The sequence below is a fragment of the Sturnira hondurensis genome, unplaced genomic scaffold (assembly GCF_014824575.4).
Source record: "Sturnira hondurensis isolate 20B ecotype Veracruz unplaced genomic scaffold, ASM1482457v3 Scaffold0018525, whole genome shotgun sequence".
Classification (NCBI taxonomy): Eukaryota; Metazoa; Chordata; class Mammalia; order Chiroptera; family Phyllostomidae; genus Sturnira; species Sturnira hondurensis.
This window is the reverse complement of record NW_028091156.1, coordinates 3,074,451-3,145,396: the sequence shown is the minus strand read 5'-3', so window position 1 is coordinate 3,145,396 and position 70,946 is coordinate 3,074,451. Positions and strand designations below refer to the sequence as shown.

The 70,946-nt window shown below is 49.8% G+C and overlaps 2 protein-coding genes and 1 pseudogene across 2 annotated transcripts in view; 2 read left to right on the top strand and 1 right to left on the bottom strand.

Annotated features, from left to right (window-relative positions):
• The window catches only part of H3-3A (H3.3 histone A), an 8,019-nt gene extending 1,977 nt beyond the window's left edge, over window positions 1-6,042 (top strand). The window contains exons 3-4 of the mRNA XM_037069363.1: window positions 1,065-1,218; window positions 5,608-6,042. Of these exons, the coding sequence (XP_036925258.1) occupies window positions 1,065-1,218; window positions 5,608-5,736 (283 nt within the window). The 3' untranslated portion in view covers window positions 5,737-6,042. The remainder of the gene's footprint in view (window positions 1-1,064; window positions 1,219-5,607) is intronic.
• LOC119003283 (uncharacterized) lies at window positions 1,473-1,600 on the top strand (annotated as a pseudogene).
• A 34,459-nt stretch (window positions 6,043-40,501) lies between the features above and the next one.
• ACBD3 (acyl-CoA binding domain containing 3) lies at window positions 40,502-70,215 on the bottom strand. Its single transcript, XM_037069374.1, has 8 exons — window positions 69,867-70,215; window positions 56,975-57,116; window positions 56,192-56,332; window positions 53,401-53,559; window positions 51,288-51,462; window positions 47,372-47,558; window positions 45,017-45,301; window positions 40,502-41,821 (listed from the first exon to the last, which is right to left on the bottom strand). Exons 1-8 carry the CDS (start codon window positions 70,150-70,152, stop codon window positions 41,610-41,612), a joined length of 1,587 nt encoding a protein of 528 aa, XP_036925269.1. The 5' UTR covers window positions 70,153-70,215; the 3' UTR covers window positions 40,502-41,609.
• Window positions 70,216-70,946: the final 731 nt, after the last annotated feature.

Below are 70,946 nucleotides of genomic sequence, written 5' to 3'. Positions count from 1 at the left end.
AGATGTGTGAGATAAGCAAACTTTTTGTTTTAGAGAAATTGATGTTTTTCCTGTAATACTTTAAAATTTATATAAAATTTAGTGTTAGTTTTTACTGGGAGGGTGTTTAATTATGAAGCCACAATCTTACCCATAGCCCAAAGGAAACCTATTACATCACTAATAAAGTTAATAGGCTTAACATTTTGTGTAGCTGTAAGATGTATCTTTAAATAATAAAGTGCTATATGTAGATACATCTTGAGGGTATCCTTGCTTTTGGCAAAATAATAACTTAATCAAGACATCATTTTATTTCAGTAAAGTTCCCATCCCTCATTTGCCTCAGTTGGTTTATTTCTTTCTAATAATAATTTCCTTCTCTTTCGTTTTGAACTACCCTGAGCAGTGTTATTAAGGGCATCTGCCATTAGAGGGCAGAAGTTGTCCATGCTTAGGTAGCCTTTGGGAAAAATAAAACAAGATCTCATGCAGTGGAAGAAATAAAATAAGTCAGTTGAGGTAGTTTCTTGCTGACAATCAGTTTTTTAAAAAAACTTCCCATATATAATTGCACAGTCTAGAATCATGAGGGATGGGCAGTGGTCAGAGAGTAAAGGTATTCTGGGAAATCAAACATAAATACCACTAGTGTACTTTTAAATGAAGCTCACTGAGTTGTATTGGTATGTCTTACAGAAGAATGAAGGTTGTGGGTGGGAAGAAGGAGGGGGGTGTCACACTGAGAAGAGTCTGAACAATTTTGACTTATTTATTAGTGGCCTGATACCTTTCCAAGCTGTGGTTATAACAAGTTTAGTGGTATATATGTTAAAGATGAATAAAATGGGTGGCATTATTAGGAATCTTAGTATCATGCTTTTTGCTTAAAGACATTATATTACTGTATAATAGGCTTGAATAGTTGGGTTATAAATTGATGAGTGAAATTGCTTTCAAAGGCTGAAGTTGGGCAGTTTGTTTATTTTTGGAAAATGGCTGCATTTTAAAGCTGGCTGCTTAAATCCTTTTGCGTTTTTTATGAACTTGGTAACTGTCTCTTTACATTTTTTTCTGTTTTTAAGGCCTGGTACTGTGGCACTTCGTGAAATTAGACGTTATCAGAAGTCCACTGAACTTCTGATTCGCAAACTTCCCTTCCAGCGTCTGGTGCGAGAAATTGCTCAGGACTTCAAAACAGATCTGCGCTTCCAGAGTGCAGCTATTGGTGCTTTGCAGGTAAAATGGCTGGTAGGGAAATCTCTTAAAGAGTTGGAGGACCTCCTGTGTATCAAGAATAAGTCTAAATCTTTGCACATGTGTGGGTAATTTAATCACAAGCCTGCGAGGATACCTTTTCTCTGTTGAGGTGTCAGCAAGGTTAAGTTGCTTGAGGTCATACACACAGAAAATGTAGTTTGGACCCATTTGACTCCAAAGCGTAGTATCTGTCTTATTAAACCATTTAAATATTTTAAACATTGCACTAAAAAAGCTTTGTGCAGTGGCCTCCTTGTAGCCAATGAGGTTTTTCCAAGGCATGATTATTGCTAATTGTAAACCCTGCACTAAAAACACTTTATGGGGGGAAAGGCAATCTCTGGTTTGGCTTCTGGATGCCGCAGGACAATAAAAAGATGGTTAATGGTCTTACTGGAAATCAGTTCCGAAGTGGCTGGTGTAAAAGGAATGTTAGAATAGATGTCTTGCTGGAACCGAGGAGGCAGATGCAAGCAGAGAGTGTGTAATAGCTAGGATGGGAACTGGCAGTGTTAAAGAATTGTGTGATGAGGTAGACGAAGGGAATGGTGGTTAAGAATGGCAATGGGGAGAAAAGGTGTGCTTAAAGGTGATAGCCAGCTTGTAAAGGAAAAAGGATTTGAAGACTTGTCCTTTGCTACAGGGAATTGGTGATTTCTATTTAAATGGGAAGCATACTGAGTTTAATCTTGGCTCTAGGGTGTCAGTCAGAACTTTGAAAAATTCTATTTTGGGATTGTTATGTATTTGAAGTACTTGTGATACGCTGAGATGAAAACTGGAAATGCCCACAAGTTAGATAATTTGATTTGGTACATGTGAATAATTAATGTCAATCACTTAAGTAAACCTATTTTATATTGTATGGTTGGCATTCTTTAGTGTGTCTCAAAATACGGTAAAACCACCTCTTCATTAGAGCATGGGGTTAAGGGTGATTAAAGTGCAGATTCCTAGGCACCACGACAGACTGGACTCAGAATCTCTTTGGGGAGCGGGGGGCGTCTAGGGTCTGCATACCCTCCATTGGATGATTTTCAAGGCTGCTGTTGCTGTGCCAAGCTTTTGTTTTATAAGAGAGGAGGATTTGATAGGTGGATTCTACACTGAAGTATAATTGGTTGAGCTGTTTCTATGGTTAGTCAGAACTTCATTTGATTGGTGAATTCCAGGCATCCATTAAATTGTCAGTGAATTGAAATTTCAAACTAAAATCTTCTAGTGCTGTTATTTAAAACTTTATTTTCTGTTTCGATCCCTGATTATCTTCACGTCCCATTTCATTTATTACGTAATTGCAAATCACATTTTCCCTGCTATTTTAATACAGAAATACTACTAAGAATCTTAGCATAGAGAAGCTGCTAATTTTGTTTCCTAGTTAAGAGCAGGACTGTGCTTTTGAGAACATAATTATACTTGAAAAATTCAACATTTTGAATTTGTCAGTGTTATAATAGAGCTTTGTCGGTAAATGTATTCAGCCTTGTGAATTGAGGTGACTAAACAATCTGCATTAAAAACTTGTCTCTTTAATTCATGCATAAAAGTTTATTGCTGTTTGTAACTATGGTTGTATTAGTTTTGAGCAAATGTTCACCTCTGCTGCCCGTAGTATTTCTAGCATTAGATAGCTTCAGTCTTTATTGGAAAGAGTAATCTTTGTTACAAGTCTCTTGTTTCCTTGTTTTATACATAACTTCATTCAGTTTTTTTTTCATTCAGTTCTTTTAAAGATACAGAGATGGAGAATTTGCTAATGGAAACAGAATAATTAAAAAAAGCAGTTGAAATCTACAGATGCGGCTTTAGAATTTACATTATTTACAACTTTTCTAATAACAGCTAAATGAGGATGGTAGAAAAGTTAGTCTAGGTTCGCCATAGACAATCTAGAATTGACTAACCTAAAAGTTAGCTTTTGCCTTTAATATCTAAGAGCTTGAATTATGGTGTTTTTATGTTAAAAATGGACATAGGTGTGTTGAAATGGAAGAGTCAGTCAGACATTGGATATATTCAAAATGTGTTTCCTTCAAGTTGTAAGATACTCTTTGCTGTCTCAGTTATGTTAATTTAGCTGTAAGTTAACGCAGCAGTATTTAATTCTCACTACAGCCTTAATGTTGAGGAGTCTTTCAGGCATTGGTTGTAGAACTGGAAACATGGGCACACAGTCAAGTGCCCTGTGAGTGTTGAGCCTGTCCCAGAGCTGACCGGGCAGAGCCCTGGAAAGCTGGTGAGCAGGTTCGAAGGCCAGGGTGGGGGGCGGGGAGCCTGTGGGTCATCCCTCTCGCACAAATAAACGGGCTTGAGAGTCGTAGGGCCTGATGGCTTGTCCATGTAGCAGCTCACGGCTGCATTTCCAGAAAGCATTCTAGATTTGCATACCGCTCCGATAAAACAGGTGGCACAAACATTCTTCCTTGGGGGACTTCAGTCCTGAAGTCTGAAGCGCGTCACAGACCCCTAAGAGTACCCTACAGTGTGCCGTGTTTTCCAGACTTCTTACCCATTTCCGGAATATCTCAAGAATGCTTCCCTGAATAGTGAGGGCTTTTCTGTTAATACAGTCTTTGGAATAGGAATAGTGTGAGGGGCTAATTCTATAGGAAAGATATAAATTTAAATTAGGGGTAAATGTGAAAACAGACCAACAAATATTTATTAAACATCTACTTGAACAAGCATTATGGGTATAAGATGGAATCTCTATTGAGTAACTGAAGGGCATTGCACAGCGGCTGGTGTCCGAGACTAACGTGTCCGGGAAGGAGGAGTTTAAGGTTCCATGCACCCGGAACAGGGGCAGAGGGAGTGATTGCACTCTCCTGCGTGTTACAGTCGTGAAATAAAGAGTAGTCCAGTGAGACCCGGCCTTTGGTAGCAGGTGCTACAGAAAGACATGAAGGCATAGTAAAATCTGGGTAAGACAGGTTTTTATAGGAGATGCTAGGCAAAGGGTATAAAGGTAAAGGAATGTTTTTTTTTCCCCATAAGATGAAAAAGTGTAATCGTTTGAATTAAGTGTTGCTCTGTTGGTGCTTTTAAAAGCAGAATCTTCGTGGTTTTATTAGAGTCAAAATGATTATAAAAAGCAACTCAGGCTATTCCTATGTGTCTTATGTATTAATGTAACATGGGGCTTGAATTGCTCAAATATTTTTGTTTTTTAGTTTTATCATTACCTTAATATTAGAAAATGGAAGTAATTTTTTTAATTAGGACAAAATAGCAACCATATCAGAGTCTGGGTTTTTTTTCCTACATTTGTCTGGAACATAGAGAAATATATCTTTCTTCTAATTAATGCTGGAAAGCCAAATAACCTCTCAACTTAGTGCTCCTAATCCACTGAAAGAGTTTCTTTTTAAAATGAGTAAACATGTTATAACTTAAATTAAAGGATCCTTCAACTTTTAGACAGCTGCAAAATGTATTTAAGAGTTAGGTATAAGTAGAAGCTCTCCTTTTTCTTTATATGCCAAGTGCTGACGAATGAGTCACCCAACTAGCCGTTTTTGAGTGCTAGTAGGGTTAAGACGATGTCTTCAAAGGACCTTACAGTACGGTACGAAAAACCCGACGGGTCGATCTTGACAACTAGAGGATAACACATGCCAAAGAAGATGAGGGTACCTAGAGGAAGGCACACTACGGGGTTGGGGGGGGCAATAGGTCAGAAGGTATGTTCTGGAACCTATAATGCTCTTGTGATGAAATTTGAGGTGTATCCCTGGCCAGTCTGATTCAGTTGGTTAGGTGGCATCCTGCAGACTGAAAAGTTGCTGGTTTGATACCCCGTTAGGGCATATATCTGGGTTGCGGTTTGGGGCTCCAGTCAGGGTGCCTACAAATGACAACTGATCGGTGTCTCTCTCCCTCTCACCCTCCTTTCCCTACTCTGTAATCAGTAGGAGAAAGTTTTTTAATTTTGACATGTCAAGGAAAGGTAGATGAAGACCATAGGATGGAAACCACTTGTCAGCTACGCTGTATCTGGCGAGGCAGAGGTTCACGTGGATCTCGGAGCACGATTGGGGTTCAGAATGAGGAGACACAGTGGGGGACAGAGTATTTGGGTTGGATCCGTGATTCCATTTATCTGTGTGAGGGTGATGATACTGGAGTTTAAAGTAGATTTCCTCACTTTATTAAAGACACATTTCCGTTTGCCAGAAATCATATTATTGATACTAGAAATATTAAACTCTTAGTAATGAAATAATTTGCCTTTTGTGTAATTTGAAAAAGATTTACATACTTGAGCTTTAAAGAGTTCAATGAGCTCAACCTTTTAACTGGTACAGGTGTTTCATAACTGTTGGGAATACTATTGATATTTTTCTTTCTTCTTTATTATTGTAGGAGGCGAGTGAAGCCTATCTGGTTGGCCTTTTTGAAGACACCAACCTGTGTGCTATCCATGCCAAACGTGTAACAATTATGCCAAAAGACATCCAGCTAGCACGCCGCATACGTGGAGAACGTGCTTAAGAATCCACTATGATGGGAAACATTTCATTCTTTAAAAAAAAAAAATTCTCTTCTTCCTGTTATTGGTAGTTCTGAACGTTAGATATTTTTTTTCCATGGGGTCAAAAAGGTACCTAAGTATATGATTGCAAGTGGAAAATAGGGGACAGAAATCAGGTATTGGCCGTTTTTTCCATTTTCATTTGTGTGTGAATTTTTTTAATATAAATGCGGGGACATAAAGCATTAATGCAAGTCAAGGTGTTTCAGTGAACAAGTTTCAAGCAGTTCAACTTTATAACAATATAAATAAACCTGTTAAATTTTTCTGGACAATGCCAGCATTTGGATTTTTTTAAAACAAGTAAATTTCTTATTGATGGCAACTAAATGGTGTTTGTAGCATTTTTATCATGCAGTAGATTCCATCCATTCACTATACTTTTCTAACTGAGTTGTCCTACATGCAAGTACGTTTTTAATGTTGTCTGTCTTCTGTGCTGTTCCTGTAAGTTTGCTATTAAAATACATCAAACTGTACCTGCTTTTGGTCTTTATTATCGACCTTACCCTTGTGCTTCACTTGAAATGCCCATATTCAAAATAGCTGTAGCATCAAGTGTTTTGTCACTTTATACCTAGAAAACAAGACTTTGGTGAGATGGGGAAAGTAGAAGCCGTGAATTTGCCAAAACCTATCTTAAATGTTTGGAAGTGTTGTGTTGTAAACCAGTAATTCCCAGACCTAGCCAGCCAGTGGAATCACATGGAAATAGTTAAATCTGTTTGAGTAGTGAAGTACATTTATAACATTTATAGACATACTGTATAGTGAGTCTAGTCCAAAAATTAGTGTGTTGGAGACTTTGTTTTTTTGTTTTTAATTTTTTTAATTTTATTTATTTTTAGAGAGAGAGGGAGAAAAACATCAATGTGTGCTTGCCTCTCACATGGCCCCCACTGGGGGACTTGGCTTGCAACCCAGGCATATGCCCTGACTGGGAATTGAACCAGCGACCCTTTGGTTCGCAGCCCGAGCTCAATCCACTGAGCTACACCAGCCAGGGCTGTTTTTTAAGACATGTATTAACCCTGAAGTCATTGATTAAGCACCAATAGTTAATTCTTGGGACGTTTTATTTAGCCTTGGGGTAATTAGTGTGAAGTGAGGATAATGAAACTTTTAAGATCTATCACACCTCCAGTACTGAATGTTAGTGGTTAAATTTAAGCTTTTGAGGCTCTCCTGGAAGTGAAATGTTAAACATCAGTGAGCTGAGAGCAGGCCCATGTCAATGTATATAACATTAGATGTATGTTCTTACTGGTCTTGAACTCCTTTTTAGCAGTGACTTCATTTATATGTTTTAGGTCATTACAAAATCTTTGAGATAATTATGAAATTACTTTCATGTGGTCCTTTGCCATTGTTTACACAGGCAGGCACTAGCCTTGGTGAGAGCATGTTTTATTCAAAGTCAGTTGTTGAGGAGAATGTCCTGTTCTGTTTTCTGCCGGGCAGAGAGCCGTACAATTCTGTTCATGGAAACGGGAAATGAGTGTTTCCAACAGGGCGGGTAAAGTTACCTGCTAAAAGCTGTTTCAGAACTGCAATTTACAAATAGGAGATACCCCCATTTGAGTGCTTAGAGTTAGTCTTAATTTACATTTTTTTCCTCCATGAAATGGTTGCTAACAATTCAGTTTATTAACCAAGTTTTGAGGAATAGGTGCTCACTGTCCAGGTTTTGATACACAGTAAGGCATATGTTACAAAATGGGGCAGGTGGGAAAAAATGGGCATAAAGTGGAAAACTTGGCACTCGATAAATGTCTGATAAATGTACTGAGCTTGTTTCAGTATACCATGATCTGTTAATATTTCCCATGTATGCTCATTCTTACAAAGCCAGCAACTGAGTCCAGTTCATAAACCAGCCAGTTTAACCTGGGAGGATTATAATTGACTAAGGTCTGCACACCATGCATAGTAGTTTTGAGCTCGGGACTGTCCTTGGACGCATGAACTGCCACCCCATGAATCCCTAGGGCTGATGCTCAGTAACAGGCTGCTAACCTCTGCTGTGCTTGGGAGTTGCTGCTTAACAATCCTACCTGGGAAAAGATACTGTATTTGTCTTGGGTCCAGCCAGAGTGATGACTAGGAGCTAGCATGCTTCCTTAGGTTTTTAGCATTTTTTTTAATTTTAATTTTTTTAAATATTTTATTTATTTATCTTTAGAGGGGAAGGGAAGGAGAGAGGAAGGAAACATCAATGTATGGTTGCTTCTGGTGCATCCCCTGCAGGGAACTGACCCCTGCCAGAAACTGGCCTGCAACCCAAGCATGTGCCCTGACTGGGAATCGAACCGCGATCGTCTGGTTCGCAGGCCCGCGCTCAATCCACTGAGCTACACCAGCCAGGGCCTTTAGCATCTTCATCAAAGTAACCAGCTTTGGGATATTAAGTAACATGGAAATAGCTGACATGTTGAGGTTCCAGAAAATATTCCTAAAGTCTAAATTAACTTGCAAATGAAAAAAGAAAGCCTTATGAAGTTATGTGGTGAGATAATTTTAAGTAGGTAGGTCTTGGGGAAATTGGGAATTAACTGTAGCTGGAAGAATATTTCAAGAAAGAATTTGGAAACATTGTCTTACACAAATTTGGGGAATCTCACTTGGCTGAGCCTTAAGTGAGCACTTGAACAATGTCCCAAGTTCTTGCCCTTCTGAACTTGACAGCCTAGAAACAGGAAATGCAAAGTTGAATATATTTAGGATCTGCTAGCTGCTGAAAACGCATAAAGCTGCCCCAACTCAAATTGTCAACAACCCTATGAAATGGGTGCGATTAGCATATCCTGTTAATGGGAGACTGTATCCGGTGCCTTGCTCTTTAACTCCCATGCTCTTGCTGTGAAATACATCGCGAATTTTGTTGGGGTGGGCGTGCCAGAAGTACGAGTCTTGACAGTAGTAACAAGGGGGAAAAGACAAGAAAACCTGCATCTGAGAAAACACTTCACCACCTGCTTGCTCTGAGATAGCCCCTTCAATACTCTTTTCCTCGGCTCCATTAAATGTTGGCTCCTCAAAAGTACGTCCAGAAACTCCACATAACCACTTGCAGCATCCGAGGCCCAGCTGCTGCCGTCTCCCCTGCACTGTTGCACAGACGGCTGGGGCTGCCTCCATCCCCTCACTTCCTCTGGCCCCTCACACAGCCTCCAGAGAAATGCTCCTAAAACAAATCATTCCCGCTTTCTGTTGGAAAACATCTGACAGCTTTCTGTTGCATGCTGAATAACACCCGAACTCCGGCTCACCAGGCCTGGCCGATCTTTCCTGTTGCCACGCTCCCGGAGCTGCAACCAAACTGCCCACCTACCCTCCGTCCCAACCCTCGCTTTTTCCTGTATTTATCAAAATCGAAATGAGTGGTTTGCTTGCTTGTTGACTGCACCCACTAGAACTTGCTGCGAGGGGATTGTTGGGTGTACCATCGTAGCCCCGGTGCTGGTACAGGGGACGCCTCAGTAAAGACCAGTTGAATTCGTATTTGAGTGGGTTCCCGCTTTCAGATCAAGTATAGAGCAACTGTGTGCCAGGCACTTTGTGAGAATACAGACAGGAACAAGTTCCCTGACCACATGGAGCTACCTTCTAGTGAGGGGGTCAGACGACAGGAAGTGAGACACCTCGTGTATTAGGTAGTGGAAGGTGGTCAAGACCAGAGAACGCAGATCGTGAGTGTGATGGAAAGTGGATGGATATTGGGAATCAGACCAGAGGAGGCATCCCTGAGGTTATCTTTTGAGTAAAGACCTGAAGAAAATGAGCACAAATCACAGGTGTGAGAGAAGAGTATCGCAGGCCCTGCTGGGGTTTGTGTTGGGGACAAGCCTGGGGGAGGCAGGATCCTGCCTCCAGGAAGGCAGAAGTGGCTGCAGCGTAATGAGTGAGCAGAGAAGTTGGGGGGGGGGGGTCTGAGCTGGAAGGGGAGCCAGACCAGGCAGGGCCTGAGAAGTCCTGGGAAGGACACGGAGTGCGGAGGCCTCCGAGGGGCAGACGGGTGGAGTGCTCTGACCTTCTAGCAAAATCACTCCACTGCTCTGCGGAAAATAAGGGGAGAGCAGGAAGAAACAACCTAATTGTGACATGATATAGTGGCTTGGGTGGTGGCATTGAGAAGTGGCATTCTGGGTTTTTAAGATTTTATTTATTCTTAGAGGGGAAGTGAGGGAGAAGGGGAGAGAAACATCCATCAGTTGCCTGTCCCACACCCCCTCCTGGGGACCTGGCCCACAACCCGGGCATGTACTCTGCCTGGGAATCCAGCCAGCAACCTTTCACCTCGCAGGCGGATGGATGCCCAGCCCACTGAGCCACACACCGTCAGGGTGCATCCTGGATGTCTTTTAAAGGCAGCAGATGGTTAGGGCTTGCTGATGGATGTGGATATGGGAAAGAGAAGGGTAAAGGGTGCCAAGGATTTTGGCCTCAGCGGCTAACTCCAAGGGTGAGTTGCTGTTTCAGAGACCAGGAAGACTGCAGGGAGCAGGACTGGAGAATACAAGGAGCTTAGGGACACATTAAGAGGGAGAGGCTTAGGCTTTGGATTGTGGATATGAGCCTGGGGTTTAGGAAATGGGTTTGGGCTGTAGGTGGTAATTTAGAAGACATCCTCAAATACCTGGTCTTAAAGCCAAGAAGCTAGATGAGATCCCCAAAGGAGCAGGTGCGGGAGGAAATGAGAGAGGAGGCCCCGCGACTGAGGCACTTCGTATTTAGTTTGCCAAGCGAGGGAGAACCCAGAAGAAACGGAGGAGTGGGCAATGAAGAAAGCCAGACATAGCGGGGGTGCTTGGAGGCTAAAGGAAGACAGTGCTCCGAGGAAGAGAGGACGCAGTCTACCTGTCAAATACCAGGAGGTCGAGTGGAGCCAGGTGCCAGCATTTACCACTGGATTTGGCAACGTGGAGGTAATTGGTGATCTTGGTAAGAACGGTGTTGGTGGAATAGAGGGAATAAAATGTGACTAGAGTGGATCCGAGGGAGACTGGGGCTTTCGGTTGAAGTAATCACACTTCACATCACCAACGATGAGCCCAGCTGAGGTTGGGGGCCTCCCGATGTAAAACACTGGGGACACACGTTAACCAAACGTTTCACCGTAGGATAACCATGAGGAGACGACCTGGGAATTCCCAGGTGTAAACCATTCCGCAAAACCACTGGCCTTCAGTGAACAGAAGGAAACACAGGCAGGGAATGTTTCAGATGAGAGGTGACTGCCAGGTGAGCCGAGGCGACACGCTGGCTCCAGAATGGTCAGCAGATGGCCGCACACTCAGGTCTCACTGCGAAACCCCGGCGCCTCGAGGCTCTCAGTACCTGTAGCGTCGCTCCGCCGAGGACAGACTCAGGAGGGGCATTGCCCAGTCTCGGGAAATCGGGGATGGGGAAGGCTGCCCTCGCCAACCCGTCTCGGGAGCAGCCCGGGGAGGGGGTGTCGCTGGCTGGGCCCCGAGAACTGAGCGTTCAGGGTCCTCCCGGCTCCTCGAACCCGCGTCCTCGGCCTTAGATCCGGGAGCCCTGTCCCCAGTGCCTCTGGAGCCTTGCCCAAGTGGTCGCTCTGGTTTGGGCTGCCCGGGGCTCTCGCCCTCCTCACCTTCAGGTGCCAGAGACCCTCCCAGCTCCCCGCAGCCTATCACAACCAAGCCGTGCAGCACCAAGGCTTGCCTCGCTGTCAGAAGGGGGCGGCCACTCAGACCACGCCCCTCGGATCTCGTGTCGCCCTCCAGGCCACGCCCACGACGTGGCCACGCCCCTCCGGATCTGGCTCGTCCGGGCCCCGCCCTGCCCCGCCGCTGGGCTGGACTCCGGGCCAGTTCACGGAATTCCCATCTCTCCACCTATCCCGGCCTTCCAACCCGCTCCCCGCAGGAGGGGCGCCCCCCACGACCCCAGACGGCCTCTGCCGCCCCCGCCCGGACCACACTTGCCCAAGATTCGGGAAACTTCCCGATATCAGCCTCGCCGCGGGCATGACCCCGGTTTGCTGTCCCCGCAGCTCCGCCTGCCCGTCAGGGTTCCCGGGGCGGGGGCGGGGGGGCGTCCCTTTGCGGAGTGATGCGCTGCAAGCTGCGGGCCTTCCCGGGCTCGGCCAGGCCGCCTGGCAGCCCACGAGCTGCAGCTGCGTCCCTGAAGATGCCGCGCAGCCTGGCGAGGGGCTACACGTGGCCCTTTGGAAAACAAAGCTGGCTCGCGCTGAGCTGCCTCCCGAGTAGATGGATGAAAATGTAATATTTATGAACGGAGAATCCATTAACATGCAAATTCTGCGCTAATTCTCGCCGCAGCTCTTAGGGAGCAGTAGTTCCCTGCCGGCTGAGCCCGCAGTTTGTCTTTGCAGCCCAGCCCATGCAGGTGGGCTTCAGACTTACACCACCCGCACCTGCTGAAACCGGCCGGGAAGCCGTGGGCCTCTAAGCCGTTAGTTGCTGCGCCCCTAGCCGCCTCTGGCCGCCCGATTCCCAGTCCTGCTGAGACAATGGGAGGAAAAATGACCAGGTGGTCCTCAGTCCTAGGGAGCCATGTCTTTAGGGGACACTGAGTGGGGCGGGAGGCCCGCGCTGAGCGAAGGTACTGGAAGGAACGCCGGGCTGGCGTTTCTGATGGCGTCGTGCCGGGCAGGGTTTATGCAGGTCAGGACCAGAGACGCCCAGGGAGGCTTCAGGGTTGGGATTTCCTTAAGTGCCAGTCCTGTGGGGCTGTTACAAAGGGGTCAATTCCGAGGTCACCTAAATGCCTGCGGAGCTGCCCCTGGTGGGGAGAAGGGAATCCAGCTGCTGGAGGAGTGAGGTGTTGGGAACGCCAAAGGTGGAGGGGTGTTTAGATGACCCTCATCAGTCTGGATGGGGGCTCTCTCAGCCTCTCCCACTGACTGCGGGGCAGCCTGGAGCAGGCCTGGGGAGGGGACACCTAGAACAGATACCCAGGCCTGCAGCCCCTCCCCACAAGTTTTTATTTAAGATTTTATTTATTTTATTTTTAGAGAGAGGGCAAAGGAAGAAAAAAGAGAGGGAGCAAAACATCAATGTGTGGTTGCCTCTGGCGCACCCCCTACTGGGGACCTGGCCTACAGCCAAGGGATGTGCCCTGACTGGGAATCGAACCAGCAACTATTTGGTTTGCAGGCCTAGGCTCAATCCACTGAACTACACCAGCCAGAGCCCTCCCCAGAAGTTTTAACAGAACCACTTAATAAATCTGAGACCTTTCCCCCAGCACATCCAGTGAGAGAAAGGCACCTCCTCTCTTGGGGATTTCAGCTAGGTTCTACCTGGGGCCTCCCCGAAGCCCCTCCTCTCTTCCACTGGGGGCGCGGTGTCATTAGGAAGACTACCAGCTGTCCCACACTTGGGAAATAAAGAACAACCACTTTCAGTGCCTGCCAAGGTCCCCTCCATCTGTCTCCCAGTTCAACAGTGTCTGGACAGAATAGACCAGGGACGACCTCTGACCACCCTCCAACCTCTTTTCCAGTCACCACCTTTGGTGCCATCCCAGACCAGCCAATATCGTTTTTTGAGCTTCACTCCTTATCTCTGAGCAACCAGGAGCTCCCAGATTTGTCAGTCATGCCATCCAGGTGGAGGCCCCGTCCACCTCCCAGCCAGCCTGCATCTGTGGGCCTCCCACACCTACCTCTCTCTGGGCTTCTGTTTCCACCATGATGATGTGGCCTGGAGGGCGGGGCCAGTTCTTCCCAGAGTTAGTGGAGGAGACGCTCCAGGGCGCCCACCGTCTCTTAAAGCTGCAAAACCAGCGAGGTGGCTGTGCCCTCTTCCAGGACATGCAGAAATCCTTTCATGACAAGTGGGGTGCCACTCAGGATGCCGTGGAAACCGCCGCGGTCCTGGAGAAGAGCCAGACCCAGGCCTCTGTGGATCTGCAGGCCCTGCGTCCTACCCACGCAGACCCTGAGCTCTGACTTCCTGGAGACCCACGTCCTGGATGAGCAGGTGAAACCCATCAAGAAGATGCTGACACCTGGCTCCCTCCACCAGCTGTCGGCCCCCAGGCTGGGCTGGGCCAGTGTCTCTTCCAAAGGCTCACCCTCGAGCACCACTAGGAGCCTGTGGAGCTTAGAGGCCTTTGAGGGGACCCTCTACATCCCCCTGGGGTCTGGCTCCTGCCTGAGCCTCTCCCTGCAACCAAGTAGGCAGCCTCTCACCACCCTGGACCCTCTACCAGGCCTTGGACCAAATGGCAACAATAAAGCTTTCTGCAGGAAAAAAACTGCTTCCCCCCCACATTTCCAGGGACCCTGGCACTTAATGTTGAAAACGGTTGACAAACAGTTTAAAGGGGGATATTTGGCTTCATATGCAGGGCGAACAGATGTCTTTGAATATCTTTTTCTCCCTGTGCCAAGCGCCACGCTAAGCTCGTATTCTCATACCATCAGAGCGACCCTGAGGAACAAGTATTGTTTTCCCTGTTTAAGCAATCCAGAAACTGAAGCTTGGAGCAATGAAATGACAGGCCCTTACCCTGCAAGTATTAAGGGCCAGAGGCAGAATGACAAGACAGGTCTTGACTTCAGTGTTGGCAGAATGAATTTCTATCATCAAGGAATGTATGAGGCATTAGCTAGGTTCTGGGAGGCATAATAAGCACAAACAGGGCAATGACCAGCCACAATGACCAGAGTCCTGCCTCGGCTCTGAAGTGCCCTGGGCTGGTCCTGCTTTGTGACACGGGGCCACCTCTGCTTCTCCTGGCTCCCTAGACAGCCCCTGCCAATGACTCTGTCTAGAGCCATACTTCCTACCATCTCTCAGTCCAGGTGAAGGGTACACATGTGCCTCTGAAGTTCTGCCCACCAGGAAGATGCTCTTTCCCCCCGTCCTTCAGGGCCATCCCGGAGCGGGGCTGTAGGGTTACAGCTGTCCACTTTTGTTGGTGTCAGCATATTGGGCAGAGCCATCTGTAAACCAGAGCGGAACCTGTTCCTTCTCAGTCAGCTGACCACAGGAACTTTTTATGAAGTCCTAGGAGGACGGGAAAAGAGGCCATGAAGCAACAGCTGCTGCTGAAGGCGTCTGAGTCACCTGCTCCCTCATCTTACGTCCTCTGAGCCTGCCCCAGCCCGGGCTCTCCTGGCCATTCCACGTGGTGAGACGGTGACAGGCGTCACATCCAGGAAGTCATTGCCATGCCCAAGGGCACCCAAATTTTCTTCTGTGTTACTATCTTCTCGGAATGTTATATAATTTCACTTTGGACATAGAGGTCTGTGATCCATTTAGAGTTCATGTTGGTGAAGGGTCTGGTCTGTAGTCACTTTTTTTGCAGTGCCATTTGTTGACAGCATAATTATATATCATTTTTTGAATTTACATACAATAAAAATGGACCCTTTTGTGAGTGTGTGTGTGTGTGTGTGTGTGCACACTTCTGAGAGTTTTAGCCTTAGCTTCAGGTAACCATCACTGCAGTCAGATACAGAAGGGCTTCACTGTCCTCCCCAGTTCCCTCATGTTCTGCTTCGGGGTTCAACTCTCTTCCCAGCCTCCACCCCCTGGCAGACACTGTTCTCCGTCCCTACAACTGCGCCTTTCCCACAATGCCATAGGAACAGAATATATGCCATAAATGGACTCCAACAGTATGTAACTTCCAATATTAGCTTCTTCCACTCAGCGTAATAGCTTTGTGATTCCCCACACCGCGTGTATCGTAGTTTGTTTTAGCAGGGTTCCACACTCTGGATGAACGTCAGCTTGTCTATCCACTCGCTCACTGAAGAACATTTGTTTCTAGTTTTTGACGACTCGTGAAAGTTGCTGTTAACATGCAGGTAAGGCTGCTGTGTGAACACAGTTCTCATTTCCCTGGAGCAAATGCCTGGAAGTGGGCCCCCTTGTCTTTTAGGTCGGTTTGCATTGGACGTGCTGGGACTTGCAGTGAAAAGCAGCCCAGCAGATACACCTCCCAGGGTCACGGGGCTGTTTGAAGTGCCCGGGTATCATACGGTCTTTGATGTGGTCAGAGGTCCGTGGCGCTGTCAGCTGGGACTCCCGGAACCCAGCCCATGCGGCCCCTACGAGTCTGGAGGATCTGCTGCTTCTAAGCCACTCAGGAAGTGGGGGCTCCCCTCTACAGGAGCTGCCTTCCCTGGTGTTATAATAAAGCAGCCAGCCTTCTGAAGTCCTGCCCTCCTCTCTCCAGGCACTGACGGCAAGTAGACCCCCCCAGGACCTGTAGGAGTTTTGAAACAAGTCCCCGAATCCTCAACCATTCTCCCCACCAAAGACTGGGGTCTCATTCCCCTTCCCCTTGAACATGGGCCATCCTTGGCGACCTGCTTTCAGTGAACAGAATGTGACCGAAGGGATGCTGCATGACTTTCTGAGGCTAGATTAGAAAAGGCGAGGAGCTTCTGCTCTGCTCTCTCTCTTAGAACCCAAGCCCCAAGCAGCCACACAGAAAGGCCATGTGTGGGTGTCGGGGCCACAGGCTCAGCTGCCGTGCCCGCCAACAGCCAGCATCCACCAGGCCTGTGAGAGCGAGCCCTCGGTGAGTCCAGCCCCAGACACCGAGTCCAAGGTCATGCTGGTGCTGAACAGAGCAGACGAGCTGTCCCCACCAAACACCACCCAAACAGCAAAGGAAGTGGTGTCACTGTGAATGCTGCCTTCGGGGCGTTTTATTACACAGCAACAGAACAGCGGACAGGTGCCCCCTCTCTCCCCAGACTCTCTCCTCTGCGTCTTCCTGCTTGTCACCTCTCCCCACCCCCTGGAGCACCCAGCATAATTTCTTTAACAACACTTATTTTGGGAAAACTAAAGCCATAAAGGAGGATGTGGTCATTTATTAGGTATGCCTCCAAATATCTTCTCCCCTTCCTCTATAACTCTTGAGTTTTAGATTAGGACGTGCTGCTCTAGCTAAAGACTACGTCTCCCAGAATTCCTTGCAGACAGCTGTATCCCTGAGATTTCATTCCAGGCATGGAATGCCAGTAGAAGCAATGAGTTCAACTTTTAAGCCTTGGCTGTAGAACCCTGGGCATGGGCATCGCTGAACTCGCCCCTTTCCCAGGGCTGGACCACAGACACGACGCTGTCCCAGCTGCAGCTGTGTGGAAGAAGATAACAGTAGAACGTGAAGAATAGCATAGAGGAAGCCCAGGTCCCTGAGTGACCATGTGGAACAGAGCAGTTTCTCCATCTGGAACCACCCCTGTCTGCCTCTGGGTTGGTGCATGAGACAGAAATAGACTGTTATTTTGTTTGAACGACCGTATTTTTTGATATCTCTGTTGAGGTGGCTAAGCCTCTACCCAAATAATACTGGGAGGACGGTAAGTGTCTCAAGCCCTGTGACTTCACTTTCCCTGAGTCAAGCACAAAGGAGAACCCGGCTCCTCTCTAAAAGGGGAAGATGAAAACACAGGGAGGGAACACAGTACTAACGCTCAGGAAATTATCCCACCATGAGGTCTACTCGGATGGGTGCTGTCTAACCCGTCCTAGCAAAGGGGACGTGGAAACCCAGGAGAGGAAGAATTTCCCTTCCGAGGGGACTTTCGGGAAGACTCTGCAGAGACACAGACCTTAAATTGAAAGCAAGGTTTGGATGGATGGGAATGGGGTTCGGAGGAAGGGGAAGTGAAACAAAGGGTGGGGGTAGGAAGTGTCTGATCCTTATGGGGGTGCCAAAGGTACCCTTATGGTACGAAGTTTAAAGGGAGAGCTGAACGTAAGCCCTAGGGCACAGGCGGCAAACACCAGGCACAAGGGCTGAATCCCATCCTCCACCTTGTTTTATCCGGCCCAGCACCTTGTTTCTACCTGGTGGCAGCACCGAACTCCTTGCCCCTAGTTAAGGAGTAGTTACATTTATACAGTCCTAAAATGACATTCGGCCTTTGGAAGGCAACTGCGAGGCTGATGTGGGCCCTGGTGGAAATGAGGTTGACACCCCTGCCTAAGCCCGTACTTTGGGGTTTAAATTCAACGTGGTAAATTCACAGGTTTAGTATCCTAAATGATTTTTCTTGTTTTTATTAGAGAACTGTCTGCAAACAAATCTTTACTTGATGAGAAGTTTAAGCATAATTATATCTAGTAGTATATTACATGCATATTTCATTGCTTTATTAACTCCTTCAAACAACATAGTTCTTGCAAGCATAATTAACCTCTTTAGAACATCATCTCCCAACAGAATGAATGAACCATAGACTCGAGGTGTTCTTTCTAAAGACCCCCTTAGTCTGTAATGTCTGTAGGGACACCAGGTGACGCCATGTGATAGTGGCCCGAGGGAGTGGTGGTGCCGCCCAGCTCACCTACTCCTGCCTCTGCTTCTGCTGGTGACAGACTTTCTGGCCACAAGGAAGAGCAGGCCAGCCAAGCCTGGACTATGCAGTATTCCATTCCTCAGACCACAGTGATTGGACCAGAGGTGGTTATGCGGCCAAAGCAGAGCCAATCAGAATTACTCCCTAGGATGGATGCACAGAGGGAGGAAGAGAGGTGTGGGGGTTGTTTCATTCCCAGAACTATTAAGCTGGGGTTGCCCCGTGGAGGAAGAGAGCCTGTTGGCTAGGACAAGCAGAGATGAAAGATGGACGGGCACCTCACGGTGTCAGAGTCCCTGCAGCTCTTCCTTCAACCCGATGACCTATTCCCAGGACCCTTCCGACTCCCGAGCAGTAAATTCCCCTTTGAGCTGCTTGTCTGTCACCTACAACCAAGTGTCCTGACCACACAAGGTCAACTGTACGAGGAGCCACTAGGGTCAGCCACGTCGTACCATAGCTCCTCAAATTTAGGGTGCCCTTGACTGTAAAATATACTAATATTTGTGTACCACCAAGAAAGGGGAAGAGGCTGCCAAATAAACTCTGACAAACCATGGATTGTAAGATGCATCCGGCTTTCAGACGCATGAAAATAGGGAAAAAAGTCTTTTCTAGTGCTGATGAAATATGGCAGCTGTGGGCCCTCAGAGACTTAATCTCTATCATCCTCATCTATAAAGGAAGGATGATAATTTCAGCCTCACAAGATTGTGCGGATTAGACATAACAGATGTAAAATATCTACACCCCAATGTTCTAAACAGCATTATTCCTAACAGCCAAAAAGTACTTAGGTACTTAAGGTACTTAAAGTACTTAGGTACTTTAGGTACTTTGGGAAGTACCTAAATGTCCATCGGCTGGGAGTGAACAGACTGAAGGGGGTCTGGGCCACACCGTGGAATACTACTCAGCGATGAAAAAGGAGCTGTGCCTCGAAAACATTCTGCTCACTCAAAGAAGTGAAACGCCAGAGACTGTATGTTGTGTGATCCTGTTTCTACGAAACACCCGGGAAAGACAAAACCGTATAGAGAAAAGGAGAGCCACGGTTGGCCAGGGCAGGAAAGGAACAGTAAATGGGCGTGAGGGGTCTTATTGGGGTAATGGAAATAGTTTAAAACTGACTTATGCTGATAGCTGCACAACATGGTAAATTTGCTACAAAATTCAGTGAATGGCATACTGGAAATGAGTGGATTACACAATGTGTACAGTATGATTCAATAGTTATAAAAACAGATGTACAATGTCCAGAATCGTTTCTCAACTTGATAGGTTTCTTAAGAAATGGTGACTCCTCTGGCATCTACTTATGGCTCAGGTCCTAAGTCCATAAAGCCGCTCCTTCCTGGGCTCCTGGAAGGGGCAACACTGTCTTTTTTCACTTCCTGATACTCCCTTCTCCCGGTCACACCCCCGCCTGGTTTTCCTCTCCTCTCTGCTCCTTCCCACGCTTTCTGCTGGGTCCTCCCTATCTCACCAGCTTTAATCCACCGGGCCCCTAGGTTGACGCTACCCAAAAGACATTTAACATGAAACACATGCGGAACTAAAAACTGCTGGGTAGCCATTTTTAAGAGAGTAAAAGGGAAAACAGGTAATTTTAATACCAGTCCTGGCTGGTGTGGCAACCGAGGTTTCTCTCCCTCTCTTTCTCCCTTTCTCTGCTCTCTGAATATAAATAACATCTTTAAGAAAATTTTTAAAGGATGCTATTTACTTTTAGAGAGGGGGAAGGGAGAAAGAGAGGGAGAGAAACATCAATGTGTGGTTGTCTCTCGTAAGCCCCCCACTGGAGACCTGGCCCCACCCTAGGCATGTGCCCTGACTGGGAATTGAACTGACGACCCTTTTGGTTCCCACGCCAGGGCAGAAAATTTGAATACAATTTTATTAACCCAATAGAGCCATATAGTACCATTTAAACATGCAATTGATATAAAATTATTAATGAGATATTTTACTTTGGGGGGACTAAATCCTGGAAATCCAAATGTATGTTTGACACAGCAGATCTCAAATTGGTTGCCAGATTTTTATTGGAAGTTCTCGATCTGTTTTTAGCTTGATAACGCTCTACAGCTGAAAAAGTAGATTCACGTAACCAAACTGTTACAAACATTCTGAAATTTTTTCCAGTAAGTGAGTCAAATAAGTTTTTAAATTTTAAGTTAATTAAAACCTAATTCTTCAGTTGCACATTTTCCACTAATTGCAAGTGCTCAGCGGCCCCATGGGGCTAGTGGCGACTGTATTGGACAGCTCCGAGCTAGGTAACACCAGAAAAGCGTGCTTCTTCATACCAGTAAACCTGTGCCGAGATTTCCCACACTGACCTCCGGAGAGCGAATACCCTCTGTTCTGCAGACCCGTCTGGAGAACAAGTGCCTACTCAGCCCTGCACTTGGCTGTGTAATGAGCGTCTCTCACGTAACCTGTTCAAAACGGTGCCCCAGAGAGAAGCTAGCGCCACCCACCAAACCAGCAAAGCCAGTTTCCCCATCTCGGTTAACAGCTGCTCTTTCTTCTGCTGCGCAGGCCAAGACCTTGGTACTCTCCTTGACCCTTCTCTCTCTCTCCCCTTCCTCGTATCTGGCCTGGCGATAAAGCCTAAAAAATATTTCCAAAATTCCACCACTTTTTGTCACCTCGGCGGCTACCAGCCTAAGCCACGCCCCATCACCTCCCGCAGTTGCGGCCTGAGGCTCGGGACTGGTCTCGCTGCTCTGGCCCTGCCCGCGCTATCTGTTCACCAACCAGGGGGCTGCTTGTAAGTGAAGTCGGCCGAGTCCTTTCTCTGCTCGGAACCCGGCAGGACTCCATGTCTCGCAGGAGAGGAGCCCAAGACCTTGCAGTGGCCCATAAGGCGCTCCTACAGCTGACCTTGGCCTCTCCATCCCAACGTTCCCCTGGGCGCCTCCTCCATGCTGGCCTCCTGGCTGCTCGGGGTCGCCGGAAATCTTCTTGGCTGCCCCACTCGGTTCCCTCAGGCCTTTCTAGAAAACTCACTGTCGACCTCTCGGTGAGGCCTTCCCGGTCACCCGAAACCTCACTTATCAAGGCCCATTTCGTCTCCTCCTTCCCATTCTCTCCTCATTACCATCTAATAAATTTTACGTCCGTTCTGCCTCTTCTATTACCACATAAGCTCCGGGAAGGGAGAGGTTTGTGTGTGTGTGTGTTTGCTGTTCTAGCCCCACTGTCCGGATCGTGCCTGGAACCTCTTAGAGGCTCAGTAAATATTTTAAATGAACGAATGAACGAATGGCTTCCAGGCAGAGAGAAAAGGTGGAGCAAATCCAGCGGCAGCCGCTGTCTTCAGAAGCCTGAAGCTGGGGCCCAGGAGCCCCAGGCGGGCGGGGGGAGTGGAGTGGTCTGGGTGGGCGTCGAAACCTTCCGCGCTGGAACTTTCTCTCCGAAACGCGGGCGTGGGCGCGAGGACCGCGGCGCCCGGGAGAGCGGCGCTTCCCGGCCCGTCGCCTCCCGGGAGGTCGAGAGAGAGGCGGGTCGGCTTCCCTCGCTTCCGCTGCCCCTGCCGGGAGGACCCCGGGAGGCACGGACGCCAGTACCCCGAAATGCAAATGGCATTTTCAAAGTGCAAGGAGGTGGGGTGGGGGGTGGACTTGTTTTGCGGATCCGAAGTGACAAGTGCCCCCACGGCGGAACCCGAGGGGCTCGTGGCGCTTTGTCCCGGGAGGAGGCGCGCGCGCGTCTTGTGGCCGCGCGGTTCCCAACCCCGCGGGACGCGCCGCCCCCGAAACCGGACTTTGGGGCCCGGCAGTGGGCGGCGAGGCTGGGGAGGATGGCGGAGGGCGCACGGCAGCGCGGAAGCCGCCCCCGGGTCTCCCCCGCCCGCCGGCCTCCGGAGGCTGCGTGGGCCTAGACCAGCGCCGCTCGGGGCCCGGCGCGCGGCCTCGGGACCCGGGGCTGCTCGGCACGGGCGCGCGGGGAAGGGGGCGAGGGCGCGGGCGCCGGTGCGCGCGTCCGGTCGCGCTCACAAAGGAGAGCCCTCCCCCGTCCGCCGCCGGCCCCGAGCGCCCGCCCGTCCTCCCGCTGCACCCGTCCCGGGCTCCCCGGCCGGCCGACCCCGCCGCTGCCTTTCATTTCTTTATTTTGATGGAGGAAGGCGGGGTCGTCTATCTCGGAGTCGAAAATCTTTCCAGGAAGTTTGTTTGTGCCTATTAATATTTCAGTTCCTGGCAGCTGCTTTAAGTGCTGGGGGAGGGGCAAAGGCCAAGTTCAACGCCGGGAGGGGGAGCTGCTGCGCGCGGCCGGCGGTGCTCCGCAGGCCTGCGGCGGCGGGGCCGAGGGGCAGCCCCGGGGCCTCCCGGACGCGTCCCCTGGGTGGGAGGCGGCAGCTGCCACCCGGAGAGCGGGCGGGCGCCCTCGGGAGCGCCGCGCTCGGGCGAGAGGCGGACCCTGCGGCTGCGACGAAGCCGAGGGCGCCAGGTCCAGGCTTCCCGGAGCAGGGGCGACGGAGGGAGCCTCGGAGAGGGCCAACCGGCCGCCAGATGTCCGCGATTAGCGGGCGGGGGAGGAAGGGAAGGCGGCACTGCGAGCACCCAGGCTCGGAAGGCGTAGCCCAGCGAGCGAGGGCCGCATCTGCCCTCCCGGGAGCCGGAGCCGGGGCCCTGACGGTGTCTGGACGTCGCTTCTGACCTTGGTTCGGCCACGCTGCGGGAGGGCGCTGCAGCCGAAACTTGACCCTTGAAAGCAACTAGATGCCTCGCAACCACCTTGCAAGGTTATCGTCATCTTCAATCTACAAGCGGAAATGTAGCTCAGAGAAGTTGACCTGCACGAGGTCACTGCTGCTGCCCAACCGCAAGGCCCCCGGTTTCGGACATACATCTTGCAAGAAAGGAAGCAAATGCAACAGTATTCGGTGGTACCAGCCAACAGGACCGCCCCCCAGGGGAACCGCAGGATCAGGGAGGATTCTGGACTCGGAGGGCCAGGTGTTCCTCGTCCCTCTCCTTCGCCTCGGAACAGCCTGCTCAGCCTGCTCTAGCCAATCGCGTGTCTGCGACGCCAATCACTTAGCCAAAGAAAATTACCTTTTAACACCCATCAGACACACATTTCAAAGGGCTGGCATAGCCACCTCTGGAGGGCGGGCTGCTGCTCAGGCTGCTTCGAATGATAACTAACTGTCCCCAAGGTAAAAAAAAATGTAAGTCATTACACACAGCAACATCACACTGCGTCCTCCTCAGTCCAAAGTCATTCGTGGACACTATGGCGACCCTCCTGCTCAGGATGATCGGCCCCACTCTGCGTGGAGCTCGCTGACCGCCTGGACAAGGTGGGCAGAGGGCAGGTTTGCCTCAGGAACCTCTCACTCTGATCCCCAGCCCCCCCTCCCCCGCCCACACCCCAGCCATATGTGCTTCTCCCAAGTGGCCAGAGCCCCAGTAGCCCGTGGGCCAGAGAAGAGGATGTGACAGGTTCAGGCATTTTAAGGTAGGACTTGGTGATGAGCAAGTCTTTCCTGAACCCCATCTCCTAGGAAAAGTACTCAAAGCCCTGGTGGGAGCAGAGGAGAGCTGGCCCCCGCCGCTGTCCTCCTGGGTTGCCAGACTTGGAGATCCAGTGGAGGAATGTCAGCCCTCTGCTGGATTCGGTCAGCAGGGGGAGCTTCGCTGCAGCCATGGCTGCCTCCTGTGAGCTTCCTCCCCCAGCCGAGTCAGGTCCAGAGTGCCCTGCTTCTGTTTGCTTTCCGGCTGCTGAGGTTTCGGGGCGGGGGCTGGGGGGTGTCCTGGAGACTAACGCCTTCTTCCCAGCTTGGGTGGGCCGGGCCCTGCCAGCTGCAGAGAGCCTGCCAGGCTGCAGGGTGCAGGGCCTGAACAATGGCTGGTGGTATCAGCTATTTTAATGCAGAGTTAGGCACACAATCCTTGCTAAAAATACATACAAAGGAAAACCCCAAAGTAGCTAAGCCTATTTTAATACCTTTTATTTTCCTTGTTCCTGGCTTCTTTGTCTTCCCCTTGCGACGTGGGAGCTGCGTGTCCCTGGAAAGGCCACCCTGGATATTGTCAGGGCTTCCACCCATGTCCCGCAGACCCCACAGCCCAATCTTGATCATTGGCTGGAACAGTCAGAGCGTACAGAGGGGAGAAGAGGAAGAAGAGCCAACAACCATTTCTTTGAGTGTGATTTGCATTAAATAGAATGATGGCACCATTTCTAAGACACGGCAGCTAAAGAGGGATCATAGGGGTGAGGAGACCTCTTCCCACTGCCCTCCCCACCCCCCACAGTCCTCTGTGGGGAGAACGGATGTTTGCCCGGCACCTGCCGAGGAAATGGCCAGCATCCTCCTCTGCTGGGAGGGGGCACATCGGAGCGGCTCTGGGCTCCTGGGGGCATCACTCCTTACCTTTTCCCGGGAAGCAAGGGTGGCAGCGGCCCTGGGGGGATCAGCTGTTAAAGTACTGAAACGAGGAGGCCATTAGGCTGACGGGGCTCTGATGCATGGGGGCCCACAAAAGCAACCCGCATCGAAGCCTGTGCGTGCTTCCAGATTCTGAAATCAAACCGATAAAGACAACTCATCATAAACAGCCAATGAGGCTTTTAGCTCCAGCCAAGCAATCATTTTCTTTCTTTGCTTCTGCACTTTCTACATGTACATCTGTCCCCTGGCTCCTGGAGGAGCCCTCCTGACCACTTCTGGTTTGGCAATGAAAGTCCCATTCCAGTGGACTTTTGCTGCCCTGGCCAGGTGGCTCAGTTGGTTAGAGTGTTGTCCTGATGCACCAAGGTTGCAGGTTTGATTCCCTGTCAGGGCACATACAAGAGTCAACCAATGAATGCATAAATAAGTGGAACAACAAATCAATGTCTCTCTCTCTCTCCCTCTAAAAAGTCAATGAAAAAAAAAAAGAAAAATGTGGACTTATGCACCCAAAGCAATCCAACATGGTCCACTCACTTCCCTTCCCTCATGTCCTGGCCCAGACCTTGGGTAGAGACCACAAAGACCAGGCTTCAGGTACAAGAAACAGGGGTTGGGTGGGGGTGGGGGGCGGAGTGAGCCAGGTAAAGGATTAGCCACAGGACAGTACCCTGGGTGCCCTGACCGAGAAGGGCAGAGGTGAACGGATCAGAATATGAGCCCAGTTGGAAGTGTGGGTGGGCAGATATTGAGCCCCAAAAGGATGAAGGAGCATCCGTGCCTCCCCCTGCTTCTGTCTACCCCTCCTGCTCCCTGTGCCCCTCCCCCGCCCCCAATGTCACTGCCAGTGAAGCTCACCACAGAGCCCTGCCTGCCTAGTTCACACCTGGGGCCTCTCAGTGTGTTCTCTAGGAGGCTGGGCCCGGCCAACCTGACACGGAAGGATGGGGCGGATGTCCTGACTGGGGCAGAGCACAGGTTAGAAGCCTGCAGACTAGCCCAGAGGCCCCTGCAGTGAGCGGAGGGCCCTGCCCAGGTCCGAGGGAATGAAGAGCTGTGCCACTGTGTCCCCGCCTGCCCCAGGCTTCGGGTGGCATCTATTGCAATGGCAGGAGCCTCAGAGGCCTGGGGCCCTGCCATCATGCACAGCCTTTCTCCATGGCACGTAGGTGCTTAGGGCCTCACCTTGGGCCCAAACCAGGGCGGTGTCCTGACTCTCCCCTTCCTCCAACTCTCGTGGCTCTAACTGGCCCAGTAGGGACAGCTGCTGGTGGCCTCATGTGCACCTTGGCTCCCTGTGAACGTGAGAGTGCCCCCCTCTCTTGGGCCTGGGGGCCACCGAGCCTTGTCTTCCCTGAGGGCCCCAAAGCCCCACTCAAGCTGGTGAGGGAACTCTCTCTATTCCAGTCTCTGCCTATCTCCAGAACGTAGCTCCGGAGAACAGACTCTGTCCCTGGGGGGGCGGTCCTGTCTTGTGATTTGGGAAGGGAGCAATCACCAATTGTACTCTAGGGGGCACACATGGGACCTTCCAGTGTTCAGGGAACTAGGTTGGAGCCTGGAGGGCTTCTCCCTCCTGGGATGACCTGTTCCAGCAGGTAAGTCATTCGCTGAGGATCACTCCCTGTGGGGCAGTGGCAGCTCAAGGGTTCATTAAGGAAGCCTGTGACACGCACAGAGAGGCGACGGAGAATAATGATGATGAATGTGGGTGAGCCACACGTCTCAGTGCCGCCGGCCCCACTCGGGGCTGCACAGAAAAACTGAAGGCCTCCCTGTCGGTTCATCAAGGTAATTAGAACTGCTGTGGGGGAGGGGCAGTGCTGTGCCCTGACTGCCTCTCCTCCGATCTTGGGCCGCTGACCACTGCGGAGCAAGGGAAAAGGGGAAGGGGGGCAACGGAGGAAGTGGGGTCGACTCTCCCTCAGAGACCGGGTTCTCGGGTGGGCTGCTTTGGTGGGTGGAGGAGGTGGGGAGGACAGCTAGCCTAACACATTTTCCTGGCCGTTGGCTGACTGCAGGGGCGTGAGAGCAGACCCTCAGCAGAAGCGGTGAGGCCACAAGAGGGGGCACACAGCAGCCAGGGGCAGAGCCGGGACATGGAGGGACCGGGCCTGGGGGGCTGAGGGAGGAGCTCTCTCTCTCTCCAGTGAGATATTCCTGTCCCAGGTGGGAGTCCTCAGTGGCCCTTAATCGTCTGTCAATCAACCACCAATCACACAGGCAGGAGCCCCGGGGACGTTCCTGGGCCACAGGGAAGAGATGGTTGGGAAAGCCCAGAGGTTTGGAGGAGCCTCAGGTGGGCAAGGGCAGATGGAGCAAAGACCAAGGAGCTTCCGGAAGAAGGGTCCCGGCTATGTCCTGGCCCCCAGAGCCTCTGGCTGTCTCTCAGGCACACTGGGACCTGTCGCAGCCTTGCACAGAGACTTGCAGTGGAGGCTCCCTGGGTCTCACTCCATAGGTGAGGGAACTGAGTCTCAGAGAGGTTGAGTGCTTGCCCCAGGTCACAAAGCTGGTAAGCAGTGAGGCCAGAGTTCATTACCCCTGAGGGGGAGTAAGAAGCTCTCCCCACGGATCCTATAGACATGTCTTTCTGCCGCACTGCACCTCGCCTGGAGAGGCTGATCCAAAACCAGGGGCAGGACTGTGGGTAGAACAAAGGAATCACAGACAAGTAGAAAATGCTGCCTGAGTGCCTTCTGCCCGGAGGATGCAGCCCCTGTCCCCCGATGGGCTGGGAGCCCTCCCAGGTTTCCAGGGTTCGATGTGGGGGAGCAGTCCAGAGAGCGCTGTAGTGGCGAAGGCAGCAGGTGACTCCCACCTGAGGCACTGAGGGTCTCCCCACAGGTTTCCCGGGCTCCAGCCCTCACCCTCCAGCCAGGGCGGGCCTGGCAGCACCAGAGGAGGGCCAAGGCCTTCTGGCCTAAATGGGGGGAAAGAGGACCCCCCCAACCCCAGCATTCACTCACTTCTGCCTCCTCCTCAGCCAAGGCCCGTGAGCTTGCGTGTTGGGTGTTACACCAGCTCTTCGGACTTAATGAAGAATTCACAAAGTTCAGGGAATGTATGAGCAATGAGTGCCCAGCGGTATCTGCTAACAGTGGGTCCCTGCCCAAACCAAATGGCCCAGGGAAGGACCAGGCTTGGGTGACAAGCCCTCACCGTGGTGGGAAGTCGAGCCTTTCCTTGCTTCAGGGTGGCCCAGGGCTGGTGGACCCAAATGTGGTCCACAGGTCACCTGGCATCCCGGAGCCCAAGCCCCGCCTCCTGCATCCTGTGGAGATGGCCCACTGAGTTCAGTAATGCCGCAGGGGAATGTGGGGGGTGGGGGTGGAGTAGAGAGTGTGCATGGGCCCTGAGGGAAGAAGGGGCCCAGCTTTAGCATGCCCAGGCTGGATGGGGCAGAGCCCTGGCACCCCGCTGGGGAGGACAGGGGAGCAGGAGAAAAGGGGGCCGTTGCAGCCTGTTCCGGCACCTATCAGGTGAGCCCTGAGCCAGCTCCCTGGGGTCACGTGCCTGCCCTTGGCCCTGGACCCATTTTTACCAGGGCACACTTGTCTCCTGGGCCAACCAGATTTCTCTTTAGGGAGAGGATATTAAAAGGAAGGGCCGTTCAGGATGTCCCAGGCTTGTACTGACTAATGACAAAATTCACAGCATTGGGAGTAGGTACGCTTGGGAATAAGGGGACTCCTCAGTACTTGGTCTGGACAAGTCCACCCATGGGGCCTCCCGGGTGGGCTCCTGGGAACTGCGCTGCGTTACAGGCTGGCGGTTTACTCTCTCAGTTCACAAGCGGGAGACCCAGGCACAGGGAGGGCCAGCACCTGCCCCGAGGCCACCCACTCAACTGTGTCCCCTGCCTGGTAGCCTGTGGACGTTGGGGCCTGGGACAGAGACTGCTCGCCTGTCTCCCCAAGACACACACACACACTCACACATGCCCCAGCCTTTCCCCACCAGCAGGCCTTGGTAGGGATGCACAGGGGTGGGGTGGCAGGCGCGTGGAGGACCCGCGGTACCCCGGCCCAGGGCTGGGTTCCGTGCTCTGCGGGTGACAGCATCTGGGAACCGAAGGCCGAGGGGAAGGAGCCCGGGCGCCCTCTGGTGGCCGCCGCCGCACGCAGACGCCATCCCCGGGCTCGCAGCCAAGCGGGGGCGGCTAGCGACCCGGGACCCCTTTTCGCGGGGGCGACAAGATCTCGCGGCTGCAGGCTTCTTTTTCTTCCTACAAAAAGGAAGCATATTGGTGGTGAAACCGGATTTCTGTGAAATCAATAAGATCGATAGAGACACTGGATCGGTAAAACGAGCCAGAAACGCCCTCCCGCCCCAGGCCAGCGGCGGAAGCGGTGGGGAGCAGCGCAGGAGGAAGTTGAGGCTATTGTCGCCGTGACCCTGGTTCCATTACCCGGCCGCTGCCCGCAGAGGGCGCGGCCGCAGAGCCCCACCCGGGCGGGGGCGGGCGGGTAGTGGGGGCAGCGTATGGGCACCGCCCGGAGGCTCCGCCCCCGCGAGGCCGCCGGGGTGCCCGCCCCTCTTTGTCCGCAGGCGACGCCCCGCCGGAGGCCCGCAGCAGCTTTGCGGGGGCCGCCGGGAGTCAATGTACTGCGGCTGGGACACCAAGCAGGCGTCCTCGCCCGTCTCCCCAGCGAAGAAACACCTCACCAGAAGGGGAGGGGACTGGCTCCAGGTCACCCAGCACAGCCAGGACCCCAACCCAGGACCCACCCCCGCGCCCCGCTCCCTGCGCGGGAGGAAGCCCGGTGGTCAGGGAAGGGCTGCCAGGTGGCTGTATGGAACACAGTTAGCTGGGTAAATAAATCCCCAGCATCCTCTGACTTTTAAAAATCGCCTTTCTTTGCAGAGGCCGGTCAGAGGCGCCGCTTTCTGGCCTGGAAATCAGAACAGAAAGGGTAACGCGGTGCAGCTCTCGGGTACTGCGGGCCTGAGACTACAGGCATTTACTACAGGCGTTTGAGGGTCAGCTGCAACCACGGCAGGGCAGGGCCAGCCTTGCCTTCCAGCCCAGGGGCGGGAGCAGCAGGAGGTGGCGGTCCGGTAGTGCAAGTCTCCCGAGGAAGGGGGCGGGTCCATGGGGTTAGGGCGCCCCTCGCCAGGGCCTCTGCACTCTCCAGAACCTGGCACGTGGTTGGTGTTCCATAAATAAGTATCTAATGTCTGTTGCGTAGGGGGCGGTGCGACTTAAGCTGGGTGGGCTCTGGCTGAGCAGAGAGGGCTCGAAAGATCAGAAGGGCTATTTTGGAGCCTGGCAGGAGCTTAGGGGGTTACAGGGCAGCGAGGGTCCACCTGGAGGAGCAGAGGCTCCGGACTGGGTCTCCTTGGAGAGAAGGGTGCAGGGGAGGCTGAGGGCTGGCATAGGGCCCCAGTGGGTAGTAAGGGGCCCTGTGAGTGCCTTACCCTAGGTGGGGTGGAGGCTGGGCGAAGTGATCACTGAAGCTTACCCCTGGTAAAGGCGACAGTTTACGACAGGAAGTGCAAACAATGAATCACCAGCGATACGTTTGTCCAGGGAGTGGGCCCGTCTTCTCTAGAGCTCCTTGAGGTGGGGGATGATGGCGTGGGGAGGGCTGGCAGCCACAGTCAGAGCTGAGTCTCAGCTGTTCAGTTTACCTTGGGCCTTAAAAACGTAGAAAGGTAGTATGGGTTTGTAGAACGCAAGGCCCCCCCTCAGCCTGCCCTGACGCCTGCCTCTCCAGAGATGGGCGTCTTGAGTAGCACCCCCTGCCAGCCGTTTTCAAATTTGTGTGACCAAGAGGTCAGGTGTTTGGATTTGTTTCTTTTAGCGACTGGAATCATGCTGTAAATATTGTTGTTGTTTTTAAAAGATTTTATTTATTTTCAGAGAGGGGAAGGAGGGAGAAAGGAAGAGAAACATTAATGTGTGGTTGCCTCTCGATCGCCCCCTACTGGGGACCTGGCCCCCAACCTAGGCAGGTGCCCTGGACGCAGAATGGAACCTGCAACTCTGGGTCTCAGGACAGCACTCATTCCACTGAGCCACACCAGCCAGGGCTAAATACTGTTCTTTAACGTGTGTGTGTTGGGGATGCTTCCAGTGCAGCACGCTCACAATACAGTCACCTAATATTCCATAGAGTCAGTGTCCACCATCTCAATGGACATTTGGATTGTTGCATTCTGCTTGGTTATAATAATCACTTTTGTGCACAAATTTCAGTACACATTACAGGGCTGGAAGTCGAGGGAAGGCCCGGGTTTGAGTCCCTGTTGGTTTCAAGGTGAAGGTGTAGAACAGGCAATGTGCCGAGCATGCTGAGCTGGGTGGGAGAGTGTCCGGGCTGTGGACTGAGAATCAGAGGCCCAGAGGTCAAGTGTGTGACCAGGTAAGTTGCTGGTTTTCCTTCTGGGCCAGAAAAGGGCTGCGGTCCGCTCAGGCCCAGATGTGTCCACTAGGTGGCGCCACAGTCAGAAAATGGAGGCCCAGGCTTCAGAGCCCCAGTTGCTGCCTAGGAAGTTCCACACCAGTGGGACCCCTTAGTTCTACACGAGTGGGCAAGGTTCTCCTAAGTCGGGGGCTGCCTCCCTTACACACCCGGGGTGGGGCAGCCATGAATGGTTCTACAGGTGAGCCCTGCCCAAGGGCTCTGGCCAGGCTGGGGGCTGAAATTCAGGCCCTGACAGCCCAGGGTGGGGCTGCTTGCTTCCAATTCGCACAAGTCCAGGAGGCATGTGCGGTAGTGGGAGTCGGGGAAGCCACAGTTAGCCCTGGCTTCCAGGAGAGAACCCCAACCACCGGCTACACCGTGCAGGGCCCCTCCCCAACAGGTGGGGTGACCCTGGGAGGACTGGGTGGGCCAAAAAGCCCGTTTCGCTTTTTCCATACAATAAGACACATTTTTCATTTTCACCAATAACTTTACTGATTTGGATATTTTGAGTATATTGGCTGTCTCCCACGACTGGCTGCTGGTGGGTCGAGGCCAGGGGTGCGCTAAACACCTTCCAGTGCATAAGACAGCCCCACAGCCAAGAATTATTTGGCCTAAACGTCAATAGCACCAGTAAACTCTGCCAACTGCTCTTGACACGTTCAGTCAGTCATGGCACCTTCTCCACACACTGCACAAATCTTTTCTTGTGTTTCAGTTGTGTTTTTGCCTTTCTTGAAATAGTAAAGCACAATACACTGAAAATGTTGCATGTTTTCTTCCATCTTCAATATTAAAGTGGCTACACAAAATCGGCTAATCTTGATTTTTAAAAAAAATGCACGCTGAAAGGACAGCTGTCACAACACAGTCTAACAAAATTGCTTCAAATGACATTAAAGACATCTGAGCACTTGCTAGAGCCATTGTATGGAAAAGACGGACTTTTTGGCTGACCCAGTAATTTTCGGCCCAGCTGTCCTCTGCACACCTGCTGCCCAGGACAGTTTCTGTTGCCTGTCAGCACTGTCTTCACAACGTCGTGACGCCAGCCCCCACCTGTCCTGTACGACCGACCGTAGTTTGAGCCACCACCGCCTCAGCCGGACCACGGCCTCCCCAGAGCACCACCTGCCCTGGGCCACTGCTGAGGCCTCGTAACTGTCCCCTGCTTCTCCTGCCTCCCCACTCCTGACAGAGCAACCAGGACAGCTTTTCAAAACACAAACCAGACAGTGTTGCTGCTCTTTAATGCCCTTCCCGCCACAACTCCCGGTGCACCTGGTCGCCAAAGCCCTGCTGGACCGGTCCCCTTTCCTCTCTGACCCTGGCCACACTACCCTGCCCAGCTCTCAGGCCCCACACCTCGGCCACCCTCCTTCACACACAAGCCATTGCTTCCCACAGCAGGAGGGCATGGGGGCACCTATTCAGGCCTCGGACTGAATTTCACCCCCTCATTACCTGACATCATCTCCTTCCCTTGTTTACTGGTCTGTCTCTGCCCAATGGGATGTTAGCTGTCCCAAGAGCAGGGCCCTTGGGCCTCCATGCCCCCAGGGTCCCCAGCATCTGGCTCGAGGAGAGTAGTAGGTGGCAAGGGCTATTTGTTCAATTAAAATGCTGTAGAGCAACTGTTTCCTAACCTTGGCAGGCAGCCTGGTGACACCCCCTGTCCCTAAACTGAAGGCAGCATCTAGTGACAGGTGTGTCAGGCTGAGGGTGAGACAATCCTGTCACCCCCCGTGATGGACTGACTGCTGACACTGCCGTGTGCACGCAGAGCCAATCTGCACAGCCCGGTGTGTGTGTGGGGGGTCTGCCCCCTCCTAGCCAGTGTGGATCAGGGCCAGCTTATCTCCTGTCCCCTCTGTGCCAAAGTCCACCCCACTTCCTGCTCTGGAGAAATGGCACTCCTGCTAGGGAGCCACCCACTCCTCCTTGCAGCTGGGCTGGCTTGAAGGCAGGAGCTGGTGGGAGCCAGAGGAGGGAGGTGGTCGTCTGGAGCACAGCGTGGCGAGCACTGACTTCTTCGGCTGCAGAGTCCTTTGAGAACAGGGTGCAAGCCGAGGAAAAGGCTCACACTCATTTCCTGGGAGCTCCTGTGTCGCCCCTTGGACCGCCGGTCCAGGGGTCCAAAGTCAAATCAGGCGCCTCCCTCAGCCAGATCCTGACTGGTAACACTGCTTCCTGGTTGCCTAAGGCATCTTACACACATGACCTCCTGAAACCTGCCAAGAAGCCCTGCAGGAAGAGCCCAGAGGAGCCCTTTTCTTAGATTACAAAAAAGGAAGCACCACCACCACCAAAAAAAAGAAAAAGAGGAAGCCCACGCACCCTTGTGGGTGCCTCCCCTGGCGCAGCGAGTGGAGAGGGCTGAGGCCAGGGTCCTAGGAAGACTGGCCCACAGGAGACAGATGGCAGGGAGCTGCGGCCAAGGAGAGGGTGGAAGAGGGCCCGGAGGCGCAGCAGGAGGTCAGCAGAGGCGGCCGGAGCAGTGAATGAAGGCTTTTGAGAAGGAAGCAGTGAAAGGGGTCAGATCTTGCAAAGCAACCCAGGGTGCCTTTGACCAGAGCTATGGGTGCCTAAGGTACCCATAGCTTTGACCAGAGAGACTGCCGGGAACCTTTGGAGGGGCAGAAGCTGGCCCAGGGCTGAGATGGGGGACACAGGGGCCGCACCCTGTTCCCGAGGAGCTGGCATGCGTGAAGAAACGAAGACTGGGCACCAGCTAATGAGGATGTGGCTGGGACACGAGAGCTTTGAAGGTGAAAGTCGAGCCTGTCCAGATGGCCAGGAAGAGGGCGTGAAAAGTACGGGGAGCCCCCCAGACCTGGCTGGAGTGGGACGGGGCGGGTTGGGGGGGGGAGGCAGGGTGCAGGTGGAGAGCCTTCTCACTTGCGGGCAGGAGGGGCACTGGGCCTGCAACGGCAGTTGTAGGGGAGTGAGGGTCCCACAAGGCTATGGAAGGAAGCCCAGGGGCCCTGCAGCCACAGGACCTGGGCCAGGACCCTGGAGAGGGCGCAGGGAGGCGCTCTCCATCAGCACGTACCAGCCCACGTGTCTGAACAGGTCCCAGGGTTTTGCCTCCCTTCTGCAAACCCTTTCACGCGCGCGCGGCAGTCCTGTACCTTGTGCCAGCACTGTGGCTCCACGGGGGCCAGTTTCAACAACAAAACACGACGACCGTGGAGGAAACTTTCCATAAAAGCCAGCAAATAAATACAAAGGGAGTCTCAGGCCTGTATGTACAGGTAGAAGTGTACCAGCTCACCCGAGCATGCGCACCAAGGCCCCACTTTGATGGCTGGAGGATACTGGGAAATTACGGAAACTATGTTCCGGGGGAAGACGAGCGGGAAGTCCGAGTCCAGTTCTGGTCCTGCCGTGTGCGGTTATGGGCTATTAGGTGGGTGCAGTGTTTCTGTCCCCCCGATCCCCCACTTAGCATTAGAAGGGGTGGGCAAGACAGCTGCAGCCTCTCAGCTTCAAACAGCCCACGGGGACCAGCCTGGTGGCTCTGACCCCACAGCGGACGTCCCCACAGGGACTGCGGTCGGCCCAGTCCCCCCGCCCCACACCAGACCCAAGGACTGTTGCAAATCTGGAGCTTGCTTTAGCCACTCCCTTTCAATTTGCCCCCAGATATTGGCCAGTCTGTTTCTGGCCAGCACGGAGATCTTCACAGGAAGGGCACCAGAAAGTGCTCAGAGCAGGAAAGAATGACGCCCCCGCCCCCCCTGCCCCGGGAAAGGTTTCTGCCACGTCTGAGAGATCAGTTCATTCAGTCCACCCCTCCCATCACACCACATGGGCATGCGAGTCCAGCCCAGAGGAGCCGAGCGTCTTGGCAGCCTCAGAGCTGGTGGCAGTGTTCGCCCTCCACACTGGGGACTGTCCTGGGGAGACAGGGAGGCGGAGAAAAGAGGGAGGCAGCCCACTCAGGCACCAGCAGTCCGAACTTGGAGCCAGAAAGTTTACCAGACTCTGGGAAGCCCACTTTCGGGCCAGAAGAAACAAAAACCTTCATAGGTTTGGTGGCAGGCCATCTCCCAGGGTGGGCGGGTGGCAGTCTACATCCTGTGTCCTGTGTGTCCACGAAGACTCCATGAGGCTCTCCAAAGGCGCACAGCTCCTCCAGCAGGAAGTCCTCGGAGCGCCCACCGGGGCATCAGGACGGTGTTGGCCATGGGGTTTGGAAGTCGCATTAGGGACTGAATTATGCTGAGGAGCTGAGTCTTTGTCCGGGAGGATTCTGCTCCGCTCTCCCAGCCAGCTCACGATGACAGGTTTCTAGGGACACATCTCTGCTCCCAGAGAGAATTAACTGAGGCTTCAGGCTGTCGCTGGTCAACTTATTTAGAAGAGGCTGAATCCTGAGGAGTCCCTGACAGTCCCTATGGGAGACCCTACAGGCAGAACCGCCCCTCCCCGCCACCATCTCTTCATAAGACTGCTGAGAACAGGACCTTAAAAAAAAAATGCAGCCCTGGCTGGTGTGGCTCAGGGGATTGAGTGCCGGCCTGCAAACCAAAGGGTCGCTGGTTTCATTCCCAGTCACAGCACATGCCTGGGTTGCAGGTTAGGACCCCAGTTGGGGCAATGCATCAGTTTTTCTCCCTTTTTCCTTCCCTTCCCCTCTCATAAATACATTTTTTTAAATTAAAAGGTTCAGCAATGCCACACAACACCTTTAACAATCACTGTGTCCAACCCACAATGTGGGCGAAAATATTTGCAAATCATATAAGGAACTGATATCCGGAATATATAAAGAACTTATGCAAATCAACAACAGGAAAACAAGCCGATTTAAAAATAGGCAAAGAATTTGCATAGACATTTCTCCAAAGCAGATGCACAAAGAGCCAACAGACACATGAGAAGATGCTCAATGTGGTTAATCATTAAGGAAATTAAAATCAAAACTGCAAGGAGACACCACGTGTACACACGAGCGCTGGCGAAGGACTGGAGCTCTCGTGCGCTGCTGGTGGGAACGTGCCGCGGGGCAGCCACCCTGGAGGCAGGACGGCAACTCCTCCACGGCGTGAAAACAGAACTATCAAGGGCCCAGCAACCCACTCTGGGTGTACACTGAGCCGCCGGCGTCACTGGTTACACAGGAAATGCAAATGAAAACCACAGAGACAGCCCCACGCCACCCGTGTGATGGGCATAAAGCAAAAGCAAAAACAAATACAAAAGTCAGGCACTGGGGGGTGTGAGGAGGAAAAGGAACCCTCGGACATTCCCGGTGACAATGTAAGACACAACCGCTGCGGAAGATAGCCAGGCTGTTCCTCAAGAACGTGAACATGGAAGGACCGCTTGACCCAGCAATTCTGCTCCGAGGCACACAGCCGGAAGACATGGAAACAGGCAATCAAATACTTGTTCACAAACGTTCCTAACTATCCGCTCCTTGGCTGGGCATGACTGCCCAGCTAGACAGTGCAGCCAGAGGGGGCCAGGGGACTACCTACGTGTTAAACCTGGGCCTCCCACCCACCCCGGATGAACCAGGAATGGGACCCCGGCAAGCCGGCTTCTGCCCACGAATACAAAACCAATACCATCACTTAGGATGGCACAGCAACAAAATTAAAAGAAATCTGGGCTCTCAACCACCTCGTGAAATTGTGGAGCCCAGCTGCCCTGCTCCGCTTGTCTTTTAGGGTCTGCTCACAATGTCAGCCGATCTTATTTGAGCCACCTTAGTTTTTCAGTCTGTGTTGTTAAAGATTAGCCAGTATTGTAACCAAAAATGGCAAGGAAGACCACTTAAGGGTTGTACCTCCACTTAGGGACGATCAACCATTTAAAAAAGCAACCTAAGCTCACTAAAAACCAGTGGCCAAGTCTCCACCAATGAAGCTACAAATTAATGCAATCTTCCAAAGTAAATCTCAATAAGGTTTTTCATGAACTATGACAAACTAATGACTAAATTCATATGGAAGGACCAAAAACAGTCAAGGAAAAGCATAAAAAGAACAGAGGGGCCCTGGCTGGTGTAGCTCAGTGGACTGAGCGTGGGCCTGCGAACCACATGATCGCAGTTCGATTCCCAGTCAGGGCACATGCCTGGGTTGCAGGCCAGTTCCCAGCAGGGGACTCAAGAGAGGCAACCATACATTGATGTTTCTCTCCTTCTCTCCTTCCTTTCCTCTCTAAAGATAAATAAAATCTTTAGGAAAAAAAAACAGGGGATGTGCTTGCATAAAAATATATTTTAAAAGTATAGTAATTTACAGTATAGAACTAACAGATAAGTAGAACAGAATTCAGAATCAGACTCATATACGTGGAAATAAGCAAAATTCATATAGAAAAAAATTGAATAAAACTAAAAACATGGTTTATGAACAAACACAGACATGTACACACACACAACACCATCAATAAAATTAACAGACTAGCAATTAAGTGGGAAGAGAAACTTATATGCAATGTATGATCAGTATACAAACTGTTTTTAAATGCTGAATCAATACAAAAGATTACCCAACTGAAAAATAGATAAAAGACGCAGAGAAGTTTAAGAGAGGAAATCCAAATAACCAGTCAAAATAGATGCCTGCCCTGGCCAGTGGGGCTCCGCTGGTGGGAGCGTTGTCCCGTAGACCTAAGGGTCTTGGGTTCAACTCCCAGTCAGGGCAACCAATCGATGCTTCTTTCTCACATCAATGTTTCTCTCTCTCCTCTGCTTCCTCTCTCTGAAAGCAACGAAAAAATGCCCTTAGTAAGGATAAAAAAATAGATGATTAATCTTACCACTTATCAGGGAAACACTCATTACAATGAAATTTTTCTTTTCACCCATCAGATTGACCAAAATTTAAGCCTGATAATATCAAGTGTGGACAGGGAAAAAGCACTGTTTTTCCCTCCCTTACAGCACCAGTGGGAGGGGAAATTAGTTCAACCACTCTGCAGGGCAATGAGACAGGATCTACTAAAATTAAAAACACACAGAACTCACAATCCAGCAATTCCCTTTCTTGGTATCTACTCTTAAAAAGCTCATGCCAATTTGCAGAAAGACCTAAAAAAAAAGGGTGATCACTGGAACACCACTTTTAATAAAAACTCAGAAGGAACCTAAAATGTTCCGTAACAGAAACATGACCAAAGAGCCCCTCTACAGAAGAACCCACAGCAGCCTGGAAGAACACAGCCGACCTGCACTACTAACCGAGGAGTCTCCTGGTCACAACCTGGAACTTATAAAAGTTGCAAAATGCAGACCGTGTGAAACTTATTTACATTTCTGTATTTTGCCACGCCCTCCCCCCAGTTTTATGCGCCTACAACTGGAGATAGTTAAATTAATCTTGGCAAAGGGTAAAAATCTTATCTTATCTTTGTGTAGACCTGCGATGAAAGGGTTTTTAAAATCAGCATCTGTAATCAAATGTGAACTTGCTCTTTTCACACACAGATTTGCAGTCACCATTCATTGGCGGGTTGAACTGGGCGATCACTCACAAGCTTTTCTATGGCTGAGAGATGCGTCAGCTGCTCCAATGTACACCTTTGTCCCCCTTGCCCGACAGCTGGAGCCTAAGTACCAACATCAATGCTGGGAAACTCAGCCACCCACTTTCCTGCTGCTGAACTAAGGACTCTAATCACATCACAACCTGCAAGTGGCGGGTCAACTAATAAAAATGGAGCTAATGCGCCCTGGCTGGTGTAGCTCAGTGGTTTGAGTGCGGGCCTGCGAACCACAGGATCCAGGTTTGATTCCCAGTCAGGGCACATGCCTGGGTTGCAGGCCAGTTCCCAGCGGGGGACTCATGAGAGGCAACCATACAGATGTTTGTTTCTCTCCTCTCCTTCCTTTCCTCTCTAAAGACAAATAAATAAAATCATAAAAAAATGGAGCTAATGCCTCCCCTTTTCATTGCAAAACAGAGCAAGCAGAGTAATAAGCACCTGAAATAATGACAGGGCAGTAAATTCAAAACAACGGTGTTAAAAAGGACAGTAAGCAACTTGGTCTTTAACAACTTTCAATAAGGAAGTCGAAGAACCCTGAGCACATATGTGGGGTAAGAGCACAAAACCCATCTCATTCATTCTGAAAAGTTCAGTGTAACGAAAGATCTGCTCTACTCCAAGTAGGCACACATGCAAGATGCATTATTAGGCTGCTGACAGAAGTGCTGAACTGAGAACCTGGGACAGAAGCAAGGATGGCTTTTGGTCGTAGACTTGGACTCTAAGCCCAGGAAATCATTAGCAATACTTGACTACTCTGAACTGGATGCTGTTCCTCTTCCCTCCCGCAGGTGGCGCAGACTCTGCCGCTCGGATCCGAGGCCGCTCCCGCTGCAACAGCTGGCGGGGCTGTTCTCCAGCAAAACCCAAGACGATGGCTTCATCCTCTCCCCAACATTGCGAAGGAAAAAAAAAATTTCAATGTCTGAGACCCTGCATTTCAGCGGGGTCATGTTCACAACAGTTTCTGGCCGGGGTACTTGGTGCTCCGCGGATGCCACCCTTTGGGGGACGTCCCAAAGCATGTCGCCACCTAGAACTTCAAGGGGGGGGGGGGCGGGGGTGGTAATTTTATGGACGTCACGGCAAGAAGTTGACATTTCCTTTCCACCACTAAAAATGTGAAAAATTTTAATATTTTAATTCACTGGGGTAATTCACAGAAAAAAAACTAAATAATCAGCCAGAAATAGTTTGCCGCTGTTTTTTTTTTAACCTTTTAAAACAAAAAAGATCATTCAAAACATTTCTTCTTGTCCTACCAAGTCAAGAAATGCAGAACTAAGGCTTCGGAGAGGAACTATATTAATGAAACACCCACAAGTTACAGATAAACATTTTAATTGATTAAATATATTATCTTCAAGATCTTTTTGAACTTGCATTTGAACTGTACTAGTCAACCGCCAAAGGCAGCGTGAAAGTTTAAACCCAGAACGTTCTGACGTGGACTCGTGACAGGAACCGCTGTCACATGAGGTGACAAATACCACTCCAAGAACAATGGTATTTTTAGAAGGTAATTCATCTGAACATGTGCAAGGACAAGTTTGTAATCAAAGGCTGGGAGAAATATATATTAGTGCCTGCTTTTTAAAAGTTTATTTTACATTTTAAATACAGTATTTTTCCAAAAAAAAAAGCCAGGGGGTGCGGAGCCATGTGGTTTCACTGAGGGACAGTCTGACAGGCTCTGCTGTAACAGTGTGGACACCGTGAGCTGAGACTACGGAACCAAATGAACAAAACACAGAGTAAGCGCTGCTTAGGAAAAATAATCCGGTTTCTAAACAACGAGAGAGAACAGTTAGGTATGTACAAAACCAGGTATTAAAAGAAACGCAGCACACAAAACAGCCCCTTTCATAAGTAGCGAACTGTAGATACCGCAGCTAGTCGATGAAAACCCTCCTACGAGAAGTGATGATCTGAAACTTCAAAAATCTAGTATTTCAGCAACAACATATAGCAACAACATAACGTGTGTATTGCCATCTTTGTCATCTTCTATCTGTACTACCCTCCCTTCTGAAAACAAGAATCTCTAGACTAGTCAATCACTTTTACGTACTTGAGGCAATGAATTAACCCATACCTGTTTTCAGTAAAGAAAACAAAGGTGTACCTCTTCCCATCAATAAAGATATAATAGAGATTAAAGCTATAAAAATTTAAGAATGGGCATATGCATTTCCAATCCTCTCCAGGAAGCAATTTCGAAAGGGAACGGTGTAGGGTCGGTGTCTAAGGAGTAACATCAAAAACGGACCGTCTCTGGCAGTGATTTCCGTATCAGTTCGACGTTGTTCTTCAGACAATGAATTGTGTTTAAGTGACTCTTTGTATTTTTATCCAGTAGGTGGCAATTTGAGTTTACAAAATCCCTAACTACATGCTTGTGTAGAAAAGTTTCCATTGGAGATGCTCTATGAAGCCAAATCGAGACAAAAGTGAGTGGGTTTTGCTTTGCTACCGGTGGCATAAATACCAAACGAGAAAAGGAGCCCAAGTTTGTGGAGGCTTGCTTACATTGGTGTCTGAGGTGTTCTCTGCACAGCAATACTTCAACCAGGTTTGGACATTCTATTTTAAGATTATCTCAGAAACGAACTCTCTGTAACACAACTCTGAACAGCTGTAACCCAAAGCAAAAACAATCTGGGTCATTCACAACCAGATTGAATTGAGGCAATTTTTTTCTCTCTATGATAATCCGTGAGGTCTCAAGTTTTTAAATTTTAAAAATGGGGATCTTCAGTGTCAGCTGCGCCTCATGCAGACAGCAACATCGGGCTGTCGAACTCGAGGGCCCTGAACTGTGAGCTCTCCTAAACACAGCAAGCAGGGAGCAACGGACTAACCATTAGCCAGCTGGGGCCGGCCTTGGGATGTTTAATTTGGAGACTTGAAAGATTTGACCTGTAGCCCATTTCGCCTTGGTATCCACCAGTGACTCTGCCGGTCAGCACCCAAGGGCTGGATGAGCCTAAGGAACCCCTTTAACCCCAAACGGTTAACGCTAAAGAGGCTCAAGGAAAGCCTGGTTCCCAACGAGAGTTCACAGACCACTGGACCGCAACCAGCGGGTGCACACTGACCGCCATGCTCCAGCAAAGTCAAAAGAAACTTCCCAACTAAATGCCCTCTTCTGCCCAACCCTAGACTCCAGACTCTGCAGTAACATCTTTATCTAGTGTAATAGACTCTGTAGTAGACTGACTTTGACCTCCACAAGGAGTAGGAGTTGTCAAACTTGAGGAGATAGACTCCTCTCCCTGGGTATTGGTGGCTGCCCGCGTACACTTCTTCATGACAGTCCCGCCGGTACACGGGCACGATCTCATCCAGCAGAGGCTTGTTGGCGTTCTTTTTGGCTTTCTCTTCACTACTGACGTTTTCTGCGAGAAAGAAGAGAGACAAGTCATGAACAGGATGAGCCTAGGAAAACCACACTGCAGCAGCACTGAATCTCCACCCTTTCTCTGGGAAACGTCTCATTAGAAAGTCACTTGCTCCACTCCACGACTCACTGCATTGAGGTGCACACTGGGTGGGCGGCTGGCCCGCCCACTCACACACTGGGCCACTGCTATGTACCCAGCACTGCCTGGGCCCTGGGAGCCCAGGGGTGAACATCTGGTGGTGGAAGCGGCTGCAGCCCCCCCCTCTCGGCACCCTGACCATTGCTCTGATTTCTGAGCTCCACTTCCCCCTTCCACAGCCATTCGGTTTTCAGCTCCTGAAGGAAGACTCTCGCTCACCTGAGCGAGACCACAGAAATCCCCCTCCCCACCCTCAACAGTTCAGACGTCCTCCATTTCAGGGTGGAAGGAAACCAACCAGGACTGCTATTTTCTACTTATCTTAAACATAAGAAGTAAAATGAGAAAACCACACCAGAGAGGCAGGCATTCAGAAACACTCCAAAAATTCCAATTATTTGCACTGAGCCTGTGTAACCTAGGGATGAGCCCAGTGGCCAAAACACAAGCTCTGATTCCAGGTTTGCCCCAGTTAGCAGTTTTCTGAACTGTGACGATATAAGGTTAAGGAGGAAAAAATACCTCTAGAAACCTATAGGAATGAGAAAACATTAACAGAAACAGCCTCAAGGGAAAGAGGTCAAAGGAATGTTCAGCACAGAAGATAAAAGGCCTCCGGGTTTGTAGCAGGCAGGGCGAACTGGTGACTGAGTTGGCTGTGTGATGCTCGTCAGTGGCTACTGCCAGGGGCTTAAAACGAGGGAAGTCTGAGACTCTGCTGCGATAGTAGGCTACATATGATGTGCACCCTGGACGGGACCCTGGAGCACCAGGTAAAAACTATAAATACTGCCGCTTCACTGGCTCATTAGTTATGAGGCATGGCCCACAGAACGACATGCGACAGTAACAGGGAGCCTGGGTGCAGGGGAGGACAGGATAGGGTGTCATACGGGAACTACTCTAAAATAAAAAGTTTGTTTAAAGAAGCAGATGACACTTACAAATAGGCCCAAATCAGACCTGCTGGATCACAGCAACACTGAAATCTCCTGTCCTTCATTTACAAATGACATATACAGAGCCATTCAAAATGCACACTTCTGCCTATGACAATATCCATGCAACTGATTACTGGTCCATTAATTTGAGATCCAATTTTTGCCCCAAATCTGTAAAACTCAAGGCTACTAGGATAGATGAACAATGCTTCCTTCATGGATTTAAGCAAAGACTCAGAATCTGGAAGACGGAAAAGTGGAGAATTACAGGAGGAGGACGGGTTCCCACCCATCCACGCTCCTTCTTGTTTTCCCAAGACCTCATGGGAAAAACCCCAGCAGCCAAGGAAAACACTGGACTCCTGCTCCATCTACCTGAGCTGAAAGGGTGCCCACAAAATGCACAACGTGGACGAGACGTGGTGGCCTGTGGCCTCACGGAGGTGGCCAACGTGTGCAGCCCAACTCGGTCTGTGAGCCCCACCTCCCAAGGAGAGAAAGTTGCGCTCGCTCCCAGCAAACGGTTCCCGGGAACATAACTGCTCAGTATGGTTTCTGTTAAAAGAGGCTTTAATGGGTTAGTTTTGGCTGCAAACTGTCTTCGGGTTCGAAAGAGCACAAGGACAGACAAGCCATCTCCCATCTGGGGGGTGTTACGGGTTCAGGAAGGTAGGACTCTCCCCTCTAGTCCAGTCCTGGACCCTAGCCCCTTCTACCAAGGCTCCTCCCGCCAGCAATAACCCAGAAGCGGTACCAGCTAAGGGCTCAGGCTGGAAGTAACCTCCTCTTAGAGGCTCTCCAGCAGGCAAGCCAGGAGAAACACACTACCTGATTCTGAAGACAGAATTCTTCTATGATTCACAAAGCTCTCTGAGAGCACAGTAGTTTGTGCTCACACTCACAAACTCTCCTTCCAGACACTGGGGAACAGTCTGGTTTCGACGAGCCCTGTGACGCAAGAGCAAGAGCAAGAGCAAGGCCAGCCGGGCTCAGCCCCTTGGTCCTGATGGTTCGGAGGGGCCCCTGCTCGGCTGGGGTCTCTCTCTCTCACCTCTTTGTGTTTTTTCACTCTTGCATCTCCCCCCTCTGGTTCGGTCAGCAGTATGTGCGGACAATGCTTTACCTTGCTGCTGGTACTACTCAGAAACCAAATGCCACGGAAGACAACGGGCTCCTAGACAACTGTGGCCCGGGTGTCCGTGCAGGGCCCCGGGTGTCCGCGCAGCATGGTGCGGTAATGTGACCACACCGTGTACCTCCAAAGCTGGCCGAGCACTTAGCCTCCCTCCACACATCTCCGACAACTCCCTCCCTCTTTCAATTCAGCCCAATGTCAGCTCCCAGCCCTGCTCAGGAGCAAGCACTCTATTCACAAGTTGCCTGAGAGCGAGTTCCCAGAACTGAGAGCGTGTCCGCCCCTTCTCCCAGCCAGGCCCTCCTTCCCGGTTACTCGCAACCAAGGCCACAGATGTTTAAGTGCTTCCTGGGCACAGTGGCTGCAGGTCCTGAGTCCTAACTCTCTAGCTAACAATGTCAAGGAGACCACCTTCGCAATAAATAAAGCTATATATTATATGACCTACTTCCTAGACCAAAATAGTTTGGACTCTCCTTAGAAATAATTTTGTTTACTAAGAGAAAATAAAAAATTGCACTTTAGTAAAACAAGGAGGAACAAGTGAAAAAAATTTTTTAGGTAGGATGTTCTGGTGAATTTCTGTATTTACACTTAAAAATTTTAGAATAATGACCTAAAAAAGCTAACATCAGAGTAAAATTTAAATAAATTTCAAAGTTGGCAGAATTTCTTACTTTCTCCTTTAAAATTTTTCAAAATGACTTTGCACACTTAGCTTTTCACACACACACACGGCTGGAGGTCAAGTATTCAGAAAGGAGAAAATAAACGGCTATACAGACCCTGGCATTCAAAAAGTTCACGTTCGGGCACCAGTCCCCCAGAGGAGGCTGGTCGCCCTCGCAGCCCTTCCAGCCCGAGGTCCCACCAGTGACGGCGTGACTGAGGAGCGCCAGGCTGGCTGCCCCCTGACCAGGCCATTACTGCCGACACGCAACCCAGCAGCTCCTGAGTGCGGACCAGCGGCCCTACCTTCTTCCTCCTCGTCGTCATCGCTGGACTCACTGACGTGCACGCTGACAGCAGTGTTGGGCGAGTCTGTCCATTCAAAGTACACCCCAAACCCAATGTCATAACTGTCTGTGGCGAATTCCCAGAAAAGATAGGACCCTTCTTCGTGGGTGGGTACTCGGACAGTGACCACTTCTCCTCGGCCCACCGTGATCACGGAATCTGCATCCTGCCGAATCTTCTCTTTGAAGTCTTTGATCTGGGGCCGCGTCCACATGGACGGAGCTGCTACTACTGGAAAAGATTCTAAAGACAACAGGAATTACAAAAGCTACAGAGGATGAGCCTTCACCTGCAGGCAGCAATACTCGCACAGAACCAACCACCTGCCCAGGTGAACCTGGGCACCAAGTTCAACACAGTCTTCCCTAGATCATGGACTTGAAGGAACATAAAAAGCCTGCCCAGGGAAGTCTCCCAGAAGTTACCACACTGAACAATGTTGCATGTATTCAGAGGTCACCATACCACTTCAAGTCAGACAAGTGAACCATAATCTTAGAAGTGGTTTCTCTTAACATTCTAATTACATATGGGGATCTAAGAATGACCCTGAACACTTCCTACCTGGAGCTTTACCAGGGTGTATCCTTTCTATAACAAAGTAGCAAGAACAGGGCTAGACTTAGAAAGAAATTCACTTTCGGCTGTGGACAAAGCAAGCTGGGCTCCGACCCCAGTCTCTCTGCTGAAAGGAAGCCCCGAGCCCTCAGTGCCCCACAGTGCGAGCAGCTGTCCTGAAGGGACTCGGAGAGACAGGAAAGCTCGGCAGGATGCAAACGCAAGGGACTCGGCACAGAGGAGGGACGTCTTGTTACCGAGCAGCATCCATGTGCACAGACTACTCAATGGGTTTTCCAGAGTCAGGCACAGAGCTTTTGACAAAGACTCATTTGAAAATATTCACAAACTGTTAATAAGGAAAAGGAGGTGGGAGTGTAAGTCAAGGCATTTCAAGGTCTTTTCTGAAACTATTCTCTGTTACTCGTTCCAAAAAGACAAGGGTCTGAAACCCCCACCCCCCACTGTCACTGAAGTGCTCTTCTCTGCCCTCTTGCTGAGCTGACTCTTACTCTTGCTTCAGATCTCTCAGTTCCAGTGACCCCTCCCCAGGACAGCCTCTGGTGACTGGCCTCTCTGACTAGGGCACATCCCCCACATCACATGCTCTCAAACCACAGGACTCACTCGCCATGGCCACCATTTACGTTTACGTGGGTTACCCCGCCTCACCACCCACTGTGAGCACACAGAACATCTCCAACCAGTTGCTGAATGAACGAGTAAGTTGCCCATGGGAAACCAAGAGACCTCTGAAAAGTCTAAGTTATCTTTCTGGGTAACATGGTACTTTAGTCTCAGAAAATATACTGCAGTGCATGGCGGCCAGCCTCCAAGACGGCCCCCAGGAATCCTTGCCCCCAGGTGTTCATGTACTAGCGAAGTCACCACCAAAATGTATTAGGGCTGGCACGTGTGACCGGTAGACTGCAACAGCAATGTTGATGTACGACTTCCAAAGTCAGAGCATGAAAGAACAAAGCCACTTCAGCTTTGTTCACTTTTTCTTAAAAAAATTTTTAAAAATTTATTTTCAGAGAGAGGGGAAGGGAGGGAGAGAAACATTAACGTGTGATTGCCCCCCACTGGGGACCTGGCCCACAACCCAGGCATGTGCCCTGACTGAGAATCGAACCAGCGACCCTTTGGTTCGCAGGCTGACGCTCAGTCGGCTGAGCCGCACCAGCCAGGGCAGCTTCACTCACTTTTAGATCCTGCGCTTGAGGGGGAGCCAGCCACTGTGTTGAGGACACCCAACCAGCGCTACAGAGAGGCTTCACCAGGCAGGAACTGAGACCTCCTGCCAACAGCCCACCCCAACCTGCTGTCGGCTGAGGACACCCTTCTGGAAGCGGAGCCTCTAGCCCTAGTCAAGCCTTCGTGTGACTGTAGTCCCGGCCAACACCGCACATGCAAGCTCAGCTGCACAAGGGACCAGGGCCACCAGCACTCAGCTGAGCTGTTCCTCAGTTCTGACCCACGGCAAGTGTGGGAGGTCAAAGTTCGTTATTATCCGAGGCTGCAAAATTTGGGTGTGATCTGCCACACCGTGACAGATAACCAGTATACACAGTAAGACGTCTGATTCGCTCTCCCACACTATTCTAACGGGTCACCAGAAGCATCAGACTTAGACCGTAAAGAGTGAAAATGCATTCAGCCCCCGCAAAGCTGTAACCGCTTTCAGAGGTAGTTAACTGGACCTCCTGACTCCTGCCTTCCTGGAGTCTGAATTACGCCAAAGGGATGTCATACCTTTTGGTCCGTTCTCCAGGGCTTCTTCCACAGTTTCGGGCTCAGGCTCCTTTTCGGAGCTGTCGGTGTGGGGTCTGGCCTGCCCATTAACTGGCATCACGTCGCTTGGTACGGCTGCATTCGCTTTGGAAGATGGAGGCAAAGCAGTCCCAGCTATTGCTACTTCCTGTTGTTTCTGTAACGCTGCCTGCAGGTCGAGAAACAGTGCAGACACACTGACCAGGGAGGCTAACAAACGAGACATCTGCCCTGCACTGCATTCTGACACGTGTTTTCACCCTTCCCAAGCATTCGCTACAAGAAATTACAAATACACTTCATCGGTTTTTATGCTATCCGCAATGGATAGTAACAGAACCCAGAGCTAAAAGTGATAAAAAAATCAACATGGATGAAAAACTGTGCCTGAGAATCTCATTTTTGTTATCTGGGGATCACTAGAAAAACTAACAAACAACAATTAAGTAGGTAGAAACAATCAACTCAAAGTGAAATTATTAAGGGCAAAAACTGAACCCAGTAACATTTGTTCCTAAAATTCATAGAGAAAATCTTGACAAAATTCAGGTCTATAAAATTTGAATCAGGGGAATGAAACTTGATAAAAATAGTCACAGAAGAAAATTCACAAAAGCAAAAGGTGTAATTGGTAAAATCTGATATTGGCCCCCAAAGTAACCAATAAATCAAATATGGACACTTATTCTAGTATGAGCAAAAATAATCAATAAATTATATCTTCACTGTAAACTATAGACAGAAAAATTCTTACCACAATCAAATTGAAAACTGTTAATCATGTTAAAAATATCGACCTCAGAATTAAATAGGCTTACAAAATGGATCTTGAGGTCAAAATATCTTCTCAATGAAAGTTCACCACTGTTTACATAATTATAATTAAAATGTGTATTTATGAAATCAAAATGGGAGTAAAAACATCTTAAACCCAAAGGGCAGTTATTTTGGGATATTCCTCCCTTATCTCAAAGATGATAATAGATATTAATTAATATTACTACAAATACTGAAGTAACTCTAACATCTTCATTAACTTTGGGGGGACCTTTAAGTTGAATAATACATATAGAAAAGTATATGCCCTGGCTGGTGTAGCTCAGTGGATTGAGCGCAGGCCTGCGAACCACATGATTGCGGTTCGATTCCCAGTCAGGGCACATGCCTGGGTTGCAGGCCAGTTCCCAGCAGGGGACACATGAGAGGCAACCATACACTATTATTTCTCTCCTCCTCTCCTTCCCTTCCTCTCTATAAATAAATAAATAAATAAATAAATAAATAAATAAATAAATAAATAAATAAAAGTATACAAACTGTAAATGTACAGCTTGATCATTTTTCGTAAGTCAAATATACCCATGTAACCAACACCCAGATCAAGACATTACTTACATTCCAGAACTGTCCCTGATGTCCCCTGCCACCCCACCACCCTTGGGACACAACTATTCTGACTTACGACGCTACAGGAGTCCTTGCCTGTCTTTGAACTGCATATGGATGGAATTCAACAACATACGCTCTTTTTTTGTGTCTGGCTCCTTTCACTCAACATTATTTTTGTGAAGTTCCACCTACAGGATTACAAATTGCATTTTGTGCCTGTGTTTACAACAGTAAAAAATGCGTACATACGGAAAAACGCCTCTATAATCTCATGGTTTAAGGACAACGACATATTGTAGCGTATCTGCTCACGCACCTTGTTTAACTAACTCCCCATTTACAAACCAATTCTGTGAACAGCAACCGCCCCTCGGCCGCCAGTGCAGGCTGGCGGGGCACGAAGACTTGAAACACCCTTTCCCAAGGCCTAGAGTCTCAGTAATTTTCATGGGAGCTTTCTAGAAAGAGTACCAGCTTCCAGAAACAGTGCACACAACCCAGACAAGCCAGCACAGAGAACACTCGCTGAGGGACGGGAGACGCCGGGCAGCAGCACAAGCGTTTCTGCTGTGATGAGTCGGCCCAGGCAGACGGCCCCGACCGGCCTTTCTGAAGCTCTCCTCTCCTTGCCCGGGGCCCCACTGCCCGTGGATATGCACTGATCACATACAATACAGAGACTGTAATTATCTGCGTGTATCGGGAAGTATTTAAAAGCACAGAAAGGTATGAGGAGCAGTGTAACAAACACCTATGTAACTATACCCCAAGTTAACAGGAAGTTCATGCTTTGTCATTTTGCTCAGCATTTACATACAAATGAATACCCTATGGGGCTGAAGTTCCTTTTATTCTTTTCCCAGCCCCTCTCCTCCTCCTTCCGGAGACAGCCTTTGGACCTGACCAGCTGAGGCCCACCACTTCAGGCCCACCACTTGGTCGTGGCTTTCCTGTTACATCTCAGAGCTCTCAGTTTTGCCTTCCCTGACTGACTCTTTTTATTAAGTGATGGGAACCAATAAACAGGAATGTGTGGGAGCTATCTTGATAAAATATCATCTCAAAGCCCATCAAAGAAGCAGAGAAAAGGGAGTGATGATGCTAACGTAGAAACAGGCCTTAGAGTACAGAAAAGAAATCCCTCAAAAACACCACACCTTCCTATATAGGCTCTGGGCTGACATCCTTTTCCTCTTCTCATGGATCACACAAACCCTGCACAGCTTTTTAACTGCTCACTAATGTAAAAGATGTGGAGGAAATGGTATGAAGTAAGAATATTAATTTTCAGCCCTGGCTAGTGTAGCTCACTAGATTGAGCCGGGGCCTGTGAACCAGAGTGTTGCCGGTTCGATTCCCAGTCAGGGCACATGCCTGGGTTGTGGGCCAGGTTCCCAGTTGGGGGCACATGAGGGGCAACCATACACTGATGTTTCTCTCCCTCTCGTTCTCCTTTCCTTCTCCTCTTTCTAAAACATAAAGTCTTAAAAAATTTTCAAAAAGACTATTAATTTTCAAGGAATTTGAAGAGCTTGGCAAAACAGCAAAGATTACTTCATTTAACAAGAAATGTTCGGCGACTATAAGGTAACACTTTCCTTCACTTGGGTTTTTGGACAGGTGTTAACTGCTTTATAAATGAAAATTACTTTAGAAAAACTTAGCCAGATTAAGTTAAAAGAGGCATTTCATGCTTCTGCAAGATGCACAAAAGATGGTAAAAGGAGTTACCTTCCACAGGTAGAAAACACTGTCACAGAGTAGCTAGTCCTCATTCTATCCCTCTGATGGTCCTGTGAGGATAACAGGACACGACCCAGGATGTCACATCCCTTCTAACCGACCGGGAGAAAAGGCAGGAAAATCAGAGCAGCAAGAAACTTGTCTGAACTCAGACTGGACAATGACCAAGGCAGGACAGAGTCCAGGGTCACCCGATCTAGCTGCACGTTCTCTGGACATTCTCTGCCCGGGACCGCCTGCTCACCTGCAGCAGCATCACACCTTTGGGGGAGGGAGCTGGAGCGAGACCACCGATGTGTTATGGGGGAGCTCTGTCCAGCTCCTGCGCTTAACACGGAGGTCGAGGCGGACCGAACCCAGAGCCGGCTGACGGCTGCAGTGGTAGGGGTCCTCCCAGTGGAAGCTGTCCGGGCCGGTGACAGTGCCCTGCCCGAAGGGCATCCCTGAACTCACACTAGTGACCCAAGTCCTCCTGGTGCCAGGACCACTATCAGAAATTGACCTCAGACTCACTGGAGTGACCCTCGGTCCACAGGACTCCCAAACACGCCTGGGACAATGTAACAGCGGCCACATCATCTGTCCCTGTAGGATCGCACATTTTCTTTTGTAACTGTCAGCGCGACACTGAATTTTCCCTTAATAAAGGTCACCCAAAGTTACTCTATACCTGAGAGGCTGATGCAAAATTCATTAGCAACCGTTAAAAAGGAGCCTGGGTTCCGATGTAACCAGAAACCCTCCCTGGGGCCGGGTTGCGTCATACCTGCTGCTGCGCGAGCTGGACCTGGTACAGCTGCTGCATGTACTGCTGGTAGTGCTGCTCCTGCAGCTGGCGGATGAGAACCTGCTGCTGCTCGTAGTTCCCCGGGTACTGCTGGGCCGCGTACTGCTGGAACTGCACGGCCGTCTGCGAGTTCAAAGCTGCCATTATCTGCTGCCTAGGAACAAGCACATGCACCCGTCTGGCTGCAAGGGATGGTCGCGACAAAATAACCTGTCCTTGTTACTTATTTTTCTAATGTATGACTCTTGAAAATGACAGGGCTAGTAATGTATGCTGATGAGCACATGCCCCAGTCCAAGAAAGACTTAAGGAAGTAAACTCAGTACCTAATACTTCACCTAGGGTTTCCAAGGAACATGGGCTGGAGAGAGGGAATAATGAGCACACCACCATCATGACCATCGTCGAGGTCACATCTGCGAGCCTTTCTGTGCCCTGGCGATGTGCCAGGCAGTGCTAGAGGCACTTCGCTGTCCCGACCTGCCCACTCTCCAGCCTCCCTCGGAGGCCGGCTGCACAGGGTAGGCCATGGAGGCGCGGTCACTTGCCAGAGATGCCCTGCCAGTGGACAGATGCCAGTGCCAGGACTGCAGCTAGGCAGACTGGCTCCAGCCTACCCACTCTGACCAGGACGCGGCGGGAGGAGGGGCTGCCCCTGCGGCACTCAGCTGCTGGCCGGGCCTTCTCTGACTCCAATGTGAAAACCAGCAAGAGGCGGGCGAGTAGCTTAAGGACGTTACTGGCGGAGGTGGCCCTGATAAGAATCAATAAAACTGGTGAGAATGCAAGGGCTCTTGGCACTTAATTTTTAGGCTGCCTTGGAAAGGACAATGAGAACAGAACGGGGCACACTGTGTACAAAGGCACTAACTTCCATGAACTGTTAGGATTCTCTCACTTTTTGTCACAGAGGAACCACACGCTTGAGTGACATGACCAACTGCACAGAGACCTCAAAGCCATCTCCTGACAGGCAGACAACAAAGCGAAGCCTCCCACACTCCGAAGAGACTGGGCACTGGGCCCGCCCCCGCCAGAGCCGAGTTCCTGGCTTCTCTCCTGAGGAGGATGAGGCTCTGGGTTGGGCTGAAGCCTTCCAGAGCAACGACTTGGAACTAACGAGGGGAAACCAGCGTGCTCCGGCTCAGCCTGCATGCCCTGCTGTCCCCCGGGCCCCAGGCCTCCTTCCCACAGTGCTTCGTGGGTGTCAGTCCCTTCCTCCTGGGGCCCAGAGTGCCCCCTGAAAAAGCAGTAGCCCCTGCAACGGCCGCTGTCACAGCCCTCACAGCAATGGCTTCAGCTCCCAAGCCCTCCAGCAGAGGACACCCGACACAGGTGAACCCAACCAGACTCCCTGTCCCAGGAACCAGAAGATGGGGTCTCTCGGATTCCAACCAGTCTTTGTCAGGTGAACGACAACAAAAAACTCTACATCCAGACTGGACTAGGCTGTGTGGGCCAAAGCGGAGATGGACAACGTGCAGGGAACAGGGAGGCTAAACAGAGACATAAGCTGAGAGGCAAAGACAAGAGATCATGTGGACCCTGAGACGGGGCGTGGGTGACATGCCCTGCTCCTGTCCCAGACCCTGGGTTGGGGAGCACATCCAAAACCCTTCCAGCCCTGGCTGGTGTAGCTCAGTGGATTGAGCGCGGGCCTGTGAACCACATGATCACGGTTCGATTCCCAGTCAGGGCACATGCCTGGGTTGCAGGCCAGTTCCCAGCAGGGGACTCACAAGAAGCAACCATACATTGATATTTCTCTCCTTCTCTTCCCCTCTAAAAGATAAATAAATAAAATCTTTAAAAAATGCCATGATGAAAAATAACAACTTCAGTAAAAAAAAAAAAAACAAAAAAACAACAAACCCTTCCAATGCATATACTCCTCTTTTTGCAACCAAAGGATGCTCCCGATGTGGCCCTCTTTGGCAACACACCATGGGCGTAAGTGGAGAGTGGCTAATGCCGGCCTTCCTGCCAGTCACACCACCATGCCACCACTTGAAGGCACAAAACGGTAAGCAGTCAGTCCCCGCACCGTGGCGGCCTGCCTCGCTCATGCACACAGGCCACACAGCGCGCTCACCTCTGCTGCTCCAACCGCAGCCGCTCCTCCTCCAGCCGGAGCCGCTCCTCCTCCTCCCTCCGCCGCCTCTCCTCCTCCTCCCGCCTGCGTCTCTCCTCCTCCTCCTGAAGACGCTCTCTCTCTTCCTCCTCACGCCGCCTCCGCTCCTCCTCCTCCTTCCTACAAGGCAAAGGACAGAGAGAATGAGCCCTATACAAAGAAGCCTATTCGAGAGTAACTTCGGACTTTATTTTACAGGGAAGGTGGACTCAACCTTTCCGGAGAACTATGCGGCAATAAGGAAATCTGAAACGCATGCGCCCGTCCTAGGAGTCAGCCGCACGACCTCCATGATCCCTGCAGCCACCACCACTGCTGCACAGCAAGGGACAGGTGTCCCTCAGCGAGACGCTCCTCACGTCGTGACGACGCACCGAGCCTCTCACTCATGCTCACAGCACGGCTAGCATTCCCCTCGTTTCCCTGCTGTGACTGTGATGGAAGCTGTGTGGTCGATTTGGCAACACAACCGCCTCACCCATGGAAGTACGTGCACACGAGGGCGGAGACGGCCTCCCTCCACCACGTTCCCAGGGCTCAGCGCAGTGCCGGAAAGCACAAGCAGCTGACGAACCTGGAGAGGAATGAATAACCCACCCCGAAACGCCGTGCAGCCATAAAGGAAGCTAGAACAAATGGCCTAATGTGTAAAGACACTGAACGTATTTGTATAACAAAACAAGCAGGAAAGTACATGGAAAAAAGTCGACAAAGATACACCTTAAATCTGGCAATTATTCTCTATGGAGAGGAGTGGTAAGAAGATTTTAAGTACGTGCCACGTATACGGAAATAATTGCTACTGCATATATTTGTGTATGATTTCTGAAACTAAAAATAACTGTAAAGCTTTTAGTTTAAGAAAGAGAAGAACGCTTGGAACTCAAGGTGCAGCCCGTGCCCAGCTCTCCCCTAGCCCACAGCCCCTTTCCCAGGGAGAACCGACTCCGGCACCGTTCACGGAGCACCGGGAGGCCGAAGGCAGGGTGGAAGAGCAGGTTTCTGAAGAGTCTCAGGAAAGACGCTATTCCTTGGTCCTACTACGAGCCCTGTCTGGGCCACCCCCTTTTCTCCCCTAACTCCTACTAAGTCATTGACGACATCTGAACTCCAGCCCAGACGCAAAATACAGTAATAATACGACCTACTTCCAATGTTTCACGGCTGGTACACAGCGCAAGCTGCTCCACAAGCCAGTGCTTAAGCTTTAGGAGAAAGGAAGTCTAGTGTTAAAATGCTTTAAAAGGATTCTATGTGGACTTAATCTCAGGAAAAAGTAGATTTTAAAAAGGAAAGGTGCAGTTTTAATGTTGAATAGTAACTTAACTATCAACTTCTCCTTAAAAAGGACCTTAAAGAGCAACACCTCACTGGTCCCGCATCACCACACAATGCATGGCAAAACATAAATCGGTTTCCCAGTAAAGAAATTCCATTCCGCTCTTACAGAAACCAAACCTTTTCCTTTGCATAAAAACAAGCTTTGAAAATGTACTAAACTTCCTAAAAATTCAGTAGGTTTATTTATAAATGTTATAAACTAAACTACTGAGACTTGTTCATTGAAAAAAAAAGAGAGAGAGAAGAAAGAAAATGGATCGAGCCCCTCCCTGTGCTCCGAAACAGGAACCAGTTCCCCCCGGGGGCCTGCGGTAACCACGCACGGAACCCGCCTGTGCCACAGGTCACACAGTGACGGAGAAGTCCGCCCTCACGTCCAACGGGCCCTCACCACGCACTTTCGGGTTGCTGTGTCTACTTTCAGGGACTTCTGGCTGCTCCCTCACTACCAGGCTATTTTCTCTTCTCACCTATTATTTCCATTCAGGTTAATGTGACAAACTAGAGAACCAACTGTTTCTAAAGCGTAATATGATCTGAGAAAAAAATAGGTTTCATAGCAACACTCCCGTTATGTAGAAAATTTAGATAGTCAAAGCTTTTAAAAATACAACCTCTACATAAACACGGTGCTAACTATAATTCTGCTGTGTCACAACCATGACAGAGAACCCCACAAACACAAACAGTGCACTCAGCGCCCCTGCCCCCCTGCCCAGCCCCTGGAAATAATGAGTAAGCCGTCTGGAAGCCAGAGCCAGTACGGTATGTCTATGGCCTGACAGGTAGCACAACTGATAACCATAATACGAAGTACGACTATTCTAGAAACTCAAGGGAGACACCCCACAAAGGGTGTGTTAGACTAGAAGATGAGGAGAGGGTGGTAGACTTTATGATGCTTGTTCAAACATTTAGTGAAATGAATCCTGGCTGGTGTGGCTCAGCGGACTGAGAGCCAGCTTGCAAACCAAAGGGTTGCAGGTTCAATTCCTAGTCAGGGCAACATGCCTGGGTTGTGGGCCAGGTCCCCAGTAGGGGGCACATGAGAGGCAACCACACACAAGTTTCTCTCCTTCTCTCTCCCTTCCCCACTCTCTCAAAATAAATAAATAAAATGTAAAAAACAAAAACAAAAAAACTTTAGTGTAACGACACGAAAGGAATGCTGTGTATGACTGTGAAAGGAACCAATGCCGAGGGGTGGTTCCTCTTAAAGCTACAGTTGGACAGGCGCAGCAAGCCCTTTCCCCCAAACTCAGAAATACCTGCTCGCATCGGGAAGTTTGAGCAACTGCCACCATGGGGGATCCAAGGGAAGGGGGGCACGTGACCGAGAGCACTCCGTAAAGCAAAGCATGAGCATACTGGGCTGTACAAGGACACAGTGTTCCGTGCCCTCAAACTTCACCTTTTTTTTTCTTGCTCTTCTTTCTCTATTTTGTGGGATGCAACATACGTTGAGAAGAGATGGCAGCACCTCGTTAGAAGCTTGACAAACTCCACCATGGCATCCTCTTTAGACATGTTTCCCAGGGCTGCCCATTCTCTCCTGCAAGGAAGAACACCAAGAGTTACCTCCTCTTCTTAACAGAATGAGAATCAGACTTAACTGAAATGTAAATATGAACAATTCTCAGTTGTCACTAAAATAAAGAATAATTCTAGCATAAACAAAAGGCTCAGAACTTCAAGTTTCAACGAGCACGTACTGACTTACTAAATTCAGTATGCTGCATACAGTCCAAACTTACTCCATAAACAACAATGTAACTGCACTGCTGAAATGATTTCTGTATTAGCAAAAGCACATCTACATTCTGTTTCACTTATATTTCAGCCTTAACTGGAAAAAACAGTCAATGTATTCTTTCTGTCACAGCTCTCCGTGCCCCAATAAGGGACTCAATTACTACGTATTCTAAATGGCTGCTTTAAATATTATCTGGAGAAATCAAATGAAGCTGTACTTGTCTTAGGTTCATAACCAGATGAGTAAGCTTCTTCCACAATATTTAGCCATAACATCTCCAAGCCAAAAACAGATAAACATCTGAAGACTCAAGAAGCTGCAAGCAAAAATGTCTGTTTCAGTTCTAAGCTAATGGACCAGCGATTTACACCTTAACCAACTTACGCTGTACCCGTTTCAACAGTAGTCACACTAAATTAGTCACACAGCAAGCACGGTTACCTCCTGTCATTCCCCAGGACGTCAAAGAATCCAACCTCAGGACAAGTGTCTGGATTGTATGGGCCCATGAGAACCTGCTTATGCAGGGCCACAAGCTTCAGTTTTTCTTCGTAAGTTGGATGAAATGCTTTGCCATCTTTTTCTGTAAGAAAAAAAAAACACAAAGAAAATAATTAGCACTGGAAAAATAAATAAATTTCAGCACTGTATCCTGAAGTTTTGCTATCAGGTATGTCACTAACTGCCTATGATGGATATAAACTCTACTATGGGGAGATTTCTTCCCAAATAGTAAATTTTAATAGACTTCATGCTGGATTAAAAAAACAATGAAGTCAAGTACCAGCATTTATGTTAAAGCTACTACACAGAACCCAGTAGTCAAGCTACAGCCAGGCACACACATACAAGTGTAACACTGACATCTCGTACACATACAAAGCATATTCAACAACCATCTTTAAAGTTGTTTTTTTTATTCCCCACCCAAGGTCATGCTTACTGATGTTACAGAGAGGGGAAGGGAGGGACAGAGAGAGAGAGAGAGAGAGATTGATTGGCTGCCTCGTACACACCCCCCGAATGGGGACCAAACTCACACCTTTTTGATTGGTTGGCAGGATGTTCCAACCAACTGAGCCACACCAACCAAGGCAAAAAAGTTTTCTGTGAGAAACAGCTTAGTATCAATCCCTTTCAATACGACCAAACATTTACTTTGAAAGGTTAGATTCAAAACACATCCATCGCACTGAGGCAGTAGGATGTGGCGGAAGGGGCTTTGGAACCAGACAGCCTGGGGTCACACCTGACCTCAGACACAGCCCGGATGCGGAACCACAAACCTCTCCGACCCGTCAGTAGAGCAAGGCGTCTACTGCTGCTCCAGAGGCTGCAGGCAGTGTTAATAACAGTAACTAGCGGATCCTTCTCCTTCCTTCATGTTCTGGTTAGCTCTGACGGGCTTCCGACGGGCAACTAAGAGTGAAGTCAGCTGGACCTGTAAAGACCTAACCGCCAACATTCAAATGCAGTACGAAACACAAAAGACCCTAAACAATCCAATTTAAAACCGGGCAGAGGACCTGAATAGACACTTCTCCAAAGAGGACATACAGATAGCCAACAGACATATGAAAAGATGCTCTTGTCACTAAATTATCAGAGAAATGCAAGGTAAAACCACAATGGGGTATCACCTCACACCTGTCAGAATGGCCATCACCAATAAATCAGCAAACAAGTGTTGGGAGGGTGTGGAGAAGGGGGATGCCTTCTGCACTGCTGGTGGGAATGCAGACGGGTGCAGCCACTGCGGAAAGCAGTGTGGAGAAACCTCGAAAAACTAAGAATGGAACTGCCTTATGACCCAGCAATTCCACTGCTGGGATTATATCCAAAGGAACCCCAAACACCAATTCAAAAGAACATATGCATCCCAGTGGTATTTACAATAGCCAAGATTTGGAAGCAGCACAAGTGCCCATGGGTAGATGAGCAGACAGATAAGAAGCTGTGGTACATTTACACAATGGAATTCTACTTGGTGGTAAAAAAGAGGGAAATTCTATCTTTTGCAACAGCATGGATGAACCTGGAGAGTATTATGCTAAGTGAAATAAGCCAGTCAGAGAAAGACAAGTAAAATATAATTTCACTTGTACGTGGAATCTAATGGACAAAATAAACAAACAAAACAAAACAAAGTAAAATAAAATCTAAGAAGCAGGTTCTCCACCCCCCTGCCCCCGCTCTGTCCGGCCTGCTCGGCAGGCGGACAGCGACCTTGCCCGACTTCAGCGGTGGTCTAGGTGTGCACTGGAGAACATGAGTCCCAGCTGCTCCGGACGGGAGGACACCTGGCTGGGAGGGAAGGGCAGGACTGAAACACAACGGAAATGGAGAGCTTCCCCAGTAAACGGTAAGCAGCTTCCCCCTCCCTCCTTTCCCCAGATATATGGGATGGCTATTTTTTATTTTAAATTTCCACGGTGCAACTTGACTTTTTAAATTGCTTGGCTTTGCATTTTGGCAAAAGGGTCAAATGAGTAGATTCATAACACACTCAATTTCAGTAATCAAATACCATGTGATATCACTGTTAACAGGAATCTAAACAACAAAACAAACAAGCAAGCAAAATATGACCAAAGACACTGAAATACAGAACAGGCTGACAGGGACCAGAGGGGAGAGGGGAGAGAATCACAGGGGGAAAAGGGGAAGGACTCACATGAATAAGTATAAAGGACACATGGACAATAACTAAGGTGGGGGACGGAAATGGGAGGGAGGTGGGGAGCACTGAGGGGGGGCAGAGCTGGGAATATAAGACAGAAAACTGTACTTGAACAAGAATTAAATAAAAAACAAACAAACAAAAATTTCAGTAATCAGTTCTTAAGACACTATGACATGCATGGCAGGCACAATAACACCAACCCCTCAAAGACGTCCATGCCCTGACCCCAAACCTGTGGGATGTTAGATCACACGAAAAGGGAGTTAAGGCGGCAGCTGACCTTACCCTGGACGACCCACACAGGCCCAATGCAATGCCAAGGGCCCTCACAAACGGAAACAGAGCAAGAAGGGTCAGAGGGGGACTTGAAGATGTCATGCCGCCTGCTACCTTTTTTAAAAAAATATCTTATTTATTCCACTTCTGCCAAGATGGAGGCATAGGTGGAAACACTGTGCCTTCTCCCACAACCAAGTTTGAATACAACAAAGGTTTGGAGAACAAGGACACACCCAAAGACCAGAAAACAGAATTATATGGAAGTCCGACAGCTACGAACCATTCAACAGGGACGGTAAGAGGGGCGGAGCCAGCAGCGGAGCTGGGTCGGGCAGGACAGATCNTCTTTGGGATTCTCTGAGCTTCATTTGGAGCCGCCAAGATGGAGGCATAGGTGGAAACACTGTGCCTTCTCCCACAACCAAGTTTGAACACAACAAAGGTTTGGAGAACTAGGACACACCCAAAGACCAGAAAACCAAATTATACGGAAGTCCGACAGCTATGAACCATTCAATGGGGACGGTAAGAGAGGCAGAGGCAGCAGCGGAGCAGGGTCGGGAAGGACAGACCTAGGAGTGCAGGCAGCCCGGACTTAGTCGGGGTGCGGGGCAGACTGACCAAGGTCACACATTCGCTCACAGTGAGATGGACCACGCATGCCCCAGGGGGCGAAACCAGTGGTGGAGGGCTGACAGCGGTGGCACACTCGTGTGCAGTGGAGCAGGGCGCGTGGCCCTGGTGACAGTGGTGGCTGCGGTGCTGGTGAGGGTCGCGGAGGTGGGCGCCGGAGGGAAGCCATTGTCCCTCTTTGACCCCGCCCCCACATACAAGGTCACAACCCAGAGACTTAGTTGCCCTGCTCTGGTGAAAACCTAGGGCTCCGTTCCTGCTACTTAACAGGCACGAACAGCTCAAAAGATGGTGCAAGAACCCAAAGTCCCAGAGCCAATAACTCTAAGCGACCAACAGATTGCCAGCCTCTCAGAAGCCCAATTTAAAACACTATTTATCAGGATGCTCACAGAATTGGTAGAGTACAGTCACAAATTAGAGGAACTTAGTCACAAATTAGAGGAACATATGAAGGCTAAACTAATTGAAATGAAGGGAGATGTCCAGGAAACCAATAGCGATGGAAAGGAAAATGGGACTCAAATCAAGGGAGTGGACCAGAAGGAAGAACGAAACATCCAACCAGAAAATAGTAAAGAAACAAGAATTCAAAAAAATGAGGAGAGGCTTAGGAACCTCCAGGACATCTTTAAACGTTCCAACATCCGGATTATAGGGGTACCAGAAGGGGGAAAGAAACAGCCACGAGTGGAAAATGTATTTGAACAAATAATAAAGGAGAACTTCCCCAGTCTGGCAAAGGAAATAGACTTCCAGGAAATCCAGGAAGCTCAGAGAGTCCCAAAGAAGTTGGACCCAAGAAGGAACACACCAAGGCACATCATAATTACATTAGCCAAGACTAAAATGAAGGAGAGAATCCTAGAAGCAGCAAGGGATAAGGGGACAGTCACCTACAAAGGAGTACCCATCAGACTGTCAGCGGATTTCTCAAAAGAGACCTTACAGGCAAGAAGGGGCTGGAAAGAAGTATTCCAAGTCATGAAATCCAAAGACCTACAGCCAAGATTGCTTTATCCAGCAAAACTTTCATTTAGAATGGAAGGACAGATAAAGTGCTTCTCAGATAAGGTCAAGTTCAAGGAGTTCATCATCACCAAGCCCTTATTATATGAAATGCTAAAGGGACTTATATAAGAAAAACAAGATGAAAAATATGAACAGTGAAAGGACAGCAAACACACAGTTATTAACAACCACACCTAAAACAAAAGCAAACCAAGAGGACAACTAGATCAGGAGCGGAACCATAGAGATGAAGAACGCATGGAGGGTTAGCAACAGGGGGGTGGGAGGGGGAGAAGGCACAGAAAATAGCATAGATGGTAGGTAGAAAATAGATAGGGGGAGGGCGAGAATAGTGGGGGAAATAAAGAATCTAAAGAACTTGAGACACGTGGTTATAAACTAAGGGGGGGAGAATGGTGGGGGAGGGAGTGTGCGGGTGGAGGGGAATGAAGGGGGGAATAGAACAACTGTAATGGTATAATCAATAAAATATATTTTTAAAAAATCTTATTTATTTTTAGAGAGAGGGGAAGGGAAAGAGAAAGAGTGGGAGACAAACATCAATGTGTGGTTGCCTCTCATGTGTTCCCTTTTTGGGACCTGGCCTGCAACCCAGGCATGTGCCCTGACTGGGAATTGAACCGGTGATCCTTTGCTTCACAGGCCCATGCTCAATCCACTGAGCTACACCAGCCAGGGCCTGCTACCTTTGGAGATGGAACACAAGGCCGTGAGCCAAGCACACAGGGACCTCGAGAAGCTGGAAAAGCCAAGGCGACCGATTCCTTCCTACAGTCCCCAGAAGGGACACAGCTCTGCTGACCTCCACCCGTTTTTTAATCCAGTGAGACCCATTTTGAACTGACCTTCAAAATTCTACAACAGGAGGGTGTTTAAGTTTCTGGTATGTTGTTACAGGAGCAAGAGAAAACCAATACAACACACAAAACACATTTCCCAAGCAATTAAAAATAAAAATGGCATCTACAATAGCTTTTGTTCTTACTAAAGGCATAAGTAGTTAACTTTACAGCCCTAATATGACAGCATATATAATCTAATAGAGTATTGTAACCACGGTGACCAAGGCCAAAGGCCCGAAAAAGTAAAATTAAGTCCCTTGTACCTGAAATTAATCATACCCAAGGTTATTAGTCTCACACCTTAATTGCTAGAGTAAGTTTATAAAGAAATCATATTTTCTCCTTTGGTCTGGAGGTAAAGGATGTAACAAATTATTTCCATGCCCCATTCAGCCTTTATCTGAGGAAATGAAAGCCATAAAATGTTTACATTGGAAAATATGTTAAAGACAGGCGATTGAACTGCACAACCAAAGCTCCAGTAATTTGTTACTGGATACACGATATAAAAGAGATGTAAACTGTAACATCAATAACCTAAAAGGTGAGGGAGGGAGGGAGATACAAAAGTACAGCATTTCTGTATGCTGTGGAAATTATGAGCTCAAACTGGTAGAACTATAAGACATTCTATACAAGTCTCACAATAACCACCCCCCCACACACACACAGAGCTGGAGTAGACACGCACAAGGAAGCAAAGTGTACCGGCCTGGTCATGGCGGCTGACCTGCGCCTGAACACTTCCTAGCGATGGGAAATTCGCTGTCCCAGGGCAGTCTGCCCCATCGTCAGGGAGCTGTGGTTTTTACTCCTTCACTGAGTTCATCTCTCTTTTCTATCTACAAAATCCATTTCTCGTCCTCACCATTAAAGAAGACGCATCCGTCAGATCAGACCTCGTGCCGGCCGCACGACACCCACCGCGTCCGCCCAAGTTCTCTCCTCCCCGGCTGCACCTCCACAGCCTTTCCCCTCCCACCTGCTAAACCCCAGCCCTGTTCTGCACGAACTACGTAACATGGACAGATGATGCCACCTTCCGGAGCCTCGGTGCTGCTACCAGTGAGGTGGAGAAACTACCTTCTCCTAAGGGCTCAGGTGTGAGTTGGAAGTAATAGGCCCCAAAGCCCTGACTGATAGCACTTGCAGGGCAGACACAGGCCAAACGGCAGCCCGCGCGACACCGAGGGCAGGGACCTAACTCCCCCGAGGGCAGGGACCTGACTCCCCGGTGCACAAGCGGCTCTCTGTCTCTGCCCTAAAGGACGGCGCTGTAGCCCAAAGCAGCAGCCGTGTGAGCCGTGCAGAGGGAGCAAGGCCCTCTCCTCCCACCCCCCCATCCCAGGGACCAGAATGCCATCTCAGCAGCTAAAATCAGATCTGTTTTTCTCCCATGGCCCTCACCACACTGTTGCCTCACAGGGACTACATTTTGGATAGAATCCATTCTGTTATTTTAGAAATATTAAAACTGAAACCACATCTCTTCCATACCGGGCTGGGAAAAAACACGACCTATCAGTTCCTGTATCAGCTGTGAGAAGTATAACACAACGCAGCATTACTGCATCAATGGACATAAAACACCGGAAACCGCCTCGCATGCACAAAGTGCTCAATGAAAGTTGACTTTCTACCCCCATGGAGCCAACACACTCCCTAACAAATTTCAGTCATCTCATCAGCCGCAGAATATCAAATACTAGGCATGCTGCTGAGTTTACAGATGGAATTTCTCAGAACCCTGACGCCCCCCCCCCCCCCCCCCCCCTCCCCACCAACAACCACNCCCCCCCCTCCCCCCCGCCTTCCAAGTAAAGAAAGGCAGAGTTTAAATAACTAGCGGCAGGACTAGGAAAAAGCGCTCTAGGTGCTGCTGACCCCCGAGCTGGTCCCTCCACGCTGAGCCCGAGGTGCTCTCACTTTAGTGACCGTGAGTAGCAAACACGGCACCCTTCTGGGGGCGGTTTCCGTGTGCCGCTTGGGGAAAGGTCCACAAACTATTCATCATGATCTCGCATTTTCTGCGTGTGCAGTAAATGAAAGGGAGGCCTCTGGCAAATGTTAAAATCGTTTACATTAAATACACACACAAACATATCCTTGAATACAGTCTTCACATTTTGGTTCAGTTCAAAATGAATCTAAAGTAATCAACTAAAAAGTCAGATGTTTATGAAGCATCGCTGTTGGTGGTGGCTACGATGTTCTTTCTTACGCACGTCCCTGAGGTTTGTACATCCTCCTATACTAGCATATGCTATGCCCAAAGAGGAAGACAATAAGGAAAGAAGGGAAAAATAAACTCAAAATTTAATAGATATTCAATGGTAACAAACTTGAAATCACCTAAGGCTGCCACTTAAGTCCAGGAAGCACACACTAATTATATATGTTACCAAAGAATAAATTACAGCTGTACAATATTTTAAAACACTAATGGGGGAAAGTAGCAATTTGGAATAAAATCCAGCACTCCTCAGCTTTTCAGGGCAGAGGGTCAAGTGTAATTCCCTTGGCCTTTCTTTGGCGCCTACACGAACACCTAAGCCTCAGGTTCCTTCTGAATGGACCGGGCCACCTTCTCGCACACTGCCACTGAAGTTGGCCTCTTCTGTTGCCACAGGCCAGGGGCACTGATGTGCAGCGGGCTTCTTTAGTCATCAACAATGACCTTCCCACTACCAGGGAAAACTACATCCACAGAATTGGTCGGGTGGATGCTCTGGCTCTAAGGGTGTGGCTATTAATATGGTGACAGAAGAGGACAAGAGGACTCTTTGAGACATTGAAACCCTACACAACACCTCCATTGAGGAGATGCCCCTCAGTGTTGCTGACCCCCTGTGAGAGGGGCTGGCCCCCCACCTCACCCCAGCCAGGGGGGCCAGTCCCTGTGGGCTGGGGAGGGGAGGGGAGGGAGCCTGGGGATGGACATCTTGTCATTTTTTTTCTCCCCCCCCCCCCCTTGAATAAATGTCCCTTTCTGAGGCAAAGAAAAAAACCATTAACAGGGCCATTTATAAAAGTTCCCGTAGATGTTAATGTTTAAGGAAGACAAAAGGAAACGGAACCCTTTCAGCACAACCGGATGATCACCGCCGTGCTATCAGTAATACTACCCAGTGAAATCAACAGCACACACAGCAGAAACTGAGTCCAAGACTGAAGTTCCTCCAAATTCAGCTAGCTCAGACATACTTCCCTCCCCTTTCCCCACCAGATCTATCCACCGCAAAGGCCTAGAAATAACGCCAATCCAGCAATGGGCACCCAGCTCCTAACACCCAGGCTATGGCTCCTCTCAGGTCATGTCCCACTAAACGGAACCATGTCTCCTGGGCATGTGGAAGACGGGACCGGGCGCAGCTCATCACACCAGATAGTGCGGAAGCCACGGAAGGCGACGGACTAGTCATGTCAAAGGAACTTAGGAGCCAATTTGAAAAGGCCCCCACTTTCTAAAGATGCTACAATGCGAGCATCAATAAAAGTTGAAAAAAATCAAGTATATTTAAAGCATGAATACATGATGATATTATAAAAACTGTCACTTTTTGAGGCTGTCAGGGACACTCACTGTTTTGGAAACTAATAGATATAGGGAAAAAAGCATTTACCTTTCCTATTTGAACAGAACCCCAAACCACACAGTATATGAAGAGTACTACAGTGCAGGAAAGACAATCAGAATATCACTATGAAATCCCCAATGACATTTAGAGCACGCCCACTTTTAATTTGCAAGAGCAAAAAGCAATCATCAGGTTAGCCAAGTGCAGGCCTCCCCAAGGTCCAGGGGTGTGTTCACGGGATGGGACTCCACACCCCAGTGTTTCCGATGGCAGGCACTCCGGCCCTTCGGAGGGGATCTCCACCCCGCCCCGCCCCGCCCCCCACACACTACAATGACTATTTCAAACCTGACAGTACTGTTACGTAGCAATTCAGAGCAGATGCTTCTCCCATGCTTTATTTTTCCAGATATCTGAAGCAATTCTCAATAAAGTGATCTTGTATAAAAAACCAAAATGAATCTTTTTATTAGCCCTTAATGTTTTCAAGTAAATACAGGGTCTGGCACAAATAACACCCCCTTTTTTACTACAAAATCTTTTCTTACAAAATCGGAAGCATGTGATTCTGTACCCTAACAATATCACACTCAAGCACACCATGTGATGTTTTAGGGGAAATGTTCAAATTGAAACTATAAATTATTACAATCACATTACTGCCCTACCAACCACACTCAAGGAGGCCTTACTTCTGCCAGACCCTGTGTATTAAGTAAGTTCCAAAATGTGATGAGGCTATGGGCAGCAACTTGACAATCAGAACATCGCCAGAGCCCAGGGTCCTACCTGCTGTTCATCTCTCCTGTTGGGGGAAGGCCTATCTGGAATCACACAGACCTGGAACCGACCCTGCCTCTTGCTAATAACAACTGAGTGGCCTGGGGCACGATCCTCAGCTAAGAAACCAGGCTAACACCCTCACTGACAGGCTTGCGGAGAATTAAACAAAATAGTGTGTATACAGCTCTCAAAACCGTACCAGACTTTTAGCGAACATCTGCTCAATACCTGGTGGCAATTACTACTCTGGAATTCGAAGTTAATGTGACCGTCTACCAGCTTAATGAGATGAGGTGATAATGTGTTAGAGGAGGAAAAAGCCACCCCTACGAATTTTAAAAACCAAAATACAACTCCCCAAGTTAACTGCATCCCAAAAGTATGAAGGCTATGATAAAGCCAACCAGCTCAGTACGTAACCCAGAGGTAAGAGAACCAGCTCCACCTGGCTAAGAGAATGGAGCAACTCTGCTCCTCACTGTGCTGCCCAAAAAGGCTGTTTACAAGGGCACTCCCGTGGGTCCAGGGTGTGACAGCGCCCGCCTGCAGCCCGCTCCCTCACACTACTTCCTCCTACCTGCACTTCCCAGACACGCGTGCCTCGCCCCGGGCGTGGCTCCCCCACCCTCTGGAATGGCAGGGTCCTGCAGTTGTCACTGGGTCTTTAACTCCTCCTCTGGCCTCAGAATTCCTTACAGGCCAGCAAAGGGGAAGGTACTGCTCACTTGGGGCAGTAACCTAATATGAAACTTCACACATAAAACTCGACAATGTCAAGTTTAGGTGGTGAAACCCTGACTTACGTTTACTTGTATTTTCATCCCTTACTTTCCTTTCACCTTCGTAAAAGGGCAAGTAGCAGCCATAACGGCCTATGAGGACTCTGACAGGAATGGAGTGAGAAACGGGCTTCCCAATTCCCAACCCAGGCTATTTTCGGTGGCAAAATATCCATGCTTTCAAGATCCATATTTATTCCACAGCATAATGATGTATTGGTAAGAATGCCAGACATTACACAGGAAAAATCCACACATTAAAACACAGTCACTCAGTGGATTGAGCGCGGGCCTGCGAACCAGACGATCGCGGTTCGATTCCCAGTCAGGGCACATGCCTGGATTGCAGGTCAGTTCCCAGCAGGGGCCAGTTCCCAGCAGGGGATGCATGAGAAGCAACCATCCAATGTTGGTTCTCTTCCTCTCTCCTTCCCTTCCCCTCTCAAGATAAATAAATAAGTAAAACAAACAAATAAATAAATAAATAAACACAGTCAGCCACAGCCCTGGGTGGTGAGGCTCAATGGACTGAGTGCCAGCATGAGAACCAAAAGGTTGCAGGTTCAATTCCCAGTCAGTGCACATGCCTGGGTTGCAGGACAGGTCCCCAGTTAGGGGGCCTGTGAGAGGCGACTAACTGATTGCTGTATGTCTCACATATTGATGTTTTTCTCCTTCTCTTTCTCCCTCCCTTCCCCTCTCTCTAAAAGTAAAAAAAAAACAAAAGCAAAAACAAAAAACAAAGTCAGCAACACATTACTCACCCCACTTCCCATAACTCTTACTGCTTTTAGCTCCTTCCTACCCTGCTTCCCCAAAGGCATCTCATATACCAACAGCCTCTTCACTGCTAGCTATGCAGTGATCCATGCAGAAAGGTAGCTTTTGATGGCTACACTGCTATACCTCCTTTTAAGCACTTGGATATTGCTTTCAAAGCCTAACTCAGAAAGCGAGTGAACCATACCTATCCCTCTAAGGTCACTGATAACTAGACCCTCAAATCACAGGTTCCCTGAGGAGTCCTACCGCTCAGCAAAATATTAGGTTTAGACCAGGAAATCTTAAATCTGAATCATCAACTTTCATTTAATCCAGCTCCACATATATAAATGAGCAGAAAACGAGTCTAGAAGAGTAAAGGTAATTGTCTAGGCAGTATCCAGGGCTTCCTGACGCCAAAGCAGTGCTGAGTTTACTACACGCTATTTAGTGTTTTAATTTTTCAAAGAAGATATTAACTTCTATTTTCAAATAAGACAGGCTCAGAAAAATAAAAACACCCATTTTTTTTAGTCATGTGGCAAAAGCTAGGATTAGACGTTGGTTCTTTTCTATTCTTAGACGTTTCTGCTATAATACACTTTAACCTTATTGAATCTGGAAAAATAAGTTCTATGAATAAAAATTTAAGTAAAGTGTAGTTGTAGGAATTGCACAGAAGCCGCCAGAATTTTATGTTAAGTGACAGGAATTCACCACTACAGGAAATGCCAAATTCAAGGGTCAAGTGATCGAAAGCCCATCAGTCCTTCCCACTTTCCCAAGCGAGGGAAGGCTTACAGGGCTGGGCTCACTGTGCGGCGATGATGAATATTTCAGGGGTAAGCTTTTAACACAAAGTGCAATGAAAATGGAATGATCAACTGTTCTGGAAAATTAAAGAGAGACTGCCATTAGTTTGCACAAAGTATTCAGAAAAAAAGCAAACACCTTTTGCATGTGTCACTACATTGAACTTCAGCTAGTAAAGTATGTACTCCAAAAGACACTCCCTCTGCTTAACGCGTTATAAACATGCTGTTAAGAACCTAGCAACCTAGAACCTTTAACATGCTGTTAAAGCCGCATTTGCTGATGTCTCTCCTTGCCCATCTGGCCCACGAGATCTAGCTATCTCCAAGGATCAAACAAACGGTCCCTCATCAGTCTTTCCCACCGACAAGGTCATGTGACAGGTATGACCACCATCTGACCAAATGAATCACCCAATTAAACCCACACACCACAATCCTACTCTAAGGCAAAAGGCACTTTACAATTAATTCTGCGACAAGCACAGGGACACTTTTAAACCTTATTCCGAAAACTCACTCTTGGCACATTGCTTACAGGGTAAAATCTTAACCTTCTAGAAGTTACTAGGCCACAGTGGGTATCCCTTTTCTTTAGAGTTTCACATGCTGGAGGGGATGCGTTAGCTTATACTTCCTCCTCTCTGCCACATCAATGGAAGGAGATCAAACCCTATTCGAGTGTATGGTTCTGCAGACTGAAAAAGGTGTCTAGGAACCTATGGGAAGACTTCTCCCTCTAAGGGAAAAGGATAAAAATCGGTGGGTGTGATGTGCCAAGCTACAGGAAAAAGAAATGCAACGGTTAAAAAGAAGTCTAGAATGGGATCCTCTGGGAGAGAGAGGGCTCATTCTTCCATTCCCGCCCCACGGAAACCTTAGAAGCTAAACCGGTTAAAATGCCCCGGTAACCTCCGGGACTCGGACGACAAACCAAGGTTGCAGGCCCCTCAAGGGTGTGACCCAGACTCGGCGCCGTGGCCAAGCTGATAGTGACAAACTTCGGGTATCCCCAAGGATGGAGCCCTGCTCCGGTGGCCGCGACCCGGTACGGTGAGGGTAAGACTGGTCACGTCCCCCTGGGAGCCAGAGCCCGGGTCGAGCTCCCGCGGCCCGGCAGGGGCGGCGGGGCGACGCCGGCAGGGCTCACCTTTAAAGAAGCGCAGCGCCAGGCCGTACAGCTCCTCCAGGCCGAAGCCCCAGCGCTGTTCCAGCCACCGCGCCTCATCCGCCGCGCCCCCAGCCGCCGCCTCCCCGGGCTCCGGCTGCTTCCCGGGTGCGCCAGGGGCCCGGCCGGCCCCGGGAGGCGAGGGCGGCGGCAACGGCGGCGGCAGCAGCGGGGCGCCCTCTGCACCGGGCCGCTCCTCCGGGTCCGGGCTTAGCGTGAGGCCGTCGACGGAGACCTCCAGTCGCTCAGCGTTCAGCACCGCCGCCATCTCCGGCTGCTGCGCCTCCTCGGCGGGGACAGGCGGCGGCCACGTATCGACTTCCTGCTGACCTCTGACCCCCACTTACCAACACCGGAACTTCCGGTGCTGAGAAGGCCGCAACGCTCCGCGAAAGGGGCCGAATCCCGGCGCCCCCCTCTTTCGGTACTTTCCGGCGGGCGGGCTGCGCGACCACGCGCCACGCCTCCTAGCTCAGGAGGGTCTCATACTCTCTGACTGGGAACCTGCTCCATCTCCTCCGGCCCTTGTTCCTCCCGGGGGCGCAGGCTACGCCTTCCTTACCGACCCCGCCACACCGCTGTGTCCTGCGGGTTTCGGTGTCCCGCAGGGTGGCAGCAGGCAAGCCCTGCGTGGTGTTAGTGCAAGGAGGGTGACTGTAAAGGCAAGCGCCCTACCCTCCAGGAAGGGACCCTTCCCATCAGTGGAGAGTTTGGTTGGCATAGTTCTTACACCACGGTTTCAATACGGTCTTCCCAGCAACTCAGGAAATTGAGGGCAAATGCCTTTTTTTAAAAAGAGGAAACTGAGGAAGCAGAGAAATTCAGTGGCTTCTCTGCGGTGGTCGTAAACTGGCAGACACTGGGTTTGCAGGCACTCAGGCTCATACAGTTGGTGTCCCTCATTAGGAAAAAGATACAAAAAACGACAAGCAGCCCTAACCGGTGTGGCTCGGTTGGGCGTCCTCCGGCAAAGCCAAGAGTCGCCAGTTCGGTTCTGGTCAGGGCACATGCCTGGGTTGCAGGTTAGGTCCCTGGTTGGGGCGCGTGCAGGGAGGCAGCCCG

What these genes read in the sequence shown, in the direction of transcription:
- ACBD3 (XM_037069374.1), bottom strand. Translation starts at nt 70,152, where the DNA reads ATGGCGGCGGTGCTGAACGCTGAGCGACTGGAGGTCTCCGTCGACGGC. An exon ending in GGCGCTGCGCTTCTTTAAAG is followed by an intron (nt 57,117 to 69,866) that starts GTGAGCCCTGCC and finishes TTTTTCTTACAG; the next exon opens with AAAAAGATGGCAAAGCATTT. An exon ending in GTCCTGGGGAATGACAGGAG is followed by an intron (nt 56,333 to 56,974) that starts GTAACCGTGCTT and finishes TCTTCCTTGCAG; the next exon opens with GAGAGAATGGGCAGCCCTGG.